Source organism: Scyliorhinus canicula, chromosome 8 (assembly GCF_902713615.1).
Source record: "Scyliorhinus canicula chromosome 8, sScyCan1.1, whole genome shotgun sequence".
NCBI lineage: Eukaryota > Metazoa > Chordata > Chondrichthyes > Carcharhiniformes > Scyliorhinidae > Scyliorhinus > Scyliorhinus canicula.
The window spans coordinates 58195072-58267160 of NC_052153.1; positions in this window are offsets into that span (position 1 = coordinate 58195072).

Below are 72089 nucleotides of genomic sequence, written 5' to 3' on the forward strand. Positions count from 1 at the left end.
CCATAATGTGCTGAAAGTTCTGCCGCTGGCCAGGATGCTTCTTCCAGCACCAGGGGGAGCAGCAGAGGTGGCAAGGACATGGCCTGTGAGGGAGGGGTGGATGGGCATGGAACACCATTGCTGCTGCCTGCCAGGTAGCCATGAGGCTGAGCACACCACTGACTGCCCACTGTGATCCTAGTGCCATGGGTCGTATGGGTGCCCCCCCCCAAGCCACCCCTCTCAGTACCCTCCGGCCCCAGCTGACTCATCAATGGGATGTTCATGCTCCAGCGCAGTCAGTGCCATCCTGTTGGCTGGGATGAATGTGTGTGGGGAGTGAAGTGCTAATATGCGGCTGCAGCTTGTCAGCCTATTGAGCGCCAATCTCGTCCCTGGCAAATCCGACACCATTTCCATTGGAATCAATCATACTTCACGTAGCGCCGGTGCTAGCCCCTCAACCATTGGTCCAGGTGCGGTGCCAGTTTTACTGTCGTGGAACACCACCAATCCCGCTCCGGCATCAACACTTAGTCTCAGGAATGGAGAATCTGGCGATTATCTTTTGAAAACACAAAGTAAATTAGGGATGCTACAGTTGTTACAATTCTGACAAGGTCCCAAGTCACTTATGAGATGCAGTTAGGGACCAGGAAGGATTTGTTTATAGTAAAGTTTGAGATCCAAGTTAATGAAGCCACAAAATTCCATGAGAGGGATTCTCCAGTCTCCGACGGTGAAATCCTGTTCGGTGTTCGGCCGGAGAATCCCCGTTTGCACCGAAATCGGGGTGCGCCGTTGCTTTTGACATGCTCCGACCCTTCCAAAATGGCGTGAGGCGTACTCACAGAGCACGCCGCATGCCGTATGGACGGCCTCAGGACATCACCTGAGGCCCCCCCGATGCTCCGCCCCCCGATGGGCAGAGTTCCCGACGGCGTGGGTCACTCATGCTATTTCTTTTCGTGAATCCGGTGTGGCGGGTGCGGACTGAGTTCAGCACCGCCACAGTCAGGTACGAGCCGTTCCGTGGGCTGGGGGAGGGGGGGCTTTGGCAGGGGCTGGGGGCACTGGTGTGGGGTGTTCCGGGGGTGGTGAGCCTGGCCAAAGGGGGGCATTATTTGGCATGCCATGTCCACACGCTGCCCGCACCATGTTGCACGGCACTGCCGCTGCAGGCTGCCGTCATGCGCAGGTGTGACCACGGACCCGGCAATTCTCTGGCCCTACTGCAGCTAAAGCCGGTTACACTGCATGCCTGCCAGTCCCCACCAGATAGACGATTGGTGCAGCTTTCACGCTGTTTTTTCAGGTGTAAAACGCCACTGTTCCCACATCAGCGTCAGCACTTAGTCTTCAAATCGGAGAATCCAGCCCCATAAGTTTTGAACAAAGAAAAATAAAACTTACTGTGCAAGGTCAAAAAGATGAAACAATTTACAACACCAATCTTCTACTCTAACATTCAGGGTAAGTATGAAGTACATATGAATTAGCAGGCAACTGGGTTGAACACACCACTTTACACAATAAATTGCAGATGCAACCAAAATGCGTCCCATGGACTTCTTAACCACACATATAAATCACAATATGAATCACCCAATCTCACTGAAACTCAGCCTTTCTCATGAGGGTTTCCAATCTTCAGATCAGAAGATCTTGCCTTGGAATTCTGTCCAAATTTTGTCCAGTGCTCCAGTGCGGACAGCTTTAATGACAGCCTACCTCGCAGGGTTTCAGCCTTGCCTTCCAAGGTTCCATTCCGAGTACAATCAAGCTTCAACCTACAAGTACAATTTCAGATCTTCGACCTACCAAGCAGAACATCACTGTGCCAAAGGGGTACCTTTGCCCCAGTGGCACACAGCATGGTGTCACCAACCTTCAGCTGTGCCCTCAATCCTTCAGGGATTCTCTTAAGCTCTCTTTGACTGTTCAGGGCTTCTCTCAAGCCCACTCCACTTGAAGTTTGATTCCTGCAGCTCTTTCTTTACTTCTTGACCATTTCTCCTTTCCGGGACTCAACCGGGACCAGTTCCTGTTTCCAAGGGTGTGGTAGATCCCGGGAAAAACGTCACCCGGGAATCCTGATGGCCATTACACCTCGCGAGATCTAATAACATCACAATCTGGACCTGCCCCAATCTTGCCCAGCGAAGTGAGTTTAAGAACCCACTTAGCCATACTCGCGTTGGATCTAATGGCCAGCCGGCACCTATCGGCCTCACTGAGGAGATCCCAGTGGATGCTGTTCAGTACTGATCCCCACAAACGAGGACCAGGCAGAACGGAACCTGGGGGTGGGGGGTGATCCTAGGTGATCGGAGGCACCCAGGTGGTTAATCTCCAGGCAGGGTGGCACTCTTGGCACTGCTGATGCTATCCCAGTACCTTGGGACTGCCAGCCTGGCACCCTGGCAGTGCTACATTTGGTACTAGCCTGGCACATCCAGCCTGGAAGGGGCACGGGTGGCAGGTTGGCATTCTGCCCATACCGAGATAAAGCCCCAGGGTGCCCTTACCGTGTATGGTGGGGTGGAGTGGGGCTTGATGACCCACTTTTATGTGAGTTGGGGGGCCCGGGTCCAGAGGGGTCGAGATCAGAAGCCATTTTAAAGTTTGCGCCATTGTTCTTTCTCCTCCACGCTCAGATGTAGGATATGTCCTTGCCTGAGGAGAGAGAAGTAGCCAAACCATGCAGGTGCTGCCAATTCCTGGCTGGTGCATATGTGGGAGGCCTGAGGTTCATTGGGAATTGGAGTCGCTGATTTTATAGGAAAATTTGACTTTTTGAACAAAGTATATTCATAAGACAGGACAATGTCACAAATTTGTTTTGTATTACATTCATACAATGATGCACAAAGTCTCCAATCAATGTAAATGGGTAATATTAGTATCCTGTCCAATTGAATAGATTTCTATGCATGCTTCCAATTGCAGCATTATTACAAATGTTGTGAGAGTTCAATTAGATTTACACTTTAATTGACAGAAGGCAATTGGCATTCAGTAGGAATAAAATGAATCAAATCAGCTTCCAGAGAATAAGTGTACACAATCATCTCACATCACAATTCAATATTTTGTTGTTTTGAAGAAGAATGCCCTAAAGGGCAACAGAGCCAGAAATATTGAAATGAAATGAGTATGGGATATCGTTCATGGGATATGTACATCACTGAGAAAACAACATTTTCTGTCCATCCTTAAATGTCCTTGAGCTGCCTCTCTGACCCATCGTGTGGTGTAGGTGCACTCAGAATGCTATTAGGAAGAAAGTTCCAGGACTAAAACCCTGTTACCATGAAGAAACAGTGACATAGATGGAATTGACTGCTCCAGAGATTAATCGCGCCAGCGTGAGGGAAAGGTGGCTTGACTCCCGTTGGTCGGTGGGGGTTGTGGGGGCAGAAAGAGGTGTTGCCGCACCAGGTGGTCTGCTTTTCAGCTCATTATTTATGCATCAAGGACCAGCTCGTCACACCTCACAGCAAGGCAGGCTGGGATTCACCCACCCTGTCATTACCTCATTGGGTCCAAGTTCCAGCCACCATATTTAAACGGCACCCATGCACACATTAACTATCAGCAGACCAGGACTTGTTTCAGCAAGTGGAGCAACGGCCCCAAAAAGAAGCAAACCACCTGCCCCCAAGTTCAGCAGCCGGTGCCTGGAGAGACTCCACCAGGTAATTTAGGACCAGCAGGAGGACTTCTACCCCAATGGTGGGAGCCACTCTCACCAGGTGGGATTGGGCGCCAGGGAGGCCAGAGTCTGTGGAGGTTAGAAGAGAACTGCAGTGAAAAGGATGAATTAATCTCATCCGCTCTGCCAGTCTAAGTCAGCCTTTTTCTCACTCTCAACTCGCACTCACATGCAGCCACCAGGCATCTGGAAGGTTACATCAACAGAGATCTCACACACCACCGGTACAAGAGACATGACCGCTGAATTGCTCAAACAAACTTTAATGTCATCATCTCTTGTCACACCCTGCACACGTCAAGTCTTCAGCCACTCCGTGCATACACAGCAGTTGCCATACATGCTTGTCATCTGCTCATGCACCCATCATGCTCACAGTCTATCCACCTGTCTTTATGCAGGACAAGATCAGTCACAAGAGGGAGATATCTCAAACCAGGGGGAGAGGGGGATGCGGAAGAACAGGCCAGTCACCCAGTTTGAGAGGCGGGCTCCAGAGCTAGCTGGCAAGGACAGGGATCATTCTTGCACTGAAAGTGAGATCAATGTCTCCCAACAAACCAGTAAAGCCCATCCAGTAGTCATTGTCCTCCTGTCAATACTGTGAGTACTAATTAATGTAGGTGACTCTCTCGCCAATCACTAATTACCTCTTCTCTCTATACTCACCACCAGCAAGAAGAGGCCACGAACGTCTACCAGGCAGCCCAGCAGCCCCAGCCGCCAGAACGCCTCAGATGTGGAGGTCGAGGAAGCATCCAAGGAAGGTACCTCACTCCGTTCACCTGCACCCTACAACAGCGTAGAGACAGCTGGGTGAGGCCTAGTTCTAGAGCAGGCTGGAGGTCACTCACTAGTGAGTGCAGTTGAGATATGTGTCCACAGCAGCAGAGGCAGTGACAGCCAAGGTCACTGACAGTAGGAGAACTGCAGAAGGCCCGGTACCCACTGAGCCCGAGTCCAATAATGAGCCTCTGGAATTGGTACTCAGAGAAATGTCAGAGCTCCAAAGACAGGCAGGATTGTCAGAGGCCATCACCACATTAGGATGGAGGGGTCCATCCACATTCTGCCTGTCGTCACTCCAACATGCGAGCACATAAAATACACAATGTAAATACATAGGCACAGGCATCAGATGAAGCACAAATGAATGTATTACTACTTAGTAGAGACGTTGTGTGAAGAGATCAGATCAGTCCACAAGAGGGTCATTTAGGAGTCTGGTAACAGCGGGGAAGAAACTGTTTCTGAAACTGTTAGTGCGTGTTCTCAGACTTTTGGATCTGCTGCCCGGTGGAAGAAGTTGGAAGAGCGAGTAAGCCGGGTGGGAGGGGCCTTTAACTATGCTGCCCGCTTTCCCAAGGCAGCGGGAGGTGTAGACAGAGTCAATGGATGGGAGACAGGTTCATTTGATGGGCTGGGCTGTGTTATGATCTTGGGCCGAGCAGTTGCCATACCAGACGGTGATGCAGCCAGATAGGATGCTTTCTATGGTGCATCTGTAAAAGTTGGTAAGAGTCAATGTGGGCATGCTGAATTTCCTTGGTTTCCTGAGAAAGTATAGGCTCTGTTGAGCTTTCCTGGTCATAGTGCCGACATGGGTGGACCAGGACAGATTGTTGGTGATGTGCACACAAAGGAATTTGAAGCTGTCAACCATCTCCATCTCGGCCCCGTTGATGCAAACAGGGGCGTGTACAATACTTTGCTTCCTGAAGTCAATGGCCAGCTCTTTAGTTTTGCTGTCATTGAGGGAAAGATTGTTGTCATTACACCACTCCACTAGGTTCTCTATCTCCCTCCTAAATTCTATCTCATCACGAGATGTTCAAGATCCGGCCCAGTACGGGCGTGTTATCAGTAAACTTGTAGATAAAGTTGGAGCCAAATTTTTCCACGCAGTTGTGTGTGTATAGAGAATATAATAGGGGGCTAGGTACGCAGCCTTGTGGGGCCCTGGTATTGAGGGCTATCGTGGAGGAGTTGTTGTTGTTTATCCTTACTGATTGTGGTCTAAGGGTCAGAAAGTCGAGGATCCAGTTGCAGAGTGAGGAGCCAAGTCCTAAATTTTGGAGGTTTGTTATGAGCTTGGCTGGGATTATGGGGTTGAAGGCAGAGCTGTAGTCAATAAATAGGAGTCTGATGTCGGAATCTTTGTTGTCAAGATATTCCAGGGGTGAGTGTAGGGCCAGGGAAATGATTTCTGCTGTGGACCGGCTGTGGTGGTATGCAAATTGCAGTGGATCTAGGCACGGAGTTGATGTGCCTCATGACCAACCTCTTGAAGCACTTCATTACGATCGCTGTCAAGGCCACCGGACGATAGTTATTGCGGCACGTTGCCTGGTTCTTCTTTTACACCGTGTATGATGGTGGCCTTCTTGAAGCAGGTGGGGACCTCAGAACAGAGTAGGGAAAGGTTGAAGATGTCTGTGAACACATCTGCCAGCTGGTCCATGCAGGATCTGAGTACACGACCAAGGACTGCGTTAGGATCCATTGACTTCCGACGGTTCACTTTCAAGAAGGCTGATCTGACTTTGGAAGCTGTGACAGTGGGTATGGGTGTGTCCGGGGTTGCTAGGGCAGTTGACAGCTGTTTGATGGTTTCCTGCTCGAACCAAGCATAGAATGCATTGAGTTCATTGGGGAGGGGTGCGCTGCTGCTGGAGATACTGCTCGGCTTCGCTTTATGGTCCTCACAGGACTTTGAGTTCAACCACAACATTTCAATTATCCTCACTGAGAGTGATCTCAATGTCCTTAACAATGCTTGGAAGGGAGGACCAGCTGAATTTGCAAGTTCAACAATGTCCTATCTTACTGACCTATTGGTTGACTGTCTGTGTGTCATGTCTCTGGTGCTCCCTCTAGTGTCTATCTAGTCTAAGTGTATATACATTAACCCCTTGTGTATTTACAGTGATGCATATCACCACAGTGCACAATTCCATCAGGAATGACATGCCATTGACAAAATGCTGCCCTTTGATTCTGTGACCCAGATGAATAATTTATACCACTAATGGATGTAACTGCACTCTCCCCAGACTTCCTGGTTCCACTAAGAGGTCCAGAGATGGGTCACCCATTGTTCAAATTTACTCACTTCCACCTGTGACCTTGTAAGATAAACACAGCTTAGTTTTCCATTTATCTTATATTTAACCGTTTAATTCCTGAAACAGAAAGTTATATTCTGAAACAAAACTATGAACTATATATTCACAAGTGTTCCCTACTTGTGCCTTACAGATGGATGTCAGACTTTTGGAGAGTCAGGAGGTGTGTTACTTACCTCGCTGGGCCTAAGATGATTGGCCTGCAACAACCACATCTCTTTCTTTGTGCGAGGTATGACCCAAGAAAAAAAAAGAGTTTTCCCCCAAGTTCTCACTGATTCCAGTGCTGCTGGCCTCCTTGATGCCACACTCAGTCAAATGCTGATTTGATTTTAATGGCAGTAACTCTAATCTTAACTCATGAATTCAGTTCTTTTGTCCACGTTTGGACCAAGGCTGTAAAGAGGCCTGGAGCCAAATGGCCCTGGCACAAAGCATGCTGTCCTGCATACCTCATTGATCTAGGATTGGCCCCCTGGCTTGATGATAATGGTAGAGTGATGGATATGCTAGGCCATGAGATTACAGTTTGTGATTAAATACAATTCTGCTGTCGCTGATAGCTCACAGCACCTAATAAATGCCCAGTTTTGAGCGACTAGATTTATTCTGAATCTATCCCATTTTGCACAGTGGTTGTGTCACACAACACGAGGGTTTCCTCATTTTGAAGACAGGATTTTATCTCTACATGGACTGTCTGTTGTCAGTCCTACTAAGTGCGTCAGGGAGAGCTGCTTCTATGAAAAGTAGATTGGTGAGGATGAGGTCAAGTAGGTTTTACCCTCTTGTTGGTTCTCTCATACTTGGCACAGGCCCGATCTATCAGTTATGTCTTTCAGGACTCTGCCAGCTCGGTCGGTAGTGGTACAGAAAATGGGTCATAACTTCTTCAGAGTGTCAGACAGTGCCAGAGCCTGTCTCGCTTGACCTCTCTGACTCAGGCAGGGTGAGATTCAGGCAGCGCTGTGGGTCTCTGGGTCCAACGTCAGTGTGCAAAAGAGGACACACCCTCTTTTTTACAGCATTTCCTGCTCTGAAGTAGGTGAGTTTAATGGTTCCATTGAACATAACAGGCCAGGGAGAAGGTAAGTGGATGGAATTTGAGGGGGGGGGGTGAGGGGTGGTGGGATGTGGGAGAGGGTCAGACATCAGAGGGGATGGGAGGATCAGGCATCAGAGGAGGGTGGAGAAGTTCGGACATCAGGGTTGGGGTTCGGGTCTGGGGGGGGTGTGGTCAGTTCAGATATGATGGGTAGGGGGGGGTGTCAGGACAATTTGGGAGGGTGACCAGGTGGGGTTGGGGAGTCAGAAGGAGTCAAGTCAGGTTGGGTTGGTGGGTGGTCCAGCCAGTTTTGGAAGGGGGTGGGGGTCAGGTTGGGGGGGCTTGTGGGTGCTTGATGGGGCAGGTAGAGGGGGGAAGAGTCCTGTGGGGGTCAGGAATGTTGGGATGTTCCTTGCAGGATTTGATCTGGGTGTTTAAAATAGTTATGCTGAATTTGAAGTCTAAATCTTAACGATGAGAGTAAAATTGGCATAACATCTCAAGGTAGCAATTTAAATCATTTTCTCAGATGGTTGCCAGCCCAGGTTGCCCTGGGAAAGTTAGCAGTTCTGGACAACTGCCATGTAAACCTTTACCTAGAAACTCTCCAGAGGGATTCCCCAGTGCATCTTTGAGATGCCCCCCCAAATCCAACTGGTCCATTAAGCTTCTCCAATACGCTTTCTTTGCTGACATTACTCAAAGTCCCTCACTCTAATTAGCCCTTGGTTAGCGTCTATTTCTGGCATACCACTTGTGTCTTCTATTGTGGAGGTAGACACAAAATATTAGTTCAATATCTCTGTCATTTCCTCAGTCGCATGATCATTTTTTCTGTCTCCGTCTCTGAGGGACCAACATTTACATGAGCTACCATTTTCCCTTTTATACGTTTGTAAAAGCTCCTAAGATCTGTTTTTATAATACAAAAAACATTTACATTTTCATTTGTGCCTTCAGATCATTTGTCATATTATGAATGCTTCATGTGTTCAGATAAAGTAATTTTCTTCACTATTATTTGCATAGACTTTAATGACTGATAAACTTTCTCTGTCGCTTCCTGTCCACTTCTGCTTGTCTTTAGTCAAATCGTTGCACTGTTCCACAGACTCTATTTTCTTTCCTTAGATTCCAATATCTTTTTTCACTTGACAACCACCACCCTCTACCCCCTTTTAATTAAAGCCTATCCACAGTATAGTTATATGATTCAACAGGTAAGTGAAGTTGCCATAGTCCCAGATGACCATAGGCTGCTTTCCCCTTTGAGGGGGAGAGCTGACTAGTGGTGATTTAACCTGAGGATCACCACACCTCAGGCGAGGAGCGAGGTTGAGAGCAATCCCAGCCCAGTTTAAGTGGTAGTCATACGAATGGAACAGCTCAATTTCTCCAGTGTCCTGAATCAGACTCCCTCCTTCCAACACTATTATTTGAGCCACACTATTAATTCTCTAGTCTGCTTGACTCATGTCTCATGACTCATGCTCTATGTCTGTTTGCACACGGCTGAGGTAATAGCAATCCAGGCACTAGCAATCCAGAGATTATTACATTTGAGGTTCTGGACTTTAATTTAAACCCTAACTCCTCAAACTCTCAGCAAAACATCATGCCTAGTTCTATCTATTATTGGTTTCTGGGTGGACTCTGGCAACTGGATACTTCACCTCCCACTTCAAGTCTGTCTCCAGCTGTGAGGAACTGTCTTCAATCCTTACACTGGGCAAACACCACAACTTTCAGCTTGCTCGACTGTGGCTGCAGAGAAATAGCATCTATCTCCTTAATTATACTACCCCTATCATTACCACATTCCTCATCATTCCCTGCGCTTGACTGATTCCTGCACCGTGGAGACATGGCCAATTTTCCCATTGTCACAAACAATGCTGATATTATTTGGAGTGGTATCCCAACTTGGAACACCAGTTTGTGGGGTGTATAGTTTTGTTTTGGAATGTTGTGAGGAGTAAGTGAAACCCCAGTAAGAATAAACAGCCCAGTCATTGTGTAACAATTATTAAAGACTATTTATTGTGTTGGAGAAAAAATAAATACTCATCCACCCTACACTCAGACAATTAAATATATGGATTGCCAAACACGCACACAGTTTCAGTGAGTGTACCTCTTGTTCCAAAATATATCTATGATCTCTGAGATCCTTAAAACTTCCCCAGTTTCCCAAACAACATCCAATCTAAATAAATCTGTAAGATAAAATCAACTTATAGTTACCACACAATGCAGGGATGATAATCAAGTCTGGAAACATCCTTTCCAGTCCAGCGGAAATATTTGAACTCCCTTTACAAAGGTTTCTGCTCTGTTTTGGCTCTAAGATCTAATAGCTATTTGATGTTAAACTTGGCCTCTGGGCTGTTAGCTGGAAGCTTGTCTGCTTCTGAGGCAAATAGGTGTCAAATGGCCGCTCATGTTTCCACGGGTCCTGTCAAATATACCTTTGTTTCACTTTGGTTCTGTCTTCTTTGTATTTGGCTGTCTGCCCCGATCAAATTCCTTGAGTCTTGATATTAGCATGTGTATACCTCATTGATCTCCCAATCATCTAGGTAAGCTGTTTCTACTAATAACTATTCACATCTGATTCTATCTAAATGCCTTATAATCTCGTTACTGGGGAGAGACGCATCTCATCTGGCCTTTTGAATACTGGCTACTGCTGTCACGAGGCAGATTTCTACCTTTTGCAGGGCAGGTCGCATCCTATTATATCTTGTGAAATTTGTGTTACTGCGGTTACTAGGCAAATCCATGACACCATCCACTCTGCAGTCCTTGTTCTCATGCACAAAGCCTGCAAGAAGCTACTAGCTGCTGGTCAAAGACAAAGACTGAGGCTCCTCCATTACTACATCCTGGATCCCAGTGTATGCCTAACTTGCAGTCTCACCCTCCTGTTCCTGACCACTGACCATCCTTTAAATTCTACTTAACTGAAGGGATGTGACTGCCTCCTGGAACCATGGGACAGAATCTCATGTTGTCATAAATACTTGGAGCCATTTAAAAATGGTGGGCAGGACCTGATTTTAAGAATCCGGCTCCCATTCCCGATACCCACAATGTTTGATGGTGTGGGAAGTGAGACCACACTCTGCGCTCCCAACCTGGTCGGCTCCATTATAAGAGGTTGGCACCTCCTGGCTCCTCACAATTTGTTTGGAGTCCAGCCAACTTCTTTATGACCTGCGGCTCACAACCCCTCAGAGGAGCCATGCACCATAATTTGAATTCGGGAACCTTTTGAAAGGCAAAGTCAAAAGGTTTCACCCAGGACCCCTCCATGCCATTTCATACCCCCACCCAACCTCCATGGTGCGACATCCTCTCCCTGCCAGCCCATGCTCCCGTAAACCTCCTTGGTTTCTCATACCTTCCATGCTTACATGGAAACTTCATTGCCCATTCACCCTGTATGTACTCTGTACAGAACCAAATAAACCGATGATAAAAATGGCAATGTGAAACTACTACAAACACTCATTTATAACTTTCTGGCAAAAAAACTGCTCTTGCTAAAATCCTATGGAAGTATCAATCAGACCTTTAAAGTATCAACAAGAAAAGCTATAAGCACCTAACATCTCTTTATCCTGTGCAAATGAACATTCAGCCATTGACAAAAGAGATCACATAAAAATAACTTATTATAACATCATAAAGCTGTCAGTCAAGCAAAGTACTCCCTTCCCTGCACCTGTGTCGATAAAGTTGATGAGAGTCTGGATTCCCAGCCAAGCTGCATTATGCATGATGTTTCCAGATGCTTGGGAGATAATATTGCCCAAGGCAATAGTGAAAAAGCCTTGTTCCTCTTTGAATAGGAACAATGTAGCATTTATGCTCATGTGCGAAGACTGGTTATTTAAAATGGGGTATCTCAAATAGTACCAAACTGCCTCAGTAATGTATGGAGTCATTTTGTGTGACCACACCTCAATTTTCTAAACTTAAGGGAGTGCAAGGCAAGTTAATGAAACCCGTCCTTAATGTTTAACCATTGAAGACACTGCATAATTCTTTCTAACGCCTGTAGCCATGTAAAATGGCCACCTGCAAAGGACCATGGGAATTGTGGTCAATTTGGGACACAGACAGGTACACAGCCTCTGTGTATTGCGGAAAGAAACCAGAATTGGCTGAAACTTGTCTCCATTAAGAGTCGATCACCATTTCCCCCAAGACAATAGAGTTTGAATCAAGGAGTTACAACAGTAGCAGACTAACCGGCGCCACCCCCCCCCCCCCCCCTTATTTGGAAAGGCCTATGTGCCTGGGACAATGATACCTGGGACCCCTCCAGCTATCGAGATATCCGCCCCCTAATTGGCTGAGATCGATGAGGGTGATTGGAAATCCTATCGATCCATTGGACCCGGAGTAAGGACCGCCAAAAAGGGCGTGAAAGAGACAAAGGATAAAAAGCCCTTTATACTAGAGATCGATCTCTTTTGGGACTGGCCTGTGTGCGACCAACTGCAGCAGAACAACCAAGTTCAAGGACCCGTGACCATTCCTGAAGGCCGAGCCCAGCTGAAACTAACCCAACCACTTCCAAACCGACCATGTGGACCCGGATAAAGGCCTTATCTCGCACAGTGCCGGGCACTCGAAGTTAAGTAAAGGTCATCTTAGTCGTTAGGTGTAGTTTAGTACGGTGCCACGTGTGTTATTGCATTGAGATACAAGTCTTGTGTTATTAATAAACTGTGTTTTGAGCTAACATACTGATTTTGTGGTCATTTGGTCACCCCAAAGTAAAGAAGGAAACACCCCCTACAAACTCACGATATCTCGCCTGACGTTTGATGCCCAAAGCTGATGTGGTCTGACATTGACATTGTACAATTTATAACAATGCAACTTTCCCACTTATGAATGCCAATTTCCATAAGATAAAGGGCAACATCCCATTAAGCCTTCTTGATTATTTCTTGTGTACTAGCTTCTATTGATTTGTGTATAGGAAGACCCAGGGCTGATGATATTGCAGGATTCGGGACTCAATGCCAGGCTGAAAAGTCAACATTTGCTGGTAACGGTGTTAAGGAATGGGTTAAGAACCATTCCAATTAGATGTCTCATTGATCCAATAATTGGCACTGATATGTTAGAGGCTACAGGTGGCCTTTGGAGCATGTGATGTGATGATAGAGTTTGGTGCTGAGTGTGTTCAAAGAGAAATAAAGGTGTTTGGGAAAAGGAGCAGATCTCTTGCCTCTTTACTCAGCAGCAGCCAGGGGCCAACAGTGGTAGCAGAGAATTGTTGCTGTGTAAATGTGAAGGGTTGAAAGATACTTTTCCAGGGGAAAAAAACATCAACCAAGGAGTGAGTGAGCAGAAAAAAAAGAAGAAAATATGGCTGAACCGAGGATAAAGATGGCTGGATACGATTATCCACCATTATTTTCTGAAAGGGGATCGTACGACCAATGGAGAAGCACAGTTGTTATGTGGACTAAGGTAACTGCATTGGGAAAGAGGAAACAAGGTATGGCATTCGCTCATTCTCTACCTTATGAGAGTCAAATCCGAAGCAAAGTGTTTTCTGAACTGGAATTGAAAGAGTTAGACTCAGAAGAAGGTCTGGAGACTCTATTACGTTTTATGGATAATATTTATCAAAAGGATATCTTGTTAAGTGCGTATGAAGCCTGGTCAGAATTCAATAGATCCCGAAAAACAGAGGATATCTCTATTGAGGACTATATAATAGAAGTTGGCAGACTATACAGAAGGCTGCACAAACACCGTCTGGAATTTCCACAATCTGTGTTGGCATTTAAGTTACTGGACTGTGCTGGATTGCCCAATATGGATAGGCTCCTGATTTTGACAGGAGTTAAGTTTGCGGATAATGATACCTTATTCAATCAGATGATCGCAGCACGGTAGCACAAGTGGCTAGCACTGTGGCTTCACAGCGTCAGGGTCCCAGGTTCGATTCCCCGCTGGGTCACTGACTGTGCGGAGTCTGCACGTTCTCCCCGTATCTGCGTGGTTTCCTCTGGATGCTCCGGTTTCCTCCAACAGTCCAAAGACGTGCAGGTTAGGTGAATTGGCCATGATAAATTGCCCATAATGACCAAAAAGCTTAGGAGGGGTTATTAAGTTATGGGGATAGGGTGGAAGAGAGGGCTTAAGTGGGTCGGGGCAGACTCGATGGGGCGCATGGCCTTTTTCTGCACTGTATGTTCTATGTTCTATGATTGAGGCCTTAAAGAAGTTCCTGGGGAAACATTCAATTCCTATGGCTCTTATGTCACAAATGGGTCAGTCAGCAATAAAACAGACTATGGAAGATACATTACTGACAGAATGGCGAGATACAATGGCTAAGAACAGGTTCCGAGAATATGGAAGTAGATCGGGACCCAGAAATTATGAGGAGAGAAACCCATTTAAAACCTATAATAATAGGGAGAGGGACATGGAGAATGGAATTAGGAAAATGAACCCGAGAAATGCCCGGGGTATGATAAATCAATGTTTTCGGTGTGACTCTCAATACTGTTATGCTTTCAACTGTCCAATACGTTACAATAGAGTGTTTGAAGCTACAAATGACAGGGAAGAGTCAGAAGAGGGAAAATATAGTGACCAGAAAGAAGGCATTGTCTTATTAACAAGCGGTTTAACTCCAGTAATGAGGGTGTTGGTTGCAGAATCCTTCAATTGTGATGTATTGGACAGTGGCTGCACATCTACTGTGTGTGGAATTGACTGGTTAAAATTTTACCTGGACTCTTTGAATGCTGAAAATCGTAACAAGGTTAAGGATCAGGTTTGGGGATGATAATATTCTGAAGTCGCTGAAAAGATTGGTGATCCCTTGCAATATTGCCGGAGTGAATCATTTCATTAGCACGGATGTTGTACCAAGTGAGGTATCTTTGCTTCTGAGCAGACCGCTGATGAAGGAAGCACACGTGAAACTGGATATGGAACAGGATAAGGCAACAGTTTTTGAAAAGACGGTGGACTTCAATTTACACAGTCAGGACACTATTGTATTCCATTACTGACAAATAATATTTCAGGTGCAGTTCTTAAGGACGTGTTATTGGCAGCTGGAAATGGGACTTTAGCTGATAAAAAGCGTGTTGTATTAAAACTGCACAGGCAATTTGTGCATCCGTCTCCTCGAAGGCTGAAAAATGTATTAAAGGATGCAGGGGTAAGGGATTAAGACTATACTAATCTGTTAGAACAGGTTATTGATCGCTGTGAGATTTGTAGGAAGTACAGAAGGACACCATCATGACCGATAGTAACCCTACCTTTGGCCAGGGATTTTAATGACATTGTGGCCATGGACCAAGAACTGGGATAAACTAACAATATAGTTATTTTGCATTTTGTAGATTTAGCAACCAGATTTAGTCAACCAACCATTGTACGAAGTAAAGAAAAGAGAGTAATCCTGGATCAGATCGTGGAAAAATGGGTAGGGACAGGAATGGGCCCACCGGCAAAATTCCTTACTGACAACGGGGGAGAATTTGCTTATGATGAGTTTAGGGATATGTGTGAAAACGTAAATATCACAGTTATGAATACGGCTGCGGAAAGCCCATTTAGTGATGGTGTGTGTGAAAGAAACCATGCAGTAATAGATGATATGCTCCAGAAAATTTTGGCAGATAGGCCAGATGGATCAAATTGCAAGTTAAATTCAGACTTGGCATGGGCGAAGAATTCATTGCAGATGGTTGGGGGCTATAGTCCCTATCAATTAGCGTTTGGTAGAAATCCTAAAATTCCATCTATTTGGATGACCAGCCTCCAGCTTGGGAAGGGACTACAATTAGCTCTGCCTTTGCTGAGCATTTAAACGTGTTACATAGCAGTAGAAAAGCTTTTTTGGAAGCAGAAGTCTCTAAAAGAATTCACAGAGCTTTCAGACATAATGTACGGTCATCAAATACCGTTTTTCAGCAAGGAGACATAGTATACTATAAGAGAGACAATTTTAATGAATGGAAAGGCCCAGGGAAGATCATAGGCATAGATGGCAAAACAAATATTTTGCAACATGGCAATCAGACTGTTAGGGTACATTCATCAAGGATAATGGGTACAGATTACAAATTTTCAAGTTTTGACAGAGCAGACAGATATGATGAGGAGCCAGGGTCACCTGGTACGCACTTGATACAGAACTATGAGGACCAGTTAACTGATATAGACAGGGTTTCTGTAGAGGAACACATCACTTCTGATGAATTAGAACAGGCCATTTTAGGCCATTTTTCCGAAAGGACAACTCCCAAAAGTTGGTACAAAAGTGACATACTTGCCTGAAGGGTCTAGTCAATGGAAGGATGCAACTGTTATTAGTAGAGCAGGGAAGTCCACTGGAAAGTATAAACACTGGTTGAATTTACAGCATTCAGGGGAGGGTGTCAAGACAATGGATTGGGAACACGAGTTCAAAAATGGAAGGCACAGAAACGCAGTGCCAGTTCAGATAGTACATCAAGTAGTGAATAGGTTCACAGGAAACGGTCGAGAACTATTGAAAGGACATCCCAATAGGATGGGATATTGAAAGGAAAGATCAAGCAGTAGCAGTACAGAACGTGATACCAGATGGGATAGGGGACGTTTTGTTTCAAGGTCTCGGAACATAGGTAAGACTATGAATGCTATTAGGAGTAGAAGCCCACATGGACGTGAGATTTTGGTGGCCTCCAATAAATTAGATGAAAAAGTTATCAAAGATGCGAAACAGCAAGAATGCAGAGTTGGAGTGAACTTGGGGTATACACGGAAGTTACTGGATGGGGGACAAAGTGCTCCATCCCACAGACGGATTTGCACGGAAAGGTTCTTCCAGATGGAACTTAAAAGGCAAAGGCCAGGCTTGTGGCAAGGGGATTTGAAGAAAACTTAGAAGATCAGGATTTAAGGATAGATTCACCTATGGCAGGAAAGGTTATTTTAAAGATCTTCTTGGCTCTATTAGGCATGGGAATGCAAATCTATAGATATAAAAGCTGCCTTTTTGTAGGGGCATCAGCTTCAGAGAGACATTTTCCTCCATCCTCCTAAAGAGGCAACTAACACAGAAGTTGAACAAATGCGTATATGGATTAAATGATGCGTCTAGAGTCTGGTATTTTTCAGTAAGGTCAGTTTTGTTAAAGTTAGGCTGTAGCTAGTTGAAAGTAGATCCGGCAATGTTTTACTGGCACCATAAGGGAAATCTTTCTGGCATCTTTATGATGCATGTTGATGATTTTTTTGTGGGGTGGGACTCGTGATTTCGAAGCTATTGTAATCTCTGGGTTGAGGAAAGAATTCATGGTTGGAAGTCAGGCTTCGGGTGCATTTAAATATATTGGACTGGTTCCAGTCCAATATAAGTGATGTACCATCAATTGGACGCGAGACACGATGAAGGTCCAAACTTAGGCTATAATCAGCTAGATGTTAGCCCGGTGGTCGACTACAGTGAAAGGCCGACCGCCAGGAACTCTGGATACTTATACCCCGCCTCCGGCCTCTCAACCAATTGGTGAGCAGTCACATGCCTAGTCCCAGCCAATCAGCCGAGAGGCACATGACCAGTCAGAGCCAATGGGAAACCAGTGCTCTGCACCAATGGCAGTGCTCCTATTCATACCACCAGATTCACCCCTTGTGGAGAAAGAAGCCGGGGGAGAGGGGGGGTGTTGTCAGGGGAAAAGAGAGGGGGGGGCGAGGACTGGTGGCATGAGTAGAGACAATCGAGAAGATAGGGCTGCCCACTGGCTCGTGGCAAAAGTGAACAAAACCGAATACAGTTGGGTGCAAAAAAAAATTACAATAGAGTCCAATAAAGTCCCATGGTTGCATCAGATGTACACGATCAGCCAGTCGGGTGCCCGTGGTGTTCTGGTAGACCGTCGCAGTGGAGTCGGTGACGTCGGGCCGATGGTCGTTCTTGACTCTGGGAGCGTCAGTCGTAGATGTGTCTCCGTACCCCGGGCCGGTGGTGGAGATGCTGTGATCGGTGAAGGGGGGGTCTGTGCGCCGGGGGAATTGGGATTGGGGGGGAGGTGTTGATGTAGGGGGGGAAGGCCGCACGCCGGCGGGTGCCAGGTCCCGAAGCGAGACCGTATCCTGCCGACCGTTTGGATACTCCACGTACACATACTGCGGGTTGGCGTGGAGTAACTGGACTCGCTCAACCAACGGGTCGGACTTGTGCACCCGCACATGCTTCCGGAGCAAGATGGGCCCGGGGGTGGCCAGCCAGGTCGGGAGAGGGGATCCTGAGGACGACCTCCTAGGGAAAACAAGAAGACGTTCATTAGGTGTTTGATTAGTGGCGGTACAGAGGAGAGACCGGATTGAATGGAGGGCGTCGGGGATGATCTCTTGCCAACGGGGGATAGGGAGGTCTCTGGACCGTAGGCCAGCAGGATGGTCTTCCAGATGGTGCCATTCTCCCGCTCGACTTGACCGTTACCCGGGGGTTATAACTGGTCGTCCTGCTAGAGGCTATGCCCCTGCTGAGCAGGAATTGACGCAGTTCGTCACTCATAAAGGAGGACCCCCGGTCGCTGTGGATGTACGCGGGGTAACCGAACAGGGAGAAAATGGACAGGAGGGCCTTTATGACGTTTGTTGTGGTCATGTCGGGGCAGGGGATGGCGAAAGGGAAGCGGGTGTACTCGTCAATAACACTCAAGAAATATGTGTTGCGGTTGTTGGAGGGGCGGGGACCCTTGAAGTCTATACTGAGACACTCGAAGGGGTGGGAAGCCTTGATCAGATGCGCTTGCTCGGGGCGGTAGAAGTGCGATTTGCACTCTGCGCAGGTGTGGCAGTCCCTGGTGACGGCCCTGACTTCCTCAATGGAGTCGGGCAGGTTGCGGGTCTTGATAAAGTGGTAAAAACGGGTTAGCCCTGGATGGCAGAGGTCCGTGTGGAGGGAGCGGAGGCGGTCAATCTGCGCGCTGGCGCAGGTACCACGGGATAGGGCATCAGGAGGCTCGTTGAGCTTCCCAGGACGATACAAGATATCGTAGTTGTACGTGGACAACTCGATCCGCCACCGCAAGATCTTGTCGTTCTTGATCTTGCCCCTCTGTGCATTATCGAACATGAAGGATACTGACCGTTGGTCCGTGAGGAGGGTAAACTTCCTGCCGGCCAGATAGTGCCTCCAATATCGCACAGCTTCAACTCTGGCCTGTGCCTCCTTTTCCACCGAGGAATGGCGGAGTTCAGAAGCATGGAGGGTCCGGGAGAAGAAGGCCATGGGTCTGCCCGTTTGGTTCAGGGTGGCTACTAGAGCAACTTCGGACGCGTCGCTCTCGACCTGGAATGGGAGGGATTCGTTGATAGCATGCATCGTGGCCTTTACGATATCCGTTTTGATGCGGCTAAAGGCCTGGCGGGCCTCCATCGACAGGGGAAAGGAGGTGGACTGGATGAGGGGGCGGGCTTTGTTGGTGTAGGTGGGGACCCACTGGGCGTAATAGGAGAAGAAGCCCAGGCAGCGTTTGAGGGATTTGAGGGTGTTCGGGAGAGGGAGTTCCATTAGGGGGCGCATGCGTTCGGGATCGGGGCCTATCACTCCGTTACGCACTACGTAGCCAAGGATGGCTAGACGGTCGGTGCTAAACACGCATTTATCCTTATTGTAGGTTAAATTAAGGAGTTCTGTGGTCCTGAGGAATTTTTGGAGGATGATGTCATGGTCCTGCTGGTCATGGCCGCAGATGGTGACGTTATCGAGATACGGGAAGGTAGCCCGTAAACCGTACTTGTCGACCATTCGGTCCATCTCCCGTTGGAAGACCGAGACCCCATTTGTGACACCAAATGGAACCCTGAGGAAGTGGTAGAGGCGCCCATCTGCCTCAAACGCGGTGTACTTGCAGTCACTCGCGCGGATGGGGAGCTGATGGTAGGCAGACTTAAGGTCCACCGTGGAAAAGACTTTGTATTTCGCGATCCTGTTAACCAGGTCGGAAATACGGGGGAGAGGATACGCGTCCAGCTGCGTAAACCTGTTGACGGTCTGAGTGTAATCAATGACCATCCAGTTTTTCTCCCCAGTCCGAACTACCAGCACTTGGGCTCGCCAGGGACTGTTGCTGGCCTCCTTCCTTTATGAGCCTTTGGACCTCGGACCCGATGAAGGTCTGGTCCTGGGCACTGAATCGTCTGCTCCTAGTGGCGACAGGTTTACAATCTGGGGTGAGATTAGCAAACAAGGAAGAGGGGTCCACTTTGAGGGACGCGAGGCCGCAGACAGTAAGGGGGTGATAGGGCCGCCGAATTGGAAGGTAACGCTCTGCAGGTTGCACTGGAAATCCAGGCCCAAGAGTGCAGGAGCGCATAGATGGGGGAGGATGAGGAGTTTGTAGTTTTTGATAACCCTCCCCTGGACCGTGAGGTCTGCTATGCAGCACCCGGTGATCTGGACGGAGTGCAAACCCGAGGCTAACTCGATCTTGTGTTTGACTGGGTGGATGGGGAGCGCGCAGCGTCTTACCGTGTCGGGGTGGACAAAAATTTCCGTGCTCCCGGAGTCCAGTAGGCATTTCGTCTCATGCCTGTTGAGCTGGATCGACGTTGTTTACTTGTCGAGCGTGCATGGTCGCGACTGGTCGAGCGTGATGGAAGCAAGTCGTGGCGAGAGTTCCAGATCATCCTCGGTGGCAGAGTAATCGCTGGCAGGGCCTTCCGTGTTGGCCCAAGTTGGCAGCGCCCAGGACCCGCACGTGGAGTCAGGGACCCAATATGGCAGCGCCCAGGACCCGCACGTGTAGCCGGGGCCCCAAGATGGCAGCGCCCAGGACCCGCACGTGGAGTTGGAGCCCAAAAATGGTGGTGCTCGAGGCCCACACGCAGCGTCCGGAGCCCAAGATGGCGGCGCCCGTGGGACCCTCGTGGTGGCTGGGGGCAGGGTCAGCGGCGTCTGAGGGCCGGTCAGGGCAGCCGGGAGCGGGGGTAGGGAGGACCGTGGGCCTGTTGCGGGGGCCGGGAGGCGGGCCGGAGAGGTCGGTGCGCGCCGCTGGTCCCCTGGGAGGGCCCGGGGGGTGGGATCCGCGGTCGCTGCGTGGAACAGCAGTGACCGACTTAGTCTGGCAGGCCACAGCATAATGGCCCTTCTTCCTGCAGCTCTTACACTGAGCGGAGCGGGCCAGGCAGCGCGGGCGGGGGTGTTTTGAGAGGCCTCAAAAATAGCAGCGGGGCCCCGCTAGCTTGTCGGAGCATCCCGCAGCGCAGGCCTGGGGGGGTCGGGGTCAGTGGAGGACGGAGGTGGCGCATGCCATGAAGTCCAAGGGGTTGCCGCGCGGCCAGGGGCGTATGCGCGGGCGTTCAGGTCGGCGACCTCCAGGGAGGTTGCGAGGGTCCGTGCCTCAGCTAGGCTGAGGGCGTTCTTTTCCAGCAATCGCTGGCGGATAGAGGAGGATTGCATGCCGGCAACATAAGCGTCTCTGACTAAAAGTTCCATGTGCTCTGTCGCAGAAACGTGGGGTCAGGCGCAATTTCTCCCCAGAGCCGCGAGGGCCCAGTTGAACTCATCGAGGGACTCACCAGGGAACTGTTGTCTAGTAGCCAGGAGATGCCGTGCAGATACTTCGTTGACTGGCCGGAGAAAGTGTCCTCTCAGGAGATCCATGGACGCGTCATAATCCTGTTCGTCCTCAATCATTGAGTATACCGCCGTGCCCACGCACGAGTGGAGGATGTGGAGTTTCTGCTCCTTGGTGGGCTTGCTGGCTGCAGTCGTCAGGTAACTGTTGAAACACGCCAGCCAATGTTTAAAGGTAGCAGGCGCCTTCGAAGCATGCGGGCTGATGCAGAGGCAGTCAGGCTTGATGCATAGCTCAATTTCAAAATTCTAGCTGATTAAATTGATGTTTCATCAATTGGATGTGAGACACGATGAAGGTCCAAACAGCTAGATGTTAGCCCAGTGGTCGACTACAGTGAAAGGCAGACTGCCGGGAACTCTGGGTAGTTATACCCCGCCTTGGAGGGGGTGTCTACTTGCCTCTCGACCAATTGGTGAGCAGTCACATGACTAGTCCCAGCCAATTAGCTGAGGGGCACATGACCAGCCAGAGCCAATGGGAAAACAGTGCTCTGCACCAATTGCAGTGCTCCTATTCATACCACCACAATAAGTTAGGGGCAACTTTACGTCAACAATATTATTTGGAAAGCATCAGCCCAACAGAAATTAGTCGTAGTCGGGTTTCACAAAAAGACGCAGTGGTTTCAAAGACAGAAAAAGAGCAACTGCAATGTTTAATTGGGCAACTGAATTGGTTAGGTCGACAGAATTAGTTTTGATGTCTTAGAGTTGAGTACTAAAATGAATGATCCTAAAGTGGAAGACATAATGAGAGCAAATAAAGCGTTGGTCAAACTAAAAATGCAGGAGTATGTTTTGAGGTTCCCAGTTTTAATTGATCTTAGGCATTTGAAACTCATAGTTTATAGTGATGCATCCTATGCAAATTTATGTGATGGGGTTTCAAGCGCAGGAGGTTTTATAATTTTCCTTTTGGGGAACAATGGTAAATGTTGCCCTCTTGTGTGCGAAACAAAGAAAATAAGGAGAGTGGTCAAAAGCACTTTGACTGCTGAGACTTTGAGCCTTGTAGAGGCGGTGGATATGGCCTTTTATATATCTCAGATATTGACAGGCATTTTGGGGTTTGGATAACATACCCATTGAGTGTCACATTGACAATAGATCCCTGTAGGAAAATCTGCACTCTTAAGTTTAGATGGACAATTTTATCTGTTCTTGAGAAAAGGCTAAGGATAGACATCACAAGTTTGGAGCAGATGTTGGACAGAGGGGAGATGGCACAAATTAAATGGGTCGCCAGTAGCTATCAATTGTCCGACTGTTTAACGAAAAGAGGGACTAGTCCACAGAAACTTTTGGATATTGTTAATGAAGGGCGCCTGTTTCTGTGACTGTTTGGTTTTCCTTTAAAAAAAAAGAGGGGGAAAATTGCTTGTATTTTTTGAGTTTCTTGAGATTTTGTTTTCGCCAATTTATTTCTTTTCTCCAAGGAAGGGGAGACTGTAAGGAATGGGTTAAGAAACATTCCAATTAGATGTCTCATTGATCCAATAATTGGCACTGATATGTACAGAGGCTGCAGGTGTCCTTTGGAGTATTTGATGTGATGATAGAGTTTGGTGCTGAGTGTGTTCAAAGAGAAATGAAGGTGTTTGGCAGATCTCTTGACTCTTTATTCAACAGCCGCCAGAGGCTAACAGACGGGACCAGCTTGGTATTTTTACTGAAGGCAGTCTCTTAATTGGCTGACTGTGGCCTCATTGTCCAGCCAAGTTCAGCAAGTGGGCTCCTGATAATGCCGCTGAATCAGAGGAGCAGCAGTTTTGAAGCTTAACAGCACCAAGGGAAGTTGTGGATGCTGCTGGCGGAGGCAAGTAGAAATACGAAACATAGTAAATAATATGATGCATGATATTAAATTCAGGATGGCTGAGGGGTCAGAGAGAAAGGATTTCATGGGTTTCACAGGCAACCTTTCATGTTTTGGAGTCCCTTCTTTGGGCCATGTAGCCTCTGCCTCTTGATAGTCTATCAGGCTGAAGCAGGGTGGTCAGCACTATGATGCTGGCAGCCGCCCCACAACATGACAGTGGGGGGGCACTCCACTGTCAGCAAAATGCCCGAGGCCCCGCAAACTGGCCAGTCGTTTTGGCCTTTATTATGCTTCTCGGAGCGGGCAGTCAATCTACCTTAAAAATTGCTTACTTCTACCACTCAGAAACATATCTCGGGGCAGGCCAGAAACAGTGTGGCCCCTACTCCGTTCATGCCACTAGAGGTCAGAAGTCCATGTGCAGCATACCATCAGCATTGCTCTCATCAGCCCTCTTTATTACCTCTTCAAAAAGCTCCAGCAGTTTAGTTAAACATGATATTCCCTAATTAACCTACATCTGACAATGACATTTTGCCCCAAAATATATTTTCCAGAAGTGTTCCTACTACCAAAGTTAAATTAACTGGTCTAGCGCAGCATGTGGCACAGTGGGTTAGCCCTGTTGCCTCACGGCGCCGAGGTCCTAGGTTCGATCCCGGCTCTGGGTCACTGTCCGTGTGGAGTTTGCACATTCTCCCCGTGTTTGCGTGGGTTTCGCCCCCACAACCCAAAGATGTGCAGGGTAGGTGGATTGGTCATGCTAAAATTGCCCCTTAATTGGAAAAAATGAATTGGGCACTCTCAATTTTATTAAAAACAAATTAACTGTCAATGGTTGCTGGACTTATCCATTCACATTTTTTTGAACAAGGATATAACATCTGCAATTCTCCAGTCCTATGGCATATCCCCAAGTCTAAGGAAGGCTGAAAAATGATGACTAGTGCCTCTGCAATTTCCACTCTCAATTCCCTCAGTATCCTTGGATGTGTCTCATCCAGTCCCAGTGCCTTAAACACTGATAAGCTATCCAATACCTCCTCCTTATCAATTTTAAACTCTTCGGGTGACTGAATTTCTTTCTCTCTCACCATGAGTTGAGGTTGAGATGAACCACTCACATGCTAGTCATCTAGCCAACTGAGCTAACCCATCCCTATTCCTTCAGCTGGTTCACTAATATATCTGGTGAAAGTTTGAGGCCCCATTACAGGTCCCTGGAGAAAAACCTTTGTCACATCTCAGGCGGGATTCAGGAAATCTTGGCCTGCATTGAGTGAATGACTATCTGAGTGCTGTTTAAATATGGCAGCATGAGATAATAGTGGATGGACAACATCCTGCCTGCACCACCTTGAGATTCACCAAGCTCCTCGCGAATGCATAATAAATAGGCTTAATAGCAAAATATTGCACATGTTCAGTTGTCCCATTGCCCAGCGGGAACCACACCAATCTTCCCAGCTGCCAGCAGCCACCTATATTAGACTCCAGAAGGGTGTACCTTCTAACTTGTATGAACTGAAAATGTGGATATTTAACCCTTTTCCTTCATCTCATCACTGTCATCATGTGTGCTTTGCCCAAAGGTAGGTCTTTGGCTCATTGTCTGTTGATGCTTCATCCTGGGTCATTTCATTGGCAGCTTCCTATCCATATGATTTGCCATTGTCTTCCACTTCATATGCAAGGCAAGGAGGCAAGTTCAGGTCTACTTCAGCTGGAAGAGGAATTGAACCTATGCTTTGGCATTATTCTGAATCACATGCTAGTCATCTAGCCAACTGAGCTAACCCATCCCTATTCCTTCAGCTGGTTCACTAATATATCTGGTGAAAGTTTGAGGCCCCATTACAGGTCCCTGGAGAAAAACCTTTGTCACATCTCAGGCGGGATTCTCCATTCCGCGCCCCCGGGATTCTCCATCTCACCAGCCGGCCAATGTGGTTTCCCATTGTGGGAAGCCCCAGGTCATCGGGAAATCCTCGGGCTGCTGGCCCAATGGAGAATCCCGACAGCGGACAATCCAGCCCCTCATCTTTCAAAGAACATTCCCTTGATCTCTATTCTTTGTCATTTATCCCCACCCAATTATAATGTGGCAAGATTTCCACCCATTCCATTTACCATCACTTTTGGTAATGTACCATTGTGTGGAAATCTATCAACTGTCTTCTGGAAGATAATATAGATACCATCCACAGATAATCCTCTATCCATCAAAAATTTCAACTAGATTAGTCGGGCAGTTAAGTGCTTTAAGCGCTCTCACCTAATCTTTGTCACGCAGAAAGCACTTAAAATTTTTTGATGTGGTCCAGGAGCTGTCAGCGGTAGCTAGATATTTCTAAACATTGTGGTAGCTTCACAGCTGGGTACTTCAAATTTACCCCAAGAGAGAAGGGAGGTGAATGAAACAAAGCAGACAACTGGGTGTGTGTGGAAGCTGCCAATTACAGCCTAGTTAAAGCAATTTCATAGAGATATGAGGATAGACTTGCAGATCAGGGATCTGAGGGGTTTAAACCCAGCTGACTGGTTTTCTCTTTCCTGGAATTGACAGGTTCTGCTTCTTCTGTCTCAGCCAGCAACCGTATTGCACAAGTGAACTTTAAAACCGTGATCTTTCTCACTTTCTCTGTCTGGACTTCTCTCTAGCTTCCAGGAGGGGTCTGTATTATTGGGGGGGGGGGGGGGGGGGCTTCTAGACATGGGTCTCTGGAATGGGGTACTTCCAGGCAGGAGTCTCTTGCATAGGGAGGTCTCTAGTGAGGGTCTCTGTAATTCTACTGTGGCTGGAGGGGTTGCCCGGAAAGTCCCGTGTGGGGGTGGGGTCAGGGCACTGAATTGCATTGTGGGGGAGAGGGGGACCCAGCCGTTGGACCTCGCTATCGGACCACCGGCTCAATCTGGTGGCCTGATAGTGGTATGTGCTCGGAAATCTCTCACAATGCCCGCCATGCATAAATTTGCGTGGCTAAGGATTGAGGCTCGCTTCCAGATTTGCACTCCCAGCATGAGCGCAAATCGGATGTGACTCAGTTCCAGTGGGAGAACACGTGTCTCCCAAACGGAGAATTCTAGCCTTGTTTTTCGTGACTTTTTTTTCAATTTTTCAGAGGTGACCGATTTTTCAAAATTCTAGATCTTAGACTCTGTTGATTGGACAACAACCCAAAATGGTAGATAACTTCAACTTGATTATATTTGGGCACAGAAAAATTATATTTGGGCACAGAAAAATAGAAGTTGTGTAAAAATTTGAATTGGTTTATTCCTGTGATTTAAGTTCCTCCTTTACCCCGAGCAGAATATCCAGAATACTGGTAGAAAACAGGCTGATTCGTCCTAATCAGCCAATGCCCTCAGGCTCTACAAGCCTCAAGTGTACTCATAACCTATAGCCAAATATCGGAACATCATTGCTCGCAGTAATAGACTACATTTAATGCAAAAATATGACTTTTCCGCTATAAATACTGGAGATAATATTATGGAAAACCAAGGTGAAGAGCCGAAGGCCGATAAAGATTGAGAAAATCTTACATCAGGACACACTGAGCCTGGGTATTAACAACCTGATGATCAGAGCAGGAGGAAACCTCTCTATAACTCATTTCGGAGGACATTGGATTGCATGTTTCGCCAAAATGGCCAATAAATCCCCGGGCTGATACTGACATACTCAGGATGTAAAAGAGGTAACTGCAGAGATAGTTGATACACTGGTTACATGTCTGTGCAGAGTCTGCACGTTCTCCCCGTGTCTGCGTGGGTTTCCTCCGGGTGCTCCGGTTTTCTCCCACAGTCCAAAGGTGTGGCGGTTAGGTTAACTGGCCATTCTAAATTGCTAATAGTTTCCAAAAAAAAAACGGTTAGGTGAGGTTACGGGGATAGGGTGGAGGTGTACTGATAGGGTGGAGGTGTGGGCATGGGTAGGTTGCTCTTTCTAAGGGCCGGTGCAGACTCGATGGGCCAAATGGCTTTCTTCTGCACTATAAATTCTATGATTCTCCAAATTGCTCAAGATTCCAGCTCATTGAAAGTCAACATATCTAAAACTCTTATTCAAGTAAGGAAGGAGGGACCAAACAGAGAACCATAGATCAATTAGCCCAACATCAACCATCAGGGGAAAATTTGCAACTTATTGAAAAGGAGATCTGAATATACATCCATAGAATGATAGGCCAGGATTCTCTGTTTGAAGACTAAGCGCGGACGCCGGGACAGAATCGTAAGAGTTCTATGTTGACGAAAGCAGTTCCAGAGCGATTCAGGTCACGTTAATGGGCAAATAACGGCGTCATGTGGAACTAGCGCAATTCCAATGAAAGCCGGCATCTGAATCGCCAGGGTCTGGATGAGCATTCGAGAGCCTGACAGACTGTAGCCGCAGATACGCACCCCATTCGCCACACACTCATTCCAGCCAAGATGATACCACTCTGAAGAACTACCCTAAGATTCGCACAGCCAGAGCTGGAGACATTGTTGGATGTTATGGAAGAGAGGCAGGACACCTTGGGCGGGATTCTCCGACCCTGGGGCTAAATGTTGACGCCGTCGTAAACGCCGGAGCGTTTTACGGCGGTGTCATCTGGCCCCAAGGATCAGCACGGGCGCCGTGGGTCGGCGCATGCGCGCCACGGCCGGTGCGAGTTCGCACATGCGCGTGGGTTGCTGTTTCCGCGCCGGCCTTGACGCAACATGGTGGAGACCTAGTGGCCCAGCACGGAGGAACATAGGCCCCCACTGGGATACGTCCACCCGCCGATCGGTAGGCACCGATCGCAGGCCGGGCCACCGTGGAGGCCCCCCCGGAGTCGGATCCCACCTCCCCCTCCCCCCTCCCCCACCAGGCCGGCCCCCGCAGCACGAACGCTGAGGTCTGTCCGGTAGAACCACACGAGAACGGCGCCAGCGGGACTTGGCCAAACTCGGCGGGCACTCAGCCCATCGCGCGAGGAGAATCGCCGGGGGGGGGGGGGGGGGGGGGGGGCATTGAGCAGCCCCCGACCGGCGCCGGAGAATCGGCGGACCGGCATCGGAATGGTGTCGCGTGATTCGCCCCCCCCCAACCCCCCCCTCCCCCCGGCGATTCTCAGAACTGCCGCGAGAATCCCGTCCCCTATTCCCTGGGGTGGGAAGGAGGCTGCCACCCCCGGTTGTAAACCGGACTCTGTGCAGGTGGCAGGTGGCAGAGGCTATGAGCGGTATGGGCCCCACTGCCAGGACCGGACAGCAGTGCAGGAAGAAGCTGCACAACTTCCCCAGGGCAGCCCAGGTGAATAACCACCTCTGTGCCCCTGGCACCACCCCGGTCCTACAACCCCCCACCCATAACTCTCCGCAGCCTCCCCCCCACTCCACCCCCACACTAAGAGGATCTGCAGGCAGTGCTGGGTGAGGTTGAGCAACACCCCAGGCCAGCCAGGCTGAGCCACCTTCATCACCGTGCCCCGGGCACCATGGCCCATCCCACACACAAGCACACAGCCCCTCCCTGCCCCTTCGAGGGCGATTGAACCTCACCTGCGAACAGCCCACACACACACCCCACCTGCAACACATGCCAACACCCATACTGTCCGCCATAACTGGGTGCTCTGCACACACAGATCACTAGCCGCGGACCCCCTGTGCTGACTGTGTCTAAGTATCTAACACTGTGCATCATCTGCCCCCCCCCCCCCCCACCCCCAGGAGGAGATGGCCCACAACTGCCGGGAGAGAGAGAAATCCGGAGGGGACACGCCGGACCTACGGACCCATAGCGCCACAGAGCAAAATGCGTTGGACCTGGTTGGTTGACCCGGAGAGCGGGCAGTCACCAAGGATTACGCTGTCCTTACGGCACATGTGGCACTACCCGACCCCCCCATCACCCCACCCACAGTCCAACCATGTGTCTAGTCTTTTATCTTGCAGGAGGACCCGGTGACGAGGCGGGGCCATCTGCCGTCCCCCACCTCCGGCCCCAAATCCAAGACTCATCTGCTGACGAGACGGAACCTGCTGGCAATGCGAGCCCCCAGCTGCAACCCCGCAACACCCCTGGCAACACCGACTTGGCGCCATTGCTATCACGGGTACCCTCCCCAAGTCCAGAGACACTCACCTCGGTTGGGCATGAAGAGGCTCCTGGGGCACTATCTGGTGCAGACCACACAAGTACTGCGGTACATCTGGTGGAGGTAGATACCCCCGAGGGGGTGGATGGTCGGAGGACAGCCTGACCCCAGGGACCAACTGCCCTGAGGGGTATCAGGCGTCTGGAAATAGTGGCCCCATCAATGTAGGACATGCAGGTGCAGAGCCAGGGACTACATGAGGGGATGTCAGCAACCATCCATCACCTGCAGGAGCAACTGGAAAAGTCTACCCGCCTGCAGGAGTAGGAGGTAGTGCCTACCATGCACGCCATGAAGGCCAACACCACGTGGGTGGTGCCCACTGGTGTATGGCTTGGGCGTTGGAGATGGGAATGCGCCAGAGCAACTATTGTTGATGCTTTTAAAGTTATTTTCAATTTTACTTTTTCATGATTAAAGGTGATTGTTTATATGTGAACATAGGTTTGGATATTTGTTTTAAATCTGTGAAACTATAGAAACTGTGCTATATTATTATATACTTTTACATGTGGCATGCTTAAAAATGTTTGTATGATTTAATTTAGATTATGGGCACAAGGTTTTAAAAGTGCCCCAAGGCTTTTTGCTATCATTGTCCTTGTAACATCTGATTTTTTTTTTGATTAGTGTTTGTAGATTCACTCCAGTGTAGAAGAAAGCCATTTGGCCCATCAAGTCTGCACTGACATTCCAAAAGAGCACCCTACCCAGGCCCATGCTACTGCCCTATCCCCATAACCCCACCTAACCTTTGGACACTAAGGGCAATTTAGCAAGGCAAATCCACCTAAGCTGTGCGTCTTTGGACTGTGGGAGGAAACTGAGGCACACGGAGGAAGAGATGGCGGCGGCGTGATGGCACAGTGGTTAGCACTGCTGCCTCATTATGCCAGGGACCTGGCCTCAATTCCGGTCTTGGGTGACTGGCTGTGTGGACTTTGTACACTCTCCCCCTGTCTGTGTGGGTTTCCTCCGGGTTTCCTCCCACAGTCCAAATATGTGCAGGTTAGGTGGATTGGCCATGCTAAGTCGCCCTTTGGTGTCCAGGGATGTACAGGTTAGGTTTTGGAGATAGGGTTAGGTAGTGGATCCAGGTAGGGTATGCTTTCAGAGGTGCAGACTTGATGGGTTGAATGGTCTCCTTCTGCACTGTCAGAATTCTATGGTTCTATTCCATTGTTCTAGGAAACCCATGCAGACACAGGGAGAATGTACAAACACCACACAGTCACCCAAGGTCTGAATTGAACACAGGTCCCTGGCATTGTGAGGCAGCAGTGCTAAGTAGTGTGCAACCATGTTTAATATGTTTCTACCTTGTTTACTTCAATTGTTTTATTAATTTATAATCTCAATTAAATATTGCAGGCTGATGTTTCAGCAAGACATTTGTAGAAGCTTGTAAAGTTTAATGTAAAACATTTATTAATAAAAAATATTTTATAAGTACTAAACATTGAACCCAGTTAACATTTAACTTAATGTTTAACTTTATCAGCTGAACATTGACCTAAAACTGCTTAACTTTTACATATTTCAGGCCGACATGGTGGCACAGTTGTTAGCACTGCTGCCTACGGTGCTGAGGACCCGGGTCACTGTCTGTGTGGAGTTTGCACATTCTCCCTGTACCTGTATGTCCAAACATATGCAGGTTAGGTAGATTGGCCACGATAAATTGCCTCTTAATTGGAAAAAATAATTAGGTACTCTAAATTTGCAAAAAAAAACTTTTACAAATTTCTTGCAATAAAATATATTTTCTCGCTTAAACACTGTCATAATATGCACCCATGCACATCGTGAGGTAAAAGCAGGCAGTGACAGACACCCAGGTGAGCCAATCAGCATACAGAACAGAATACGACCAATCACCAGACAGAACACCAGAGGGGGCTTCCAACTATAAAACATACGAGGCATCAGAACTCCGCCTCTTTCCACTGGTGATAACTGTAGTGACAGTCAGGGAGTACAAATCATTCAACACCTTCTACACATGGATCAGAGCTAGCCTGGTCTAGACAGTTAGAGTTAGTTTACTTAGACTACTTGAGATTTAACCCACAGGCAGCTGTGTACTTCATTACTAAAGTTCAATAAATCTTATTGAACCAACGCCTACGTTTATCTGCATCGTGTTGCAGTCCGTGTTACCCCGTGAATGACACGACCAGCAAAATGTCCCGTCTATTTGTGAACGGGAGGGAGGGAAGGGGGGAGGATAGGGAGGGAAGGGGAAAGGGGAGGGAGGGAAGGGAAGGGTTTTGATAATTGTTAATTGATAAACTCAACATCCAAAAGAAGTAGCTGCTGGAGCACAGTGGCCTGGTACACATCTTCTCTGACATCCTTTCAGGATGTCCTTTGGCAGTATACTCTTATGGGTGGCTGATTGGTTCGCTGCAATACCTGTCAGGCAGATGTTGCATTAGCTTACAGGAGGATTGCATATATCAAATAAGCCATTAAATGTTATTAAATCATTTGAAGCAATCACTGAGGCTTCTAAGGATGTACATTACATCAGGGAGACAATTCAGCTTAAAATACATTGCAAAATGCAAATGTACTTTAGCTCTGAATAAGCTGGGAGGACAGGCATGCTATCATTAGTGTCCTTGAAAGAGTCAATAGTACCAGTATTGAGGCCATGATATTCTGAAACCCACTCCACTGGGCTTCCCAAATACTTAGGATGTTAGAGACCCGACTGCCAAAGCAAACCTTCTTCACCGAGCGCAAGGAGGGATCCCAAACAAGAGGAGGACAAAGGACGCTCTTCAAAGACACCTTGTAGGCTTACCTTAAGAAATGGAACATTGCCGAGGGGACCTTCGCTCAGAAGAGCCCAACTTGACGGAACCGCCTGATTGAAGGGTCACAATTCTTCAAGAACCCCCGATGGCAAAAGGAGGCCCGGTCACGTCGTACAACATGGCACCGGTTGTACGTAGACACGACCCGCCAAATGTGATCTCACAGGCCGCCCCACCCGGCCGATTGTGGTGGCGCTGGACACAGTCCGCAGTCGCCATGCCGGGTACCCGACCACGAAGACTACACGTCAACCGCGTGGTCGGGAACTCGACCCATCAGAGGTGGAGCATCGCTGGAGGGCCTTCCAATGACTCGCCAACGCCGTTTCAACGGTGAGCGGCGTGCAACGCGATGACGACATTTCAGAGGGGCGGAGGCTCACAAACTGGCATCAAACCGGTGCCACCCCCGATTTGGAAGGGATTCTCCGCTCGATCGCCAATTACGATATCGGCGTCGGCCAACGGAGAATCCCGCCCACATTGTTAGTATGCAAGTCTTCTTTGATTCTCGGTGTGATGACAGGCCCTTGCCAATTATTTGCCAAACCACAGCACAGTGCACTGATTTTTTTTTACTATGGGTAAGGCTGTCTCAAAATTTGCCAGTGGACAGAATTACAGCAGAACCAAGTTGCACCCAAGGTTATGGGGTGTTCACTATCCCACTATTTGTCTTAGGAAAGTGAATAGGCCACTCAAGCTCGGTTTGCCATTCTGTGAGATTATGTCTCATGTGTGTCTCAATTCCAACTACCCACCTTGATTCTATATCCGGAATAGGTCGTTCTGACAAAACAAAATCATAGATCCCAGTTGTAAAATTTTCAATTGACCTCGTCTCAACAGCTTTTTGAAAGAGGTCCAGGTTCCCACTACACGCTGTGCCAAGAAATGTAGCAGAATTCTTTGTTCCTGAGACTAAGGGTGGAATTCTCCAGTCTCAGACACCGAAACCGCTTTCGCGGATCAGCCGGAGAATCCCCGCTTGCGCCAAAATCGGGGATGGCAGCGATTTTGCGATGCTTCGCCCCCTCCAAAACGGCATATGGACGGCCTCAGGACGTCACCCTGTGACCCTCCCCAAATGCCCCGCCCCCGACGGGCCAAATTCCTGACGCCGTGGGTCACTCATGCAATTTTTGTCCGGGAACATGGCGGCTGCAGAGTAAGTCCAGCGCCGCCACAGTCGGGGTGGGGGGGGGGGGGGGTGGGACCGATCCGCGGACAAGTGCGGCATTGGCGGGGTCTAGGGGAACTGGTGGGGGGTGCTCCCTGGGTGGCGAGCCTTTCCAAAGGGGGGCACTATTTGGCAGGCCGGGTCCGCTCACAGCCGCCGCCACGCAAGCGCAGCCACGGACCCGGCCATATCCGTAGACATCCAATTTGGCACTGGCAGGGCACAGTTTAGTGATAGGAGCTAGACCATGTACCTGGATATATGTTTTCACATTAAACACCTGTGCACGATGTTACAACCTGCCTCGGTGGTCTGTCAGATGGGTGTGAGGTGTGGGCTGGTCTGGGCTGGTCGAAGGGAGGAGGGGGATTGGATGGAAGTTGTGGGTGGGCTTGATCGGGACTGAGATTGAGTCAGCACTCACCGCTCCGGTGTCCCAACCCCAATCCCCACTCCACTGTCCCCACCTCCGCCACCTGAGGGATGCGATAGGACGTGTGTTGGAATGGCCAGCTCGCATGCAGGGATCACCCAGGTGGATGATGAAAAGTGCTACCGTGGGTGGGAGTCAGACATTCTCTAACAAAATGGAGCACCAGAGCTCATCATAGAGCGGGTTCTCATTATCTTCCATCCCATGGACCATGGCTCAAAATACATTGAAGACATTCACATTCCTGGTCATAGTTACTACACCAAGAGGCAGCACGGTGCGCAGTGGTTAGCACTGCTACCTCTTACCATCATGCTAATCATTTAAAATTTAATTCTAAGAATAACATTATTACTGACCTCTCTCTTTTACCTTTCCTTGCAGGCTTGAACATCCTCCAAGGTCCATGGAGACCTTTTGACCCGATCTAACCTGACCGCCATGACCTGGAAGCGGGTGAGGCCCCAACCTCGATTTGGACCCGACCCGGACCTCAGAGCGCCCAACTCAGCCTAAGAACCGACGCTAGTCCCCGGACTGCCTGGTCCAGTCCCCGGAGCTCCTGACCCGGTGCCCGACCATGAGATCAGGCCCAACTTGACTCGGAGAGCCCGCCCAGCGATCCGACCCGGAGAGGCCCGCCCAGCAACCCGACCTACCTGGAGATGGAGGAAAGAAAAATCCACGTGTAGACCCAACCGAGCCTACTCCAAGACACAACCCCAGGAGCACTCAAGAACATGAGATCCAGCCCAACCTGCCTCAGGAAGCCCCTGCCCCCGACCCAGGTCCCCCGAAACAGCGGGACCCCGTGCGAGGACCCAAACGCGCAAACGCTCCCCATCTGGAGCACAAACATTCCCCCCCAAGCAACCCCACTACCTCCACCAGCCCCCGGGACCATGCAAGATGCAACCCCAGAAACGTAACCAGCACCCTGGTCCCCGCCAGTGCCCCGTCCCCCGCCAGACGCAATCACCTACCTTCCACAAGGGCTGACTTCTCCCACCGGATCCCGGGACCTTCCAACTGCAGCCGCCGACCGAGGAAGCAAGGGAAACGTGGTGGTCTACAGGTGGGACTGAGGCAACACGGTTTCAAGACTCCTCTCCCCAGCATATTCCTGGCAAACGTGCAAGCGATCAAAAATAAGCTGGATGAACTTAACGCTAGACTTACCTCTCAGAGGGAAGTAAGAGACTGCTGTGTACTCTATTTCACAGAGTCGATGGTAGCCATGATGTGGAGATGCCGCCGTTGGACTGGGATGAGCACAGTAAGAAGTCTTACAACACCAGGTTAAAGTTCAACAGGTTTGTTTCGAATCACTAGCTTGCGGAGCTGTGCTCCGAATTCACCTGCAGAAGGAGCTGTGCTCCGAAAGCTAGTGATTTGAAACAAACTTGTTGGACTTTAACCTGGTGTTGTAAGGCTTCTTACTGTTTCACAGAGACATGGCTCACCCCCGCCTCACCGGACTGTGCCATACAACCTGAAGGCTTCTCCATTCACCGGGTGGACCTCACCGCATCATCAGGCAAAGCGAAGGGTGGAGGGGTTTGCCTCCTCATCAACTCCTCCTGGTGCTTGGATGTGGCGACCCTGGCGACCTACTGTTCCCCGAACCTGGAATAACTGATCATGAAGTGCCGCTCATAGTATCTTCCACGTGAGTTCACTTCAGCCATTATCACAGCGGTCTACATCCCACCCCAGGCAGAACTGAAGAAGGCGCTGGACGAACTGTACACAGTTATAAACAACTACGAAACAGAACACCCGGATCCCGTATTCATCGTGGCCGGGGACTTCAACAAGGCCAACCTCGCGTGTACTGCCAAAATTCCACCAGCACATCTCCTGTCCCACCAGGGGCGACAACGCTCGTGACGACTGCTCCTCATAAATCAAGGGCGCCTACCGTTCCTTCCCCCGACCGCACTTTGGGAAATCAGATCATAAGACGGTGCTCCTTCTCCCGGCATACAAGCATAAATAATGACGAGTCAGAATACAGGAGGGAGATAGAGAACCTAGTGGAGTGGTGTAACGACAACAATCTCTCCCTCAATGCCAGCAAAACTAAAGAGCTGGTCATTGACTTCAAGAAGCAAAGTACTGTACACACCCCTGTCAGCATCAACGGGGCCGATGTGGATATGGTTAACGGCTTCGAATTCCTCAGGGTACACATCGCCAAAAATCTGACCTGGTCCACCCACATCGACGCTACCACCAAGAAAGCACAACAGCGCCTGTACTACCTCAGGAAACTAAGGAAATTCGGCATGTCCACATTAACTCTTTTACAAATGCACCATAGAAAGCATCCTATCTGGCTACATCACAGCCCGGTATGGCAACTGCTCGGCCCACGACTGCAAGAAATTTCAGGCTTGTGAACACAGCCCAGTCCATCACACGACCCTGTCTCCCATCCACTGACTCTATCTACACCTCCAATTGCCTGGGGAAAGCGGACAGCTTAATCAAAGACCCCTCCCACCCAGCTTACTCACTCTTCCAACTTCTTCCATCGGGCAGGAGATACATAGGTCTGAGAACACGCACAGACTCAGAAACAGCTTCTTCCCAGCTGTTACCAGACTCCTAAACGACCCTCTTATGCACTGACCTCATTAACACTACACCCCTGTATGCTTCACCCGATGCTAGTGTTTATGTAGTTACATTGTGTACCATTGTTGCCCTATTATGTATTTTCTTCTCTTTTCGTGTACTTAACAATCTGTTGAGCTGCTCGCAAAAAAATAATTTTCACTGTACCTCGGTACACGTGACAATAAACAAAATCCAATCCAAATCCAATCCAATCCAAACTGCCCCTTAATTGGAAAGAAATAATTTGCTACTCTAAATTTATATTAAAATAAATAGTTATTGCATCATTTGAATTGGACCCAATATTAAAGTCATTGAAAGTGAAGGGAATCAAACATTTTGGTGACCTGTTTGTGGAGGGGAGATTTGCCAGCTTTAGAGTGCTCCGGACAAATTTCAGTTACCCGACTCGAGCTTTTTTTGTTATTTTCAAGTTTGCGATTTCTCTCATATGAATTTCCCTTTCCTTTGCTGAAAGTCCGGAGGCGGATATTGTTTGGTCGGAGGTCACCCATTCTTCCCAGTGACTTTGGCTGGTTGGGCGATTAATGTCCTTCCTCCCCTTTGAGAAAAGTAAATTCATGATCAGGAGTTTAGTGGAGTGGTTCTACCCGAGATGGCAACCATTTATTTTCTTTTTTATAGGTAAATCAATTATTTTTTGTTGTTGTTTGTCATTTTTACATTCTTGTGTTGGTTGTTCATTATTATATAAAACTTTAATACACATACTTTTTTTAAGAGAAGCTATAGTAGTTTGGGATGAATGCTTTCTCACTGTTACAAGTGCCATTTTAAGATGAGACAGCATGGGAAGCAAAACTCAAGCGAGGGCAGGCAAATACTATCAGTTGTGTTTCCTATTGTGTTGGATCAGCTCATATGGTGCTCCATCCTGTGGCAGGTCTCAGACCTGCTCATACCTACCCAGCTTAGGCAGGTAAGTTTGAATGACAGCTAAGTTTGCTATTCGAACTCCAGACTTGTTGACTGAAAGTAAACCATTCGGCTAGCAAGCCAACCCGTACAAGCACAGCCCCTAGAGTGAAACAACAAACCTGTTTATTATTTTAGCAGTTTACATCTTTTTTCTTGTTCAACAGATTGGTGTTTTCCTTGCCCACATATATACAGCCCACAATTAATGTGGGAAAACCATAATGAGATATCGAGCATTAGCAAGCCAAGGTACTCATTAAGATTCAGCATTAAGATTAATCCCGTTGATTAATACAGTTTTGCAATTAAGCTGTGCCGTATTTCGAAGAAAGTATTCATTTTATAAGTCAAAAACAAATCTTTTTTTAAGCTGCCAAATTGCTATTGAAATTAACTGCTCTAAAATAAAAAAATAAAAATTATATGTCCAGTCAACAATCGCAGTGAAGTCAAGTTAATTTAGAATTGGGACAGATATTAAATTCAACTGCTGTAATAAATGCATGTAATTGTCAGAGAAATGGTGACTGGAAGGAATAAGTGTGTGAATTCATGCAAGAGGAATACATTTTTAATTGTTGTTTCAGTTTGGAAATCAACCTTCTGAAACCCTCTGTACTACAGCTTCAGAAAATATACATACTACTCAAGCATCAAACATTGACGGTCAGCAGTGGGCGAAGGAGCCCCCAGCACTTTACTTTATGCTATGGTATGACTCATTATGTAAATAAAACATGAAGGAATCTGTCAAGGGGAGGCATTTCTGTTTGAAAACGGAAAAGATTTGAATATATATGGGAAAAGCAAAAATGGTAATTATTACGAAAAAAAAATACAGATGAAGAGTAAAATGGTTGATGCCAAGTCTAAAGAACAGAAAGTATAATGTGAAACAATTATCCAAATGTCACTGCGGAAATGTAGTCAAGACACATTAACAAGCAGCAATTTTTTGGGAGCGACATTTTATTATCTAAGAACGATAGCATGACAGTGCTGGGATATTTCTTTGATTTGACATTCTGATGCTGCCTTAATGGTGTCTGTTTGTTAAAGAACACAGCCAATTGATGTGCCTTTTGGAAATGTCCCTGAATAGTCAGAACATATGCAACTTTAGTTTTCCACATTAGTTAAAGTACAAATGAACCTCTGAAAGGATTAGTGTGTTTGGAAAACCAAAGAGCTATCATATTTTATTGAGCCATCAATGCAATTAAGCGTAGGTAGAAATGTTTCAATATGCATTTCCTTTTGATTAACCTTAATATGAGCATAGCAGTTAAAACATATTTTGCCAGTTGCCAATTAGCAGTCTGTGAGCTACAGAGTATTGTTTTAACCAATATGATAGCTGTGAATTAATCTAGTAGAAGTAATTTGTGGTTCAGCAAACAATTTTTTCCCCCCATAATTTTTCTCAGTCTTGTTTCTCCCCACTGTTTAATGTGAAAATCAATAAATGACTGGTTTGGCAGGTATCTTTGGTATCACTTCTGAGTTAGAAATTCATCAGTTCAAAGTCCCATTTTAGAGGTTAAGCACAAATCCAGGTTGACGTTCCAGTGCAATACTGAGGAAGTGCTCCTTGCAGAACGTGTCAAAGTGTTGAACCAAGACCTTACCTTCCCTCTTCAATGGACATTAAAGATTTCATATGGTCCTATATTAAAATAGTGGGAAGCTCTTCCTGGTTCGCCGGCCAACCAACACGACAAAAACATAGAATACCCGGATAGTATTTCAAATTGTTGTTTGGTATTTCAAAATTAGAATACTGCTGAAAAAGAGACATGCAGTCAAAGTTTTTGTCTTGCACTCATCGGAACATAATTTGTAAGAATGCCAATAGTAGAGGAATAACAATTTATACCACATCAGAAGAGAGTGTTGACTGGTTGGCAAATTGGCAATGCCTTTCCGGAGTTCCCACACATTCCTTCCAGGTTGAGCAGAAATTTACTTACACTTCTTTCAATTTAATCTACTGTATTCACTGCTCACAATGCGATCTCCACTACACTAGGGAGACAAAACGTAAACACCTTTGCGGAACATCTCTGCTCAGTCCACAAGCAAGATTCTGACCTTTGGTCACTTACCATTTCAATTCACCAGTTTATTCTCATGTTCACATCTGTGCTCAACCTGTTTTAGTGGTCCAGTAAAGCCCAACACAAACTGCTGCAACAGCATCTCATCTTCCGATTACAGTCTTCTGGACTCAGCACTGAGTTCAACAACTTCAGGCCATGAACTCTGTCCTCCATTTTGAATTTTGTTCCCCTCCCACTCCCCCTTCCAAATCCCAGTCTGCATCTTGTTCTCATGCTTTTGCTTTCAGACACTGCTGATCCTTTCTCTACCATCAACACATTCCGCTATTTTGGTTACGTTTTCAGAGAGTGCTGATCTTCATTTTGCTATTAACACCTACTCTGGACCAAAGATTTAGATTTTAATACTATCATTACTACTCACTTTATCTTATGTTTCATGACATATTTGCCATTTAATCTCCCCCACATTCTATTTTCACAGTAACGTCGTTGCAGTGTTAATGAAAGCCTACTTGTGACACTAATAAAGATTATTATTAACCTGTACCAGACTTTCAGTTTTGGTCCATCTGCCCCTCTCTCTTTATCAACAGCATAAAACCCGTCACATCTCTGTCTCTTCCAGTTCTGAAGAAGAGTCATATGGACTTAATGTTAACTCTGTTTCACTCTCCACAGATGCTGAGTGACTTGCTGAGTTTTTCCAGCACTTTGGGTTTTCTAAACCAGTCTAATGTTATTGATGCATCTTAATATGTAGACAGTTTAAATTGACATATTAACCCACTTTGCACTGTCCTTGTTTAGAATGGCATAGTTTGTTACTTGTACTGGCTGTGATGGACGGAACTTTAACTGTCAAAGGGAGCATGAGGTTAAAAAGCTCCAAAGAGTGTTGTCAATTTCGGAACCTAACATAATCCTGTCCACCCCGGGTTTAAATCTGATGAGTTTGAAGGTGATCACGAAACCCCTGTGAGGCTGTTAGGTAAGCAATTAGAACATAGAACAGTACAGTACAGCACAGAACAGGCCCTTCGGCCATCAATGTTGTGCTGAGCTTTGTCCAAAACCAAGATCAAGCTGTCCCACTCCCTGTCATTCTGGTGTGCTCCATGTGCCTATCCAATAACCGCTTGAAATTTCCTAAAGTGTCCGACTCCACTGTCACAGCAGGCAGTCCATTCCACACTCTAACCACTCTGAGTAAAGAACCTACCTCGGAAATCCCTCCTATATCTCCCACCCCGAACCTTACAGTTATGCCCCTTTGTAACAGCTGCATCCACCCGAGGAAATAATCTCTGAACATCCACTCTATCTATCCCTCTCATCATTTTATAAACCTCTATTAAGTCACCTCTCATCTTCCTTTGCTCCAATGAGAAAAGCCCTAGCTCCCTCGATCTTTCCTCATAAGACCTACCCTCCAATCCAGGCGGAATCCTGGTAAATCTCCTTTGCACCCTTTCCAATGCTTCCACATCCTTCATATAATGAGGTGAACAGAACTGCACACAATACTCCAAATGTGGTCGCACCAGGGACCTGTACAGTTGCAGCATAACCCCACGGCTCTTAAACTCAAGCCCCCTGTTAATAAACGCAAACACACTATAGGCCTTCTTCACGGCTCTATCCATTTGAGTGGCAACCGTCAGAGATCTGTGGACATGAACCCCAAGATCTCTCTGTTCCTCCACATTCCTCAGAACCCTGCCGTTGACCCTGTAATCTGCATTCAAATTTGTCCCACCAAAATGAATCACCTCGCACTTATCAGGGTTAAACTCCAACTGCCATTTTTCAGCCCAGCTCTACATCCTATTAATGTCTCTTTGCAGCCTACAACAGCCCTCCACTTCATCCACTACTCCACCAATCTTGGTGTCATCAGCAAATTTACTGACACACCCTTCAGCCCCCTCCTCCAAGTCATTGATAAAAATCACAAATAGCAGAGGACTCAGCACTGATCCCTGTGGTACACCGCTGGTACTTGTCTCCAGTCTGAAAATTTTCTATCCACCACCACCTTCTTCTATGTGATAGCCAGTTACTTATCCAATTGGCCCAATTTCCCTCTAACCCACACCTCCTTACTTTCTTCATGAGCCAACCATGGGGAACCTTATCAAACGCCTTACTGAAATCCATGTATACGACATCAACTGCTCTATTTTCATCTACACACTTAGTTACCTACTCAAAGAATTCACTCAAATTTGTGAGGCAAGACTTACCCTTCACGATCCGTGTTGACTATCCCGGATAAAGCTGCATCTTTCCAAATGGTTATTAATCCTATCCCTCAGGACCCTTTCCATGAACTTACCGACCACCGAAGTAAGACTAACCGGCCTATAATTACTAGGGTCATTCCTATTCCCTTTCTTGAACAGAGGAATAACATCTGCCACTCTCCAGTCCTCTGGTACTAGCCCCATGGACAGTGAGGACCCAAAGATCAAAGCCAAAGGCTCTGCAATCTCATACCTTGCCTCCCATAGAATCCTAGGATATATCCCATCTGGCCCAGATGGACTTTTCAACCCTCAGGTTTTTCAAAATTGCTAATACATCTTCCCTCAGAACATCTACCTTCTCCAGCCTACCTGCCTGTATCACACTCTCATCCTCAAAAACATAGCCCCTCTCCTCGGTGAACACTGAAGAAAAGTATTCATTCAACGTCTCTCCTATCTCTTCTGACTCCTTGCACAAGTTCCCCCTACTGTCCTTGACCAACCCTAACCTCACCCTGGTCATTCTTTTATTTCTCACATAACAGTAAAAAGCCTTGGGGTTTTCCTTGATCCGAGCCTTTTTTTTTAGCTCATTCCTTGCTACCTTGTAACTCTCTCAAGTGACCCAACTGAACCTTGTTTTCTCATCCTTACATACGCTTCCTTTTTCCTCCTGAGAAGACATTCAACCTCTTTTGTGAACCATGGTTCCCTCACACGGCCATTTCCTCCATGCCTGACAGGGACATACCTATCAAGGACACACAGTATTTGTTCCTTGAACAAGCTCCACTTTTCATTTGTGCCTTTCCCTGACAGTTTCTGTTCCCATCTTATGCACCCAATTCTTGCCTAATCGCATCATAATTACCCCTCCCCCAATTATAAACCTTGCCCTGCCGTATGGCCCTATCCCTCTCCATTGCAATAGTGAAAGGCACCAAATTGTGGTCACTATCTCCAAAGTGGCTCTCCCACAAACAAATCTAACACTTGGCCCGGTTCATTACCCAGTATCAAATCCAATGTGGCCCCATCTCTTGTTGGCCTGTCCACATATTGTGTCAGGAAACCCTCCTGCACACATTGTACAAAAACTGCACCATCCGAACTGTTCGACCTATAGAGGTTCCAATCAATATTTGGAAAGTTAAAGTCACCCATGACAACTACCCTGAGACCTCCACACCTATCTATAATCTGCTTTGCAATTTCTTCCTCCACATCTCTATTACTATTTGGGGGTCGATAGAAAACTCCTAACAACGTGACCGCTCCTTTCCTATTTCTAACTTGAAACCATATTACCTCAGTGGGCATATCATTCTTGAACCGCCTTTCTGCAGCTGTTAAACTATCCTTGATTAACAATGCTACTCCTCCATCTCTTTTACCACCTTCCCTACTCTTACTGAGACATCAACCATTCCTGTCCCTGTTCCAACCATATCTCGGTAATAGCCACAACATCGTAGTCCCAAGTACCAATCCACGCTCCAAGTTCCTTATTCCGGATGCTCTTTGCATTAAAGTAGACACACTTCAACCCACCTTCCTGCCTGCCGGTACACTCCTGTGACCTTGATACCCTCCTCAGTACCTCACTACTCTCAACACTGGCTTCTGGACTACAATTATTCAAAGAGACAATTAACTGAGATTTTAACCCTCTGTTTATGGGTGGGTTTCATTACTGCATGTATCCACTGCACAGTCTGGGTCTTATGCCAAATCTTTCAGCCAATTACTATGGTTCTCCAGGTGGCACTATCAAAATATCTAAAGTGAGATGTTTGCAAATGGTGTGGCAAGGTGAGGGCGGGCGGGCGGGCGGGGTGTTGGCAGGGCTGGTGATGTGGATGGGTGATGGTGTTCCTGTTAATTCAATTGGCTAGGCAGCAAGTGTATGGTTCAGAATGATGCCAACAGTACAGGGTTTAATTCCCATTCCAACTAAGGTAGATATGGGGTCTGTCCCCTCCATAGCAAAATCACAGCATTGGCCATGGTTCAACAACCTTCAATAATCAGGGATGTTATCTGGAGAAGAGAGAGGCCTTCACTTGAGAGTTGAGACCAGCACTTATAGATGGGAAATTGGGTATTGTAAAAATATAACATCTGAATATCTGTAAAAAAAGAAATGTTTCCTGGAGGGAGTTTGGTGATTTAATTAATTAAAGTAAATCCCCAGTCTGACCGCATTGATTTGAAATTCTGACAGTTAATTGTTTCCCTGATTAAAATTCAATGCTGCAAAATTCTAAATCCTAAATCTATACTTAAAGGCTTTTTTTTTATTAATAGTAAACTTATGCCTGCTAAATAAACAAAAGAACTAAGAGCAGTTACAAGTCTACAAGATAGAAGATCAAGTCATTTTTATATTAGAAAACACAGAAAGACACAAGTTATTCTGACCGAAGTGGAAAGACACTTGTAATTAGAAAAGAACATGGAAGCTTCTGTTATATTTATAGCTCATGTAGGCTCCACTCCTTCTGCAAGATCGCACAGGGATAAATACATTTGTAAAAACTAAATGCCACTTTTTGAGCAGAAATTCTCCCTCACTAACGCACCTGAAATCGGGTGGGCAGAAAATGTAGGAAGATTTGGACAATGAGGCCTGCAGTGTGCCTCTACTGCGGTCACTTTATTTCCTTCTTTTGCCACTAGAACACAACCAGCCACTTCCTCTTTACCTAAAAAATGCAAATGGTGTCCAGGTATTCCCTGTCCTATCTGCCTGTGATTCCATCCACCTGCCCCCGAGCAGGAGACCCAAAGCTGGGATCCCAACCTCCAAAGGACACCCGCAAAGTCATCACAGACAAGAGGACATAGTAGTCAGCAGGCTACCTTGGCGATGCATCTAGGCATAACGGTAGAGTTAGGAAAATAAGAAAGTATTGAATTAACACTGGCAGCACAGGTGTACAATCATTGGGATAAACAGACTTGAACTCAGCCTCACCAATCTGCCTGCTGCAGATGCATCTGTCCATGACAGTATCGGGAGAAGTGATCACCACACAGTCCTTGTGGAGACAAAGTCTCATCTTCACATTGAAGATACCCTCCATCGTGCTTTGTGGTATTTAGCACTACCACCGTGCTAAATAGGAAAGACTTCGAACAGATCTAGCAACTCAAGACTGGGCATCCATGAGGCGCTGTGGGCCATTAGAAGCAGCAGAATTATATTCAACCACAATCTGCAAGTCATAGCCCAGCATATCCCCCACTCTACCATTACCACCAGCCAGGGGATCAACCCTGGTTCAATGAAGAGTGCAGGAGTGCATGCCAGGAGCAACATCAATAAATTAGGTGTCAACCTGGTGAAGCTACAACACAAGACTACTTGTGTGCCAAACAGCATAAGCAGCAAGTATGTGAAAGAGCTGAGCGATTCCACAAGGAACGCATCAGATCTAAGCTCTGTAGTCCTGCCACATCCAGCCGTGAATGATGGTGGACAATTAAACAACTCACTGGAGGAGGAGGCTCCACAAATATCCCCATCATCAATGATGGAGGAGCCCAGCACATTTGTGCAACAGACGAGGCTGAGACATTCACAACAATCTTCAGCCAGAAGTGCTGAGCAGATGATTCGTCTTGGCCTCCTTCAGAGATCCCCAGCATCACAGATGTCAGTCTTCAGCCAATACGATTCACTCCACCTGATGTACCTTGTGTTGCCCTATTATGTATTTTCTTTTATTACCGTTTCTTTTTATGTACTTAGTGATCTGTTGAGCTGCTCGCAGAAACATACTTTTCACTGTACCTTGGTACACGTGACAATAAACAAATCCAACCCAATCCAATGTTTAGAAACGGCTGAAGGCACTGGGTACTGCAAAGGCTATGGGCTATGACAATATCCCGGCAATTGTACTGAAGATCTGTGCTCCAGAACGTGCCACACACCTAGCAAAGCTGTTCCGGTACAGCTATAACACTGGCATCTACCCGACAATGTGGAAAATTGCCCAGGTGTGTCCTGTACATAAGAAACAGAACAAATCCAACACAGTCAATTACCACCCTATCAGTCTACCCTCCATCATCAGCAAAGTGATGGAAGGAGTCATCAACAGTGCTATCAAGCGACACTTACACAACAATAACCTACTCATGGACGCTCAGTTTGGGTTCAGCCAGGGTCACTCAGCTCCTGACCTCATTACAGCCTTGGTTCAAACATGGACAACATCACTGAATGCCAGAGGTGAGGTGAGAGTGACTGTCCTTGACATCAGGGCAGCATTTGACTGAGTATGGCATCAAGGAGCCCTAGCTAAATGTGAATCAATGGGAATCAAGGGGACAACCCTCCGCAGGTTCATACCTGGCACAAAGGAAGGTGGCTGTGGTTGTTGCAGGTCAATCAGCTCAGCTCCAGGACATCACTTCAGGAGTTACTCAGGGTAGCGTCCTCGGCCCAACCATCTTCAGTTGCTTCATCAATGACCACCCTTCCATAAGGTCAGAAATATGAATGTTTGCGGATGACGGCACAATCTTCAGCACCATTTGCAACACATTTGATAATGAAGCAGTCCATGTCTAAATGCAGCAAGACCTGGACAATATCCAGGCTTGGACTGACAAGTGGCAAGTTATATTCACGCCAGATAAGTGCCAGGCAATGACCATCTCCTACAAGGGAGCACCTAACCACCTCCCCTTGACTTTTAATGGCATTACCATCACTCAATCTCCCACAATCAACATCCTAGGGGGTTCCCATTGATCAGAAACTGAACTGGATTAGCCATATTAATGCTGTGGTTACCAGAGCAGGTCAAAAGCTAGGAATCATACAGCGAGTAACTCACCTCCTGACCCCCCCCCCCCCCCCCTCCCTCTCCAAAAGCCTGTCCACCATCCACAAGGCACACTTCACTTGCCTGGATGAGTGCAGCTCCAACAACACTCACGAAGCTCGACGCCATCCAGGACAAAGCAGCCCGCTTGATTGCTCCCCCTTCCACAGACATTCAAACCCTCAACCACCGATGAACACTGGCAGCCATATGTACCATCTACAAGATGCACTGCAGTAACTCACCAAGGTTCACCTTTGATGTGACCATCAATTCACTAGAGACACGATTGGAAGAAAAACCGTGGTTTTAATAGTATTACAACTGAGCCTGCCTGCGTCCAGAAGAACTGAGAGCAGGCTCACGGCTACAGCACTTTATACTTCTGGTAGTGGGAGGGGCCATGGGCAGAGCCATGGGCGGAGCCAAGGGTGGAGCCCTGTACAAGCTCCTCATCTCGCCCTATGGGCAGAGCCGCGCAACGGCTCACAGACAGAGCCCACAAGGACATAATACTATGCAATACAGTGTGAATTACAATACAGTATGAATTCACCACATTCGCCCCCTGTAAAAAAAATCAAGTCCGGCGGGGGTGACGGGTCTACAAGTTGAGCCGGTCCAGTGGCCGGTGGCCAAGTCGTCCTTTGGGATCGGCGGAGCACCGGGGTTGCAGTCTCTTCGGGTGGCTGGGTGGTGACGATCGGCGTGGGTATGAGGGTGGACTCCGGGAGTGTTTCGGGCTGAGCTTCATTCCTGACCGGTGCGACGGGCGAAGGGGGGCACAACCTATAGGCGCCGGGGCACAGAGTGTGGGCAGAGAACCTATAGGCGCGGGGGCGCTGTGCGTGGGGGTTGGGTGGGGTGTAGTGTGAGGGGTACCTCGCCGGTGGTGGTGGTGGTGGTGGATCCTGCAGGCGCCAGGTCCCGGCGGGAAACGGTGTCCTGACGGCCGTCGGGGTATTCAATAAAGGCGTAGTGGGAGTTCCAGTGAAGCAGTAGCACTCTCTCTACTAGCGGGTCTGTTTAGTGTGTCCGGACGTGCTTCCGGAGGAGAACCGGGCCCGGTGTCCTCAACCAGGATGGGAGCGAATCCCCCACGGTAGTGCCCCTAGGGAAAACAAATAATCGTTTGTGAGGGGTCTGGTTGGCGGCGGTGCATAGGAGGGACCTAATAGCATGGAGCGCGTCGGGGAGGACCTCCTGCCAGTGGGAGGTTGGGAGATTCCTGAACCGGAGGGTCAGTAGGACGGTCTTCCTGACCGTCGCGTTCTCCCTCTCCACCTGCCCGTTCCCCCTGGGGTTGTAGCTGGTAGTCCTGCTCGAGACGATGCTCTTGTCGAGCAGGTACTGATGCAGCTCGTCGTTCATGAAGGACGAACCCCGATCGCTGTGTACGTAGCTGGGGAAACCAAACAGGGTGAAGATACTGTGCAGGGCTCTGATGACTGTGTGGGAGGTCATATCGGGGCACGGGATGGCAAAGGGGAAGCCGGAGAATTCGTCGATGACGTTAAGAAAGTACACATTTCGATTGGTCGAGGGGAGTGGCCCTTTGAAATCGATGCTCAGGCGTTCAAAGGGCCGGGAAGCCTTTACCAGGTGGGCCTTGTCTGGTCTATAGAAATGCGGTTTGCACTCCGCGCAGATCGGGCAATCCCTGGTGATGGCTTTTACCTCCTCAGTGGAGAAAGGCAGATTTCGTGCTTTGACGTAGTGGGCGAGCCGGGTGACCCCCGGGTGGCAGAGGTCATTGTGGATAGCCTTCAGGCGGTCGTCTTGCTCGCTGGCGCATGTGCCGTGGGCAGGGCATCTGGGGGCTCGTTGAGCTTCCCCAGTCGATATATGATATCGTAATTATAGGAGAGTTCGATCCTCCACCGCAAGATTTTATCATTTTTAATTTTGCCCCTTTGCGAGTTGTCGAACATGAAGGCAACCGATCTTTGGTCGGTGATGAGGGTAAACCTCCTACCTGCGAGGTAGTGCCTCCAGTGCCATACGGCTTCCACAATGGCTTGAGTTTCCTTTTCGACTGAGGAGTGTCGAAGTTCCGAAGCGGAGAGGGTTCAGGAGAAGAAGGCAACTGGTCTCCCTGCCTGATTCAGAGTGGCGGCGAGAGCGACCTCTGAGGCGTCGTTCTCCACCTGAAAGGGGACGGATTCATCCACCGCCCGCATGGCCGCTTTGGCGATGTCCTCCTTGATGCAGTTGAAGGCCTGGCGGGCCTCAGCTGACAGTGGAAGAGTGTGGTCTTAAATAGTGGGCGGGCTTTGTCTGCATACTGGGGGACCCACTGGGCGTAATAAGAGAAGAATCCCAGGCACCTCTTGAGGGCCCTGGGACAATGAGTGAGAGGGAGAGCCCACAAGGACATAATACTATGCAATACAATACAGTGTGAATTACAATACAGTATGAATTCACCACAACCTTTACACCTTCCAAACCTATGACCATGACCATCATCTGGAAGGACATGAGCAGCAGATACCTGGGAACCCCACCACCTGGAGGTTCCCCTCCAAGTCACTCACCTCTCTGACTTGGAAATATATCGCCGTTCCTTCACTGTCACTGGGGCAACATCCTGGAACTCCCTCTCTAACAGCACAGTGGGTGCACCTACACCTTAAGGACAGCAGTGATTCAAGGAGGCAACTCACCACCACCTTCTGAAGGACAACTAGGAATGGGCAATAAATGCTGGCCTAACCAGCAGTGCCCACATCACATAAATGATTAAAAATACAGATCTTTCACCTCCAAATATATACTAGCTTGCACTGATTGGAGGTCTCCTAGATTCATTCCTCTGCTAGCTGTTTTAATTGTCACATACACTCCACCAAGGATGTGTCTTCCTCCCCAATACATGGCTTCACATGGAGACATCGCTCTTATGACAAGAGTGAAGACTGCCATGAGCAAGAGACCTCCCACTCACACTATTCCACTTGCTTCCACTGCCCTCGACACTATATGGAGAGACGTTGTCACGATAGAAAGATGAACCACATGAGTCTTTGCCAGGCAAGTCCTTTCCTTGGGAGGATATAAGTTTGCACTCGTGACTTGGCTGCCATTCACCTGCATGCCCTTTGTAGGATGAGCTTCGGGATGAGAACCCTGGCGAATCCACGCAGGATACTCCAAAGGATCCGGTTGTCCCCAGTACCATCACCTCAGCTGCTCAGGTTGAGAAGGGTGCACCTTCCCCCAAACAGAATACCCAAAGCAGGGGCCATGGACTCCAGACGACCCTTCGCCACTTTTCTTCCCTGACTCTGCCTGGAGCCAGTGGCACATGGTACAGAGTGAAAGGTAGCTAGCTCTACACCTTGCTAGGATCTCATTGTAGTGAGAAAACTCTGGGCCAGACCTGCAGCTGTGTGGCCATCACCAGACAATAAGGAGTTGCAATGCAAAAATCTCACATATAGCCTCCACGTGGTTATTAGGGTTTCCCTTTCATTGTCCAGTTGTGCTTGACCAGTGTGATGCCACATCCACAGGATGGCCAGAGGAGTAGATGTCCTATTGACAAGAAGGCTACAACACTGGACAGCAGTGGTATTACCTCTGATGTGTGCAGCACAACAATAAGATGGAACAGAAGCTGCAGCAAGGGCAAGGTCTGAGCCAACCCCTTTGCCATGTTGGAGATGGACTCCACCATGCTCCTTGACAGTGACAGGAGACGGTCTGGCAGACCAACCAATATACCCAGCATCTCAGTGTGCATCTCCATTCAACGTCTCCTGTATGTTGCCCAATCAAGGTCCTTATCTGGGTCCCATGCATGGGTACTCATCGGCCATCTTGCCTTCCATTAAGTTGGCATGTGAACCACCTATTACTATCCTGGCCTGACCGTAGGCTTGGCAATATTTGTGGGGTGAGAAATAGAGTTAACATTTAATGAACTGGTTCCAAAGAAGAGTCATATTATACTCGAAACATTAACCCTGTTCCGTTCCCTGTAGATGCAGCCAGACCTGCTGAGTTTTCCCAGCACTTTCTGTTTTCATTTCAGATCACCAGTATTCTGCTTTTATCTTATGCTAAAAGTAGTCCTTTCTCATTTGTCTGCCATCTCAACATAGGAGCTGCTTCCACTACCTCTAATGAGTACATTGCACATGTCAGTAATCTACCGTTACACCTAGCCCTTAACTACACCTGAGCCACAGATCTTTCTGTCTAGCTTCCTATGATTTTCAGCATGTCCTATTCATGTGTGCCCAGCGTTTTCAATCATGGCTTGTACACGCAAGAAACATCATTACCAAGAAAGCCTCAAAATATATCACAACTAAAAGGAGCTTTCAAAATTTGGAGCTTGTCTTCAAATAATTTATAGTGCATATTGCAGATGCTCAGACTGTAGCATCTGCTAAACCAGGCTTTTGGAAGGTCAGCTTGATAATGTCTCTTCTTTCACTAGTTTGCTCCATCCCTCGGTGTAAATGCCTGACATCTAATCAGCATTGATGCATTGCAATGCTTCTGTCATCTGGAGTGCCATCGTGCAGCATTCTTGGGCACCACTATCTCCAGCCAGGACTCAAATCCAATTGAGTCACTACATATTTTGATAAATTGATCCTCCTTACTGATTACAGATTATAATATTGGCCCTGCTTGGAAAATGCAATGCCCATTTTCAAGCTAATAAAAACAAACGACCACAGCCGCTCACCAAGCTTAACGTTAATGGAACTTTCTGCATTAATACAGTTCCAATTGGCAACGGAAATGCTGAAACTTCAGCTGCAAAATCAGTTTTCAAATATTTTGGGTTAACTTTGGAACTTAATACAGTAACAGGTCTGAAAATAGAACTTTCATAAAAGTATTTTAAGCCGCTAATAACAGAATGAAGGTTTCCCATACCAGTGTGGTGCAAGTCTGTCGTTGCAGAGTAAAATTCAATGGGCGGGATTCTCGGTTTGCTGACACCAAAATCGCGAAACGCGATGCCAACTTAATGGAAAGCAAGATGGCCGATGAGTACCCGTGCATGGGACCCAGACAATCGCGATTCTCTGTCACCTCGACAGCGGCGGCAATGCGTTTCGGAACAGATGTTGCATATTATTAGCGGGCCCGACCCGATATTCTCCGGAGCCTCCTCCAATGGGCCGAGCTCCCGACGGCACGGTTCACTTGTGCTTTCAGAAATTGTGAAACCGGCATGGCGGCTGCTGAGGAAGAGAGAAAGGAGGTAGGACATGGAGAGGAGCAAATGCGGGCTGCCGGATTGGACACTGGCCGAGCTGGTAGGGGCAGAAAGGAGGGAACAGGCCAAGTGGCCGACGTGACCCCCCCATGGGACTGAAGCGGTGCCTAGGCACGGACCGCCATTACCATGGCCATCTTGCTGCTCACCCACTGACCACCCACCTTGGCCCCTAGCTCTGCACAGTGACACCGGCCTTATGGGCTCCCCCACATCCACATCCCACCTTCCTCCACTCCGCCCCCCCCCCCCCAACCAGGCCACCACACGCCGGCAGTCAACCAAGGGCAACACCCACAGTAGCTCCTATGGGGGCTGTGTACATACGTCTTCCAATGGCAGTGCCAGCCGACGATACCCCTGGCATCAGAATCGGGCGCCAGTTGGGGTGGGAGAAAGGGCAGACCCTGTGGGTAGGCTGGACTCCACCCCCACCTCAGGGATTCAATGGGACTGTGTGACAGAATGGCCAGCTCATGCCAGAGGCCCCAATGTGCTGGCTACCGACGGGCCAGGGGTGCAGGGATGGGGGGTGGAGACATGTGGGGGCAGAGACTGCAGTACCAACTGGGGCCACCAAGTAGCCTCGTTGGGCACAGGGTTTGCACCATGCTTACATGTCGGCTTTTCACCCTCTGCAGACAATGGATATCGGAATTCAACAAGCAATGGTAGCCTTCATGCTAGTCGCCGCAGCCCTGGGGATGCCCTAAAGCTAGGGGGCGCTGCTCGAGGAGAAAGCTGCAGCAGTGGAGCGTTCCGCAGAGGTTCAGATGGCAGCTGTCCAGGTTGGAGAACCGCCCGGACAACAGGCCGAGGAGAAGTGAGCTAAACCGAGGAGTTTCCAAGGAAGCGATACAAGAAGCCTCGTGTGTACCGACGCTGCCTATCATTTGAGGACCTGCCGGACTGGACATGCCATTGAAGACTCCAGCTGAGCAGAGAGACAGTGCGACATATCTGCCAGATGATAGCACACCTGGCACAGCGGGGGTAGGGGGGAGGACACCAGCTCCGTTTTGCTGTCAATGTGACAGTCGCCCTGAACCTTTACGCACGGGATCCTTCCAGGTGCCGAATAGGGAACCTGTCCTCACGGATCTCACAGACCTCAGTGCACAAGTGCATCTGTGCCGTCACGGAGGCCTTATAAGCCCAGATGGCTCAATAGATGAAATGAAAATCGTTTATTGTCACGAGTAGGCTTCAATGAAGTTACTGTGAAAAGCCCCTAGTCGCCACATTCCGGCGCCTGTCCGGGGAGGCTGGTACGGGAATTGAACCGTGCTGCTGGCCTGCTTGGTCTGCTTTAAAAGCCAGCGATTTAGCTCAGTGAGCTAAACCAGCCCAATCGATCCACTTCAATGTAGACCAGGCCCACCACGATGCCCGGGCAGCGGGGTTCGGCGCCATCGCTGGGATGCCCCGGGTCCAGGACGTGATCGATGGGATGCTTGTTCCTCTATGAGCACCTGCAGATGACAGGCCGCTCTACACAAACCGAAGGGAGTTCCTCTCGATGAACATGCAGCTGATATGTGACCATCAGCTGTGCATCATTCACATCTGTACAAGATATCCGGGCAGTGTACACGACGCCTTCATCCTGGCACACATTATGATTCCTGACATGTTGGAGAGCCCCCGCCCCCACCTGGGGGGTTAGTTCTTGGGTGAAAGGGGTTATCCACTGCGGTCATGGCTGCTGAAGCAAATCTGAAGGCCACAGGCCGACGCGGACACCCGCTACAACAAAGCCCATACAGCGACCAGGAGCGTGATTGAGCGGTGCTTCGACCTCCTGAAGATGCTATTCAGGTGCCTCGACCATTCTGGACGGGCCCTCCAGTACGATTTGAGAGGATCGCCCACATCGTGGTGACCGGCTGCGTCCTCCACAACATCGTGCAGCAGAGGGGGGATGTGCTGGAGGAGGAGGAATATCAGGCCTCGTCCGACGAGGAGAATGCGGGAGTGGGCAATGATCGGTGGGAAAAGGGTCTCGGGCAGGCACGGGAGGCCGCACGACTTTTGCGCCAGGGCAACACGCACCAGATGCTCTGATTGCCTCGAGGTTCAGCGACTGGAGGGAGGACAGGGGGTGGAGGGGGAATGACCAGGAGCACGGTCACCGCATTCCCACCCCCACATCCCCTCACTCCCCCTCCCAGCCAACCCCCGCCTGTAATTCCCTCTGTGATACAATACAATACAATACCTGTCACAATACGGGGTGTGGGCCCTGGGTTGGCAGTAACATCGGGTCTGGTCCATGGGATGGACGACAATGACAACCCGCTCTGCGATGCTCCCCATTGTTTGACAACGTCTGACTCCCGCATGCGAGCTGGCCATTCCGTCACACGGTCCCATCAAATCCCTGAGGTGGGAGTGGAGTCCAGGCTACCCACATGGTCTGCCCTTTCTCCCACCCCAACGTCACCACAAGGTTCAACCGGATATTGATCAAAGAGCCAGACACCAGTTCGTTAGTTCAAGATCAATGGTACTTTATTTACACACACAATTAATCATGCAACATAAACACTGCTAGTTAAACTACACCTATCAACTATGACAACCTGTACTTAACTTCAGGCACCCGGCTTAGGTCAGAGGAACAGTGGCCTTTGTTTGAATCTGGATCTACTGGGTCTGGAGAAGTAACTGCTGCTCAGCTGGGCTCATCCGTCTGGTAGCGGCCGTTGAACTTGAACTTGCTTCTGGCGGTGCTGCAATTGGAGGTGGACGTTGCCGGAGCGCCAGGTCCAAGAGAGGTTGAACACATGGCAGTGTCTCCCTTTATCCTTGGGGGTTTTCGTGCTCTTTTGGGTGGTCCTTCGGTTTGGACCCCATTAATTGGATAGTTCTTGATCACTGTATTCGATCTGAGCCAATAAAGGGGCGGGTGCCTTGATGACTGGGCGTGTCCTAAGCGGTCATTGACCCTGTTGTTGATGCTTCCTGAGTAAATGGAGTGGCGCCGAAATGTCTGGGATTGTACTGGTTACTCAAGTATCAGTCTTTTGCCTTACGGAGATGGGACACAAAATGCTAATCGGTTGGGGGTTTCGATGCTGTCTGGATTCTTCGCTCACAAATATACATTCAGGCTCTGAGCCTGCCTGAACCTTACATTGTCCATATTTCCCGTTATGTTTTGCGACCGTCCATGTTTCTTATTGTAAGTTGCCATCCCAGATGGCTACAGGGGATGCGAGGAGGGCTATCCCCTGAGGCTCCCCCGCCACCTGGCACTGCCAGTCCTGGAAGTCTGCTCTGGTCTTGACCAGGGTCTGCACGCTTGTGTCCATGGAGCACTGGGAGTGGACCATCGCCATCTGGGCTACATCACATCACCCATTAACTGTGCCATCACATTCTGGGGTTGTGTCACACCAGCCAGTGATTGTGCCATCTCCCTCTGGGACTGGGCCACATCCCATTACGTCTGTGTCACGTTGGCACAGCTCCTGGGCAATGTCATCAACATTACCAGCCATGGCCTGATGTGACTGGGCCGTGCTCAGGAACTCCACTGTAATTTCTAGGTGGCTTGGGACATGGTCGCCTGTGAGGCGGCAACCCTGTCCTGGGCCTCGACCAGCACCTGCACAGAATGCCCCAGGCCTTGGACATGTTGATCCACAGCCGAAGCAGTCGCCCCCAATGCCTCCACCATTGACGCCACCCATGCTGTGTTGGCCTGGGTGGCATGAATTAGCAGCACCACCTCCCACTCCTGCACAAGGTTGGGTTCCTCCAACTGCGCCTGCAGGTACTGGATGCTCGCCGACAACCCCTCATGTCGTCCCTGGTTCTGCGACTGCATTTCCACGATAGATGGGACTGTTTGTTCCAGAAGCTCGAGACCCGTCTGGATGGCAGCTAGTTCCTCAGGTCGGCCTGCCCTCTGACTGTCCACCCCTCAGGTGTTCCTACCTCCACCTGCTGTATCGGGCCAACTGTGTGGTGCGCACCAGATAGTGTCCCAGGAGCCTCTTCACTAACATGCCCAACCGAGGTGAGTGTCTCTGGGATGGTGGAGGGTGTTGAAGACAGCTGTGACGGAAAATCACTCATCTTCCGACCCGGGGAGCTCCGGGGTCTCCTGAGTCTCGGGCAGAGGGCTGGTGTTTGGGATGTTTTCAGAGTTGGTGCCCGGCTCTGGCACTGGCAAATGGACCCACCCCATCCCCAGCAGGTCCTGTAAGACATAAGATAAAATGCATGATTAGACCTTGGGCAGACGTCGGGGAGCCACAAATACCCACTTCCTCACCCGTGGCCAAGCTCCACCTCAGCGACCTGTTCCTCAAGGCCGCCGACCATGTCCAGTGCCCTCTGCTTGTCCATGGTGATGGGCCGCAGGTTCGACCGTCCCGCTCCTGTCTTTTCCCACTTCCGGTGGTCATGCGCAGCCATCTCCAGGGGGGGATGTAGGGGGGTTGGGGCAGCATTAGACAGTCCACGCATGCAGCCGAGGAGGTGGGTAGCTGGTGGCCTCAGTGGCCAGGGCACCAGGCAATGGCGGCCAGTATGGTTACCGGCATGAGGGGCTGGGTAGGGTTTCTGCCACCCTCTGGGTTGGGGGGGGGGGGGGTATAGGGCTAAGAGTGTGTGCAATGGCAGTTGATGCCAGGGCCACAGTGCTGCCTACTAACCCTGGCTACCCTGAAGAGCTCTTTCAGTTTTTTCCGGCACTATTGGCCGGTCCGAACGTGTTGCCCACAGCGCTCACCGCTTCTGCCACCTGTGCCCAGGCACAGCGAACTGCGGCAGTTCGCAGCTTCCTTCCCGGGCCGAGGTACAGGGTTATCTGCCTCTCCTCCACCGCGTCCATGAGGGTCTCCTACTTGGCGGCGGTGAAGTGTGGAGCTGCTCTCCTCGCTGCCATCTTGTGGCTGGGATGGTGTGTGTGGGGAGTGAATACGGCTGCAGCTTGTCAGCCTTGTGAGTGTCAATCGTGGAACCGGTGAATACAGCACCATTTCGCATTAGAATTGCTTGTGTTCCATGTGTTGCCGATGTTAGCCCTTAACAGTCACGGATCTAGTCCAGGTGTGGTGCCAGTTTTGTGAAAGTCCACACATTCTGTGTTCACACTTAAGAAATAGAGAATCCCAACAAATGTATTTACCCCAAATAATATGCCTCAGCTTCAATTTTAAGAGGGGACTTCATTGCATTTATCAGATATTCTCACAATACACACCCTTGTGGGCTTTCTGATCAACAAAACGAATTTAATAGCAATTTGTGCTGAATTAAGGACAGTTTTATGCTGTGGGCTGGTGCTCCCTATGAAATGCTTTAGATTACCCAATACCATTGAATTTAGACCCCTTACAACAATCAGAATGGAGCAACATCCATCCCATCAATTTTTGCTGAGTTGGGTTCAAGATTATAGGTGGAACAGGATAGCATTGTAACAAATACTGTAGCATTTAATTTTTGCAAATAACAACTTTGACACCAGAGCGGTTACATTTTGCTCATCAATTTTAAACTTTTCACAACACTGGTCACAGGCGTTGGACTCTGGAAAGATTGTTAACCCCACCTACCAAATTAGTGTATGAGCCACTAACATTTGGAGTTACTGCCTCTGGAAACGCATGTGCTTTCACCGCTGATATATCTGCCAGGGTCAAGCTTCCTGTCTCCGATATCCTTTGGTGCTGATCCCACTGGAGTTTTCAGTAAGTAGGAAGCTACCTTATATACTGTTACAACACCCTGCGCTTGTGCACAGTTAATTCCAGCCCCACTGACCCCCAGAGTACCAACATAAGTGAATTAACCAATAATTTGTATAAAGTCTCTGAGATCTTTGGTCCTTTGACCTACAGGCATCGAATTTATAAGTGATTTACAACATTCAGTCTGAATTCCCAGACTGTGGGATTCCCTCTGGGGAGTCACTTTCACTTTTATTAATCTGGGCCTTCACTCAGAAGGTCCGTCTCAGGCTCGTGTAATTCTTACCAATTTCCAACTCCACCAGAATGTCTCTTAGCTTAGGAAAAAACAGAGTTCCCCTCAAGAGATTTTAAAGATGGTTCTTTATGCAACTGGCCCTGCCTGCAGATGGTGCGGGAGTGAACTTTCTTGCAGTCAAATCTTACTGTACAGAGAGAAAGGTCTTTACATTGAACATTTAGACAGAGTCCATCAGGTAAGAGAGAAATCAGGGATGTGGCCCTCCAGTTTCTTGAACAAACTGAAACTAATAAAACAAATAAAGCCATCCTGTCCCTGGCAGAACACTTTAGAATGGTCAGCACCAATCATCATAAACTATCAGCTAAGAGCCTGGTATAGTGAACAACTCATTGGCCAACAGCCAAGTCCATCAAGATGAGTCATCACCGATGCAAGCACATCTTGCTGAATTCCTTTCTTAAAAAATTAAGGGTGAAGTCCATCTTAAAGGTGTAGGTTCCCGTAATTGTCCAGGCACAAAAATTATAAAAGCTAAAACAAAAAAAAGAAAATAAACAAGGGGCAAACAGGGATTAACAGGAGGATCCTTAAAACACATGGGGTCAAACTGGGACTATCATTCTGAAAAAAAGAGAAAGAGGTTGTATTTATAAACTGCCATTCCTGATCTGATGATATTCTAAAGTGTTTGTAGTATATTATGTCGTTTTAAACAGTAATTTAGGAAATGCAGTTGGTTTTTGATGGCACTGGAATAGATCAAGGAACCACACCAGCTCTCCAACTCAGATTTTAATAATGTTGTGGGCTATATAAATTCAACTGGGAGGACAAATGTAAATTCACCGTCTCATCCTAAAAGTGGGTGCCTGGAGCAGTGCATCGCAGCATTCGTACCACACTAGAGTGCAGCCTAGATTTTGAGTTTCAGGACAGTGTCCATGGGGGCAATTTTCAATTCGCAAATTGCTATACCCGAACTCTCTAGTGAATGCCTCTGCACAGCTGTTGGGTTCAATGAGGGGAGCATGCAATAAATTATTTTGAGGGAACATTTTCGCCACTCGGCGTTTTTGTGTGAGATCAAATACAGTACCAGTTAGTTGACAGTTTGACTATTTCTCTGCTCAGTGAGTATGCTGGACCTCAAATCTCCTCCCTCCTCTCTTCCACAAGGCAGCAACAAACTCCATCATGGCTGCCATCTATCTTTTATTATTCATGCTTTGCAGGCAGGTCTAGCATTCTAGAAACATTGGATGCAGCTAATTGGCCGACAACCAAAATAAAGCACTGACATTTGCAGATTGAAAGGCATAATGCGAAGTCAGGACTCAGAAATTATCCTGGCATGGGTTATCATCCCAAGTCTCCAAAGTGAAGTTTGAATGCACAACCTCTGACTGAGAAGCAACTGTTAAGTTTTAATACTTAATATCTGCTGTAAGCACTGTGTATAAATAAATGGATGTCCTCACTAAAAGTGGCATCACAGGAAAGTGCCAGAATGAAGAAGCAGCCTGTAGTGAACACATCTTGTAAATAAAACTCCGTTAGTTTTTGACCCTCCGTGCTTCCTAGCGTTAGTTCTCCACAATACACAACACGGAAATTGGCGACGAGGACTTCGAACAGCACTTGCTAGCCACTCTGGGACAAAAGCTAATGAAAGTCAGGAAAGACTTAGAAGCAAAGCTCTTGCATGTGCTCCAGACATAATAGGTGAGGTGGACGTGAGTAGTGATTCTCTGCAGAGCAATCGTAGAGCTATGGGTGTTTAAAAAAAAGAGGCTGAAACTTGGGTTGTTGCCTTGTTTAAATGGGAAAAGCAAGGTAGCTGCGGAAAACGCGTTGCCAAGTGTGCATACAGTGAATCTCCATTAGGAAGAAAATGGCAGGAATTTTCCATTCCATCGGACCCTTCGATGAAAATGTGGAACAATGGGGCTCTTATACTGATTGTTTTGACTATTTTACATAGGCAAACAAAATAGCAAAAGATATTAGGGTTCTCACATTCCTGAGCATGATGGGGGAAAAATGTTCAATGCTCTCAGAAGTTTACTACAACTGGAGAAGCCAGGCATTAAAACATATGAACAAATTATAGAGATCCTGCAAGAACATGGTTCGCCAAAATCTTTGGTGATTGCAGAGCACTTCAGATTCGCCAAAAGACATCAAGAAGAGGGGAATCAGTTGCACAATTCATGTCTTTATTTAAAAAGTCCTGCAGAGTACTGTGACTTCAGTGATGTGATGAATGATACAATTCCAGGCAAATTGGTCAGTGCTCTGCGAAGTCTGGCGATGCAGAAATGGTTGTCGAAAGTAACCCTACTCTGAGAAAGGCCATGGAAATTACTGTTTCGATGGAACTGGTTGTGAAAGAAACTAAGTAACTGAGTTTGAATACTTGGATACACAAAATGTCAGCCTATTCGACAACTAAGAGCTTTGAAACTCATACATGTCACCGATGTGCGAAGCCGGGGCATTCAGCTGTGGAATGCTGGTGCAAGGAATATGTAGAAGTTGTGGGAAAAAAAGGTCATATTATAGAGCATGCCTGGTGGAAGAAACATCAAGCTACAATCAAAAATAATAAGAAGCAAGAGTAAACCAAAACAGAATGTAAACAGAATAAAAGAAGAAGTACTGTGCAAAAGGGTTGAGAGAAACGATGCGACTCTCAGTCTGAAGTGGAATTGTCACTGAATGCGCTAGCCATTGATGGTGCTACAAACAGGTATGGAGTCACAGCACTACTGGATGGATAGCCAGTAAGGATGGGAGTCGACACTGGGGTAGCAGTTTCGCTAGTGCCAGAAATTCTCTAGAAGGAAAACCTCAGACACAGCCCCTTGAAACTTTCAAGGATACTGTTGAAGACATACACTGGTGAAGTGGTTCTATTGACGGGCCGTATTGACATAGCTGCGCAACTCAACGGGAAAACAGCAGTTTTGTCTTTACATGGGCAATTATCCAGCATGGATGGGTCGAACATGGTTAGAAAAGATTCGACTGAACTGGGCCGGGGTCAACCAGATGCCTAATGAAGAATTAAGCCTTATGCAAACTCCAAAGAAGCACACTGTTGAGCCTGATAGATAACTGGGGACTATGAAAGATATCACAGTTAAATTGAAGATTAAAGAAAGAAGTCAAGCAAAATGCTTGAAGGTAAGGTCAGTACTCTGTTATCAGACCGAAAGTGATGATTGACTTGGAACGAATGGCGAAGACTGGAGTATTAGAATCTGTCAGTATGAGTGAATGGGCTACATCAATAGTATCAGTCATCAAAAAGGATGGATCCATATGAATTTGTGGAGATTTCAAAGTCATGCTGAATCCAGCGGAACAATATCCTTCATTGATGACCAGTTTGCAGGGTTGGCAGGAGGCCAGAAAAATCGACCTAGTCACTGGAAAAGCCAAAGATGAATACCTTCTGAATTTGGATGTCACTCTTCAAAGAAACCTATGGACTGAAACTCCACAAGGCCAAGCGCAAGTTCTTCCAGTCTTCCATTGAGCATTTAGGACATGTGATCAATGCCACTGGCCTTCACAAGTTTCCTTTGAAGGCCAAGGATATCACAGAGGCACCTGCACCTCAGAACGTTAATCAGTTGCAATCTTTCCAAAGATAGTTGAACAATTACGTAAGATTTGTTCCAAATTTTAAACTATTGCAGAACCTCATGTACCAAAACAAGAAGTGGAAGTCATTGTGTCAATGCAATAATGCTTTTGTGCAAGTCAATAAAGTGTTGCTCAAATCTGATGTCCTTATGTATTACAATCCTACCCTAAAGTAGGCTTGTGATGCATCTCCTTATGGTGTTGGAGCAGTGGTATCCCATATCATGCCAATGGGTGAAGAAAGATCCATTGCCAATGGATTTTGAACATTGAGCAAACCTGAAAGTAACTACCCACAAATCGAATGTTAAGCCTTAAGGGATAATCTTTGGAGTAAAGAGATTCCACCAATTCCTGGAAGGAAGAAAGTTCACACTGTGGAAGGTCCATCGTCAATTGATGATAATGTTTGGACCACACAAAGTAATTCCATCACTTGCACCAAGTAGAAGATAGAAATGGGCATCAATTTTGTCTGCACTTGCTTATACTATCAAACATCGACAATCAAGTCTCCATTGTAATGCAGATGGGCTTTCACGATTGCAACTACCAAGTAGTTCATCAGCAAGTAGTTCATCAAACTACTCAAGTGGAAGTATCTGCTGCTTTGAATGGTTAGATAGTACAGCTGTCATTTCAGTACAAGTGAGGAGGTACACTCGGAGTGATCTGTTACTTTCCGAAGTAATGGATATGTTACGCCGAGGCAAGACCCCTGAACTAAAGTCTGTCTTGAAACCATCCTCTACTAGAAGATTGGAGCTGTCAGTACAGTCAGGATGTCTTCTTTGGGACCGCAGACAATTCCCACAAGGTCCGTTTTGGAATTGTGTGCATTAAAGAAATAGTGAGGAGATATTTCTGGTTGCCTGGATAGGTCGCAGACATTGAAGAGGAAGCTAAAATGTGTTCTTCATGTGTGAAGGTATGAAACCTGCCCACGTTAACACCACTGCATCCATGGGAATTGTGGAAAAGACTCGGCAATGGGTGCCAGATGTATCGCAGGACCTTTTGGAACGACATATGTTCTTATTAATGGTCGATGCTCATTCAAAGTGGCCACGAGTCACCATGATAGAACATAGCACATAGAACAGTACAGCACAGAACAGGCCCTTCGGCCCTCAATGTTGTGCCGAGCCATGACCACCCTACTCAAACCCACGTATCCACCCCATACCCGTAACCCAACAACCCCCCCCCTTAACCTTACTTTTATTAGGACACTACGGGCAATTTAGCATGGCCAATCCACCTAACCCGCACATCTTTGGACTGTGGGAGGAAACCGGAGCACCCGGAGGAAACCCACGCACACAGGGGGAGGACGTGCAGACTCCACACAGACAGTGACCCAGCCGGGAATCGAACCTGGGACCCTGGAGCTGTGAAGCATTTATGCTAACCACCACGCTACCCTGCTGCCCCGCAGTCAACTTCATCAGAAAAGACGATTGAGGCTAGGAGAAGTCTTTAGAAGGTTTATATTCCCTTAGCAATTGGTCAGCGATAACCGACCTCTATTTGGCTCCCAAGAATTCAAAATTTTCTTGAAAGACGAAGGTATTCAACATATTAGGTCTGTTCCATACCATCCTGCTACTAGCAAACTAGCAGGGTGTTACATTCAAACTATGACAGCAACTGGGAAACTTGATTCGCTGATCAATGCCTTAATCAATTCCTACTCTGTATAGGAATACCGTTTAGCCAACAACTAAAATATCTCCTTCATTGTTAATGATGAAGAGACAACTACGTTCAGCATTCGACTCGTTAAATCCTCCGAAAATTAAAGGAATTGTTCAACAAAAACAACAAGGACAAATAGAGCAGTGGGAAAGTAAAGCAAAACTGTGTACCTTCCACCAAGGAATTACACCACAGGAGAAAAATCGGTTCCTGTCACAATCCTTACACAGCCTGGACCAGTCTCATAAACAGTCTAGACTAAAGATGATGCCATCTGAAGGAGGCATTCGGACCAGCTGTGGGTGGGGAGAACCGATCTACCGGAAATGGAACCAGCTAAAGATTTGGATTCAACTGTACAAAGTCCTGACCTGAACCTTCCTGCAACCCTGACACCGACAGGCACTGTTTAGAAAGACAACACCTCACCTTCAAATTAAGCACAGATTCAACCCCTAGTTACAACGTCGACACCGGTCAAAACAACCACTGATGACATTTGTACAAAGACAAAAACAACAGAGGTTACAACTAGTGCAAAGAAGCAGACGCCAGATGTTCATTGCCAACCGTCCTGAGAGCAAGGACCTCCAAACCATCTGTGGAAGCTGTAATTGTTTCTGAGAATGTTTAAAAAGGAATTTTAAGAGTGTCAATCAATTGTAAAGGGATCAATCGTACCTTTCTTGGATAATAGGATATATTGATTCACGTGACCTGGTGACCATTGACCTGAATGCAGCACCAACAGAAAGGAGTTAAGACAGAAGCCCTTTGGCCATGCACAAAGGACAGTTGCAGATACACCACTGGGTGAGCTGGCTAAAAAGAAAAAGCTGTTTTAATATAGCTCAGAGACACTGAAATTTGGTGTTTTGCTACAAGTAGCCAAACCATGAACCAAAGTGTGATTGGTTGGTCAGCTGAAAAGGAACTCTGGAGAGCTACACTATCAGGACTGTCATGACCCGAAGTGAATCGTAGCAGGGTGCCTTGCTGATGATAATGATATCCATGAATCACTGAAATGAAAGCTGTATTTGGATAGGATTCCAAACCTACTCTGCATGGAACAGGGTAGCTACCTAGTACCATTCATGGTGACGAAAAATGCTTGTGGTGGTGTATCTTTGTCATGTTGACTATTTAATGTGAAACTCTAAGTATCATTAACCCATTAATTAATTTCTAATTTACATTGATACTGATTTGTGTTGAGGTTAAAGCCATAAAAAATTAAATTTTTTTTTAGTAACTTCTTCTTTTGGGGGTCATTCAGTAAATTTGCTTATTTTGGTTTACAGTTTACCCATGGGGGATTGTAAAAAGCTGCCATTCTTACATTGTGGCATGAAATTTGTCACCTTGCTGAGCTGAATCTGTTGGTGAGCCTCTTCTGCTTGCTGTGGAAATGATACGTCGGTCATGCAGAATATCTGACCATTCATTTTAATGGACAGGGAGAGCACTACAATTTTCCTCCATTCTCAACTAGAAGGTGAGGCTTCCCATTGGTAAGGTAACAGAAAAGGCTTCAGCTCTTGTGTTGGCTTTGTTAATGGAGCTCAAGCATTACTGACACTTATAGTGTCCATGTTAACTTTCACCAAATTGTACATGCAGGCAGATATCTGTATTATAAACCACACACTGAGCATAACAATGTGTCATGTTCGTGTCTTTCTGTGTAATGGTGAAAGCATCGGTGCATCAAGATTCAGAGGATTCAGCTTGCATGTGGAACCTTATTAAAATGACACAAACTAACATGTCAATAGCTGAAAAGAGGCGGCAATACAAATTGCGACTTATTAAATAGAAGTGGATTTTGGAGTTCCTCCATTGTTCTTGGAATTGTCAAGCCATTAATTCATCACTAGCCTATCATCTTGTGGAAGTCTCAGTGCTGTCAGCATAATTAGGAGCTTGCAATAGCAGGTTCCTATTTGGTATTTTTAGCTCTACTTCTACACAATTAGTGTGACCAGACAACACCCAAACTCAAGTTTACAAAGCAAAGAATTTAAGACCATGGCCTAGAAATCTGGATATACAGCACCCAATTTTTGAGTGCTAAGCAGCCTTGAGCTTCAAACATTGCAGACATGAAGTTCAAGTTTCATTACAAGCCAGAAAGTTGCCTCCTTTACCATATCGGTAAAGGACAAAGGATTAACATGCAGACTTCATTCCTGAAATAGGCATGTAGTCTAACACATGTTCCTGCTGCAAGATTGGCTTGCACTGAGGTATCTGCCATGGTTGCACTCAGGCTGCATGTAAATCTGGATTTACTTACTGGTGGTCCTTCAAAATTAGATCTTATGGCACGGTAGCATAGTGGTTAGCATTGTTGCTTCACAGCGCCAGGGACCTGGGTTTGATTCCTGGCTTGGGTCACTATCTGTGTGGAATATGCACATTCTCCCCATGTCTGCGTGGGTTTCCTCCAGGTGCTCTGGTTTCCTCCCACAGTCCAACGATGGGCAGGTTAGGCGGATTGGTCATGCAAAATTGCCCTTAAGTGTCCAAAAAGGATAGGTGGGGTTACTGAGTTATGGGGATGGGGTGAAGGTGTGGCCTTAAGTGGTGTGCTCTTTCCAGGGGTCAGTGCAGACTTGATGGGCCGAATGGCCTCCAGTTGCACTGTAAATTCTATGATTCTAAAATGTAACAGAATGTGAAAGGGGTAGAAATGTTCCCCCTGAGCACCCATTAACAACTCATGCCACTGCTGAAAATTCTTCTTACCCAATCACCCCGGCTACCCTGCCCTGGAAAATTCCATCCCCCCCCGGACTTTTCGTTGTTTCTGACCTTCAGTTACCTACCTCTGTCACTTGCCTGAGGTCATTGCTGGCATCGTAATGGGATTGTGGCACCAGGAAGCTGCTTGCTACTACTCTCCATAGCTTGCCAGCAATGAGGTCCACAACTCTACATCAGGTATGCCTCAGGCCTCACAACTTACTGTGCCTAAATTTCTAAGCCCAAAATGTTCTTGATGACTTACTGGGTAAATGAATGATTATTTTGCTGCTGTTGTAATGACGTGATGTGTGCATATGGAATATTAATCTTTAATTTAATTAACTACTAGATATATATTAATTCTTTCAAAGGATTTTAAATCAAGAAAATACACCAAGATGGCTGCCACCGGTCATCTGACCATTCTGCTATCACAGGTCGATCAAGTCTGAAAATTTCCAATGTAACTACAATTAGGACATGCTAAGGCAAACATCCAATGGAATTTTGCACCTGCCTATGCCAAGAATTATCTTAAAGGTTAATATGTTTTCATCATTTGCATTCCAAAAATTACCTTTCAGGCAGAAATGGAAAGTCTATGCGGACAATGACTATATAGGTGTTGATATGTTCTTCCAAGCTCATCACAGGAAAGAATGCTCCATTTAGAAGTGACAGCTGGGACCTTAAATAAATTAATCACCTTGGCTGTAATGCAATAGTCAAGATCTGTCCAGACATGAGCTAATCAATTACCTTCTGTGGAATACTCCAATAATTATGCAGAGAGACCACGTGACCCGAATCATCATTTTAAAATCTCTTATTACAACACCCTGGTTGATTTTTGACAGTCTGAAAAAGTCATCTTCAAATTGAGCCATAACACCATTTTTCTCCCTGCTGTTCTAAAATTCAGAGTCCCATCTCTGTTACATTTTGGAACACATCACAGAAATAGTGAATTCCAATTGAAAGAAATTCTGCCTGTTTATATCATACCAGGCAAAACAGACAGATACGTTTGGAGGACACTGCAAAATGCAAAGCAGCATTTCAAGGGGAAAGATCAGCACCACTGTTAAAAAGAACTGCCTCAGCCACAAACAACAACGAAGGACTCATAAACAGTGAATGCTATTTTTTGTTGCCTTTTATCATTGAATCTTAATTGGGCCTAAAGTTAACCCGCTCTACTGTATAACTTGTAATTTTGCATCCTTGTGTGGGTGTGTGTTGAGAAGGTTAGGATGTTCATTTATCTTTTTAAATATCTTTATATTTTTACCTGAGTGTATTTATAGCACAATCATAAACTAACCCTTTTGGGTGAGCTGCACCGCTGCATTAAGCCGGAAAGGCAGTGTGGTATGGCGCAACGTGACCAATAGATGCCGAGTGATCCTTGTTCTGGGATCTAACTGGCTCACCAACCTTTGTATGATCTAAAGCGATTTCGCAAGACGTCGTCATGTGAATCCCAGCCTTTGTGGGCAGGATCCCTTTTTGGCAAATTTGCATATTAAGTGCGCGGCAGCTAGTCTAACTCTAGTGTACACTCCCACAATCTATCCAAGGCATGGGATCTAACTCCTTTGCTTTGGAGATCTCGGGTGAGCGCCATTCGGTGCTGGTCTCCACAAACAGGGACCAGACAGAATGGCACGATTGCAGGTATCCCAGAAGATTCGAAGCCCCCAGGTGTTTGCGCTCTGGGAAGGGTGGCACCCTGACACTGCTGGTGCTACCTGGGCACCTTGGCACTGCCAGCCTGGAGGTGCCACCTGGGCACCAACCTGGCACTACCAGGGTGTCCAGATGGCACTGCCAGATGACAGGGGCACAGCCAAGGTGCCAGGCTGGCATTTTCCAACACTATGGGCCCGTTGGTGCACTGTGCGGATACGGAGTATGTGGGGGGGGGCCCTAAGGATCCCCTTATAGGTGAGTTGGAGTTTGGGGGGGCACGGCGGTCGCGGGGGGTTGTGAGATCGGAAATGGTGTCTCGATTTCTCCCTGCCAGTGGAGCTCCTTAGTGCAGAAAGCATGACTAAGTGCAGCCTCGATCGTGTGGTCTCCGCTGAGGACCCCGATTCACCTGAATGGCTGTCCTATAGTGTGCCGTTTCTAGGTGCTCCGAGCACCAAGAAGTACCTGGCCAATCGCGCGCCCGGGTTAGGGGACTCTGTTCCCTTTGTGTTTAAACTCATAAAAGCCTATTGGACTGAGTTCTTTGCAATCTGAATGTAAATGGTTAGGTGTAGACACTGAATTAATACCTTCATCCTTGTGAATTGCAAAAATCCCTGTTGCAATTAATTGAGAAGTAGGAAAGAAAGGTTGAGCCCTGACATATGTCCTCAACATTCATAACACTAGCGTTCTATGCAGACCAGCTGATTTAATCGCTGCTCTGTACTAAGGTGGCTTGTCTCAGCTGGGGCAATGGTGAAGTGTTACACTCAGTCTCCGCAATGCTGCTTGCGACAGTAAATCAGCGAAGGTTTCTAAACTGTTACTGAAATTCAGTTATATCTTTTGCAAAGTCTCACGGAAGGAAGATTCATGAAGAAGCATCTGAATTATCAGTGATGTCCGAAATGATTCAAAGGATACTGACACACAATGGGCAATTTTAACTCTCCCCAATTGGCAAGAAAGGAACAGTCAAAACAGAGTAGTTCCATTTCCATTGCTGTTCAGCTGGCACAGGTTTTGATAACAAATAACACTCACGTTAGGTGAAGTGTTGTCTTTCAACCTGTTCATATTCACCACTAGCCTTTACATGCTCCTACATTGCTTATCACGCATGGACATACTCCAGCAATGTACATGTTCAAGTTGTAACTTACAATTGACACCCTTAGCACATTCACTTCCTTAAAGTACTTCCTGCATTTAATAACTGATACAACATGAGGCTGCATGGCGTGTGGGCACTTACTGACTCACAGGGCAAGCCACAAGATGGCACCATGCCTGCCAACAGTCACCTCTTTACTCTGGGAATTGGAACAGCATGGGAGATATTGGGCATCCACATTTTACTGCTGTTGCTTTTTGCTGAGAATGAAGCGGAAGCACTGATCATTACTGTCTGATGCATCAGCCCTGTTTGATATAAGTGTGGGCAATAAGAACAATAACTGATTATACTTAAAATTCCCATGTGAGCAAAATAAGCCAGTTGAGACAGGAGGTGACTTTCACTGCCTCAAGTAGTACCGTCTCTCTATGATGCAGATTGTCTGCAAGTGCCACTCCAGCAGATGGCACAGGCCTGGCTCCTGCTGACCCCAAAGCCTGCAGGATCAGTTCCCGTTCTGATTAGAGCTTAAACAAAAAAACCACAAAGCAACAATGTGTCACTTGACCACAATACAAGTAGCATAATGAAATGCTGGCAGATACTTTGCTATCCAGCATCCTAATTACCAGCAGAAAGCTTGTTTGGAAACTTCACAAATTAATCCCTCCATATCACCAATCATTTTTCAAGACGAGAAGAGGCTAACAGCAATCAAAAACAAAAAACAGGCTAGGAATTTTGAGGTGAGTAACTCACATCCTGGGCGTGATTCTCCCATGGCGCGCTGTATGGGAGAAACGCCGTTCGCCCCATTGTTTCCTGTGGCGCCGGTCCGATGCTGGCAGGCGGTTCTCCGAGGAGTGGAGAATTGGCGCCATTTGTGCCGGCGCGTTTAGCGTGGCGCCGGTTGCAGGCTGCTGTCCGCGGCCGGGCCGCCGTTTCTCCGGCCTTGATGGGCCGAGCAGCCGCGCGGAAACGGCAGTCCCGCCGGCGCCGTTCACACCTGGTCGCTGCCGGCGGGAACGCTGTGCCAAGGATCAGGGGGCGGCCTGTGGGGCGGGGGGTGGACCTCCGATGGGGTCTGGCCCACAATCGGGGCCCACCGATCGGCGGGCCGGCCTCTCCAGCCCTGGCTCTATTTCATTACACAGCCGGCCCCTGAACTCCCACGCCATGTTGCGTCGAGGCCGGCATGCTGAGGAAGTCCACCGCGCATTTGTGGGTTGGCGCGGCCCAACTGCGCATGCGCAGGTTGGCACGGCACCCATTTGGCGCCAGGAAGGAAGGCTGGAGCGGCGTTTGGGGGCCAGAATCTGTAGTCCCCACGCCCTTTTCGCGCCATTGTGGAACGGACGGCGTTTTGGATGGCACAAACACTCTGTCTCCATTTCGGAGATGCTAACTTTTCAAAGCCTGTCCACAGAAACAAACCTGTTGGACTTTAACCTGGTGTTGTAAGACTTCTTACTGTGCTCACCCCAGTCCAAAGCCGGTGTTTCCACATCATAATCTTCAAGGCACAAGTCAGGAGTGTGATGGAATAACCTCCACTTGCCTGGATGAGTGTAGCTCCAACAACACTCTGGAAGCTTGACACCAACCAGGACAAATCAATCCGTTTGCTTGGGATCCCATCCAAACATTCACTGCTGAAGCACAGTAGCAACAGTGTATACCATCTACAAGATACACTGCAGGAACTCACAAAAGCTCCTTTGGCAGCCAAACCCATGAGAACTACCATCTAGAAGCAATAGGGCAGTAGATTCATCGGAACATCACCACCTGGAAGTTCTCCTTCAAGCCAAGCACCATCCTGACTTGGAACTATGTTGCCGTTCCTTCACTGTCTCTGGGTCAAAATCATGGAACTCCTTTCCTAACAGCACAGTGGATGTTCCATCGAAGCCTACCTCCCATAATTTAATGTATTAAAAAAAACACAACTTTTGTCAGCGACAGGTAAAATCCAAACTTTTAAAACAAAAGCATTTGATTGGTGCAACCCTGTCAATATGGCGGAAATACCAACTTTAGGCAATGAAGTCCTGCTTGCTAGGTTGATCCCCCAAGGGCAACAAGGTGGCACAGTGGTTAGCAATGTTGCCTCAGAGTGCCAGGGAACCAGATTCAATTCCGATCTTGCGTCACTGTCGGTGTGGAGTTCGCACATTCTCCCCGTGTCTGCGTGGGTTTCCTCTGGGTGCTCCGGTTTCCTCCCACAGGCCAAAGGGTGAATTGGCCATGCTAAATTGCCACTTAGTGTTCAAAGGTTAGGTGGGGTGTCTGGGATTGGGTGGGGGATTGAGTCTGGGTGGGGTGCTCTCTCGGGGGGTTGGTGCAGACTCAATGGACCGAGTGGCCTCCTTCTACACTGTACTGATCCTATGATTCTGCTATAATCTGCTCCCTGATTGGTTACCTAGATCACATGACCCTCTTGGCAGATCGTCCCATGAAGGAGACAAACACCACATCCCTCAGTGTCTACATCAAAAATAATTATGCTCCTTAGCCCCTGATAGTTCAAACATTAAACACATGCCCATCATAAATTAAGTCTTTCAGGTGGTTTCCGATCTCTAGTCTCAGGAATGTCTCCACTGGGACTACTGTACCCGGCATATTCTCAGGTATTGGTAACTCAGCTTCATCCGTTTCTATGGGAACGACAGACTCGCCTGTCACAGGCTGGCTCGGTACTTCACTGTATGGATAGTCAACCTCATTCCCTGCAGGCAACATAGTTTTAGGTGGCAGTGCAGACTACTGGGATAACTCTCATCCTCATAAATGCTCTCCATGCTTCCAGATGATAAGACAAAGGTCTTGTTTTGATACATCTCCTGCTACACCTCAAGCTACTTCCAAACTTTCTGACATTATACCACTTCTTCTACTGCAAACGTCTTTATTGATTTGCCCGAATCATGATTTTTCTTCTGACTGGCTCTCGCCCCCCTCCCACCCCGCCAAATTCGGAACCACCAGCCTGGCCCTAAGATGTTGGCCTATCAACAACTCTGCTGGCAGCACTCCCATTGTGGAGTGGTTCTGTAGCTCAGAAAGACTCGTGAGATTCTGGCTTTCGGTGGCTGCTTCTTAATGAAAATGAAATGAAATGAAAATCGCTTATTGTCACAAGTAGGCTTCAAATGAAGTTACTGTGAAAAGCCCCCAGTCGCCACATTCCGGCGCCTGTTCGGGAAGGCTGTTACGGGAATCGAACCATGCTGCTGGCCTGCTTTCAAAGCCAGCGATTTAGCCCTGTGCTAAACAGCCCCGGTAAGGCCTGCCTTGAAGGTTTAGACTGCTTGTTCAGCCGTTGGATGCTGGGTAGTAAGGCATAGTCCAGATGTGTTTGATTCCATTTAAGGAGGTGTAACT